The sequence below is a fragment of the Mytilus trossulus genome, chromosome 11 (assembly GCF_036588685.1).
Source record: "Mytilus trossulus isolate FHL-02 chromosome 11, PNRI_Mtr1.1.1.hap1, whole genome shotgun sequence".
In the NCBI taxonomy this organism is placed as follows: domain Eukaryota; kingdom Metazoa; phylum Mollusca; class Bivalvia; order Mytilida; family Mytilidae; genus Mytilus; species Mytilus trossulus.
In genome coordinates, this window is record NC_086383.1 from 12,358,215 (window position 1) to 12,430,303 (window position 72,089).

General features: G+C 31.7%; 5 protein-coding genes across 5 annotated transcripts in view; 2 read left to right on the top strand and 3 right to left on the bottom strand.

The window, feature by feature from the left end:
- The window catches only part of LOC134689733 (THAP domain-containing protein 11-like), a 1,373-nt gene extending 663 nt beyond the window's left edge, over positions 1-710 (top strand). Inside the window, exon 2 of the mRNA XM_063549701.1 lies at positions 504-710. Coding sequence (XP_063405771.1) covers positions 504-710 — 207 coding nt within the window. The remainder of the gene's footprint in view (positions 1-503) is intronic.
- A 460-nt stretch (positions 711-1,170) lies between these two features.
- On the bottom strand, positions 1,171-4,104 carry LOC134689734 (uncharacterized). The gene is made up of 5 exons (XM_063549702.1): positions 3,625-4,104; positions 3,003-3,076; positions 2,515-2,825; positions 1,752-1,874; positions 1,171-1,385 (listed from the first exon to the last, which is right to left on the bottom strand). Exons 1-5 carry the CDS (start codon positions 4,033-4,035, stop codon positions 1,171-1,173), a joined length of 1,134 nt encoding a protein of 377 aa, XP_063405772.1. The 5' UTR covers positions 4,036-4,104.
- Positions 4,105-5,984: 1,880 nt separating this feature from the next.
- LOC134689735 (perlucin-like) lies at positions 5,985-8,830 on the top strand. The gene is made up of 3 exons (XM_063549703.1): positions 5,985-6,023; positions 6,251-6,344; positions 8,610-8,830. Exons 1-3 carry the CDS (start codon positions 5,985-5,987, stop codon positions 8,828-8,830), a joined length of 354 nt encoding a protein of 117 aa, XP_063405773.1.
- Positions 8,831-30,349: 21,519 nt separating this feature from the next.
- Positions 30,350-58,832, bottom strand: LOC134689736 (neurogenic locus notch homolog protein 1-like). The gene is made up of 28 exons (XM_063549705.1): positions 58,267-58,832; positions 55,923-56,030; positions 55,041-55,148; positions 52,873-52,980; positions 52,209-52,316; positions 51,601-51,708; positions 48,626-48,733; positions 47,749-47,856; positions 47,139-47,246; positions 46,260-46,367; positions 45,649-45,756; positions 44,770-44,877; positions 44,160-44,267; positions 43,281-43,394; positions 42,671-42,778; positions 42,050-42,157; positions 41,423-41,530; positions 40,803-40,910; positions 40,165-40,283; positions 39,556-39,712; positions 38,929-39,036; positions 38,213-38,320; positions 36,808-36,978; positions 35,827-35,934; positions 34,343-34,431; positions 31,888-31,981; positions 31,213-31,429; positions 30,350-30,602 (listed from the first exon to the last, which is right to left on the bottom strand). Exons 1-28 carry the CDS (start codon positions 58,772-58,774, stop codon positions 30,587-30,589), a joined length of 3,537 nt encoding a protein of 1,178 aa, XP_063405775.1. The 5' UTR covers positions 58,775-58,832; the 3' UTR covers positions 30,350-30,586.
- Positions 58,833-65,968: 7,136 nt separating this feature from the next.
- LOC134689737 (perlucin-like) lies at positions 65,969-68,270 on the bottom strand. The gene is made up of 3 exons (XM_063549706.1): positions 68,201-68,270; positions 66,425-66,645; positions 65,969-66,013 (listed from the first exon to the last, which is right to left on the bottom strand). Exons 1-3 carry the CDS (start codon positions 68,268-68,270, stop codon positions 65,969-65,971), a joined length of 336 nt encoding a protein of 111 aa, XP_063405776.1.
- Between the last annotated feature and the right edge of the window lie 3,819 nt (positions 68,271-72,089).

Below are 72,089 nucleotides of genomic sequence, written 5' to 3' on the forward strand. Positions count from 1 at the left end.
TATATACACGCGAGATTTCAATAATTACAAGGGAGACAATCCAGTGTCAACAGCGACACCTACAGAATATAGAATACTTTAAGGGCTGGGACCATTAAAGTAAAAGAAGGCCATGGATGGTGTGGTACGATTGCCAATGAGACAACTGTCCACAAGAGACCAAAATGACACAGACATAAACCGTGAACATAGTTGTAAAGCACAAACTGCCTTGTCGGCTACATGTACTAGGCCCTGAAATGGATTTATAAGTTCATTTGTTTTAGATAATCAATCAAAATAAATTAATTTCAGTACTTCAATAAGATTTTAAGAGTATCGTACCTAATAGTAAAAATATTAAATTACATAAACTATAAAGATATGACAAATTGAGACATCAAGCCATAATATTCAATTTGTTTATTATAAAAAAAGACCAAGATAACCAATCATAAATCTTTTGTAAATTACATGCATACAGTGTGCATATTACTCATTTACTTTATTTTTTGCTTTAACAGGACTTATTAGCAGAGGAACAACTGCAGAGATGTATAGACCAGACAAATAGAGACAGTGCTATTCTTGCTCACTCCTATTCCACTGTAGAGCCAGAGGTAGAAATAAGTTTGGACCACAATGCCATGGATGTGGAAGACGACATAGAACTGCCCTATGTGCAAACAAGAACAATAGGTACATTTTGTATTTCAAAATTCATATATTAAATACCAATCAGTACTTTTAAAAAAGAAGATGTGGTATGATTGCCAATGAGACAACTATCCAATTATCAGTTTTACAAATATTTTTTGCTAGATTAACCAACCACAAAAAAAATTATAACTTACATTGTATTTCATTTAGCTACAGTTTAGTGTGGTCATACTGGGTTATTCAATTGACTTTAAAGATTCATTAAATTAAAAAAAAACCTAATACATGTACATGTATTTAGCCTGAAATGACTTACTTATGTGATGTTTGTCAACTCATTTTGAGAGTCAATACATGCAGTTAACTATGAATTACAGTAAATAATTTATTTCATTGATTCATTTACAAATGTAAAAGAGATAATGTAGTGTATGAATGTTTAGCTTGAATGCTCATTTATACAAACTATTAAGCAATAGTGAATAAGAGAAGTGAAGAACAGATAAGCATCTTGTTATTATTTAATATGAATCAATTGAAAGCAGAAGTGTACCTATCCAAGCTAGATCCTTCTAAAATATGTTTCACCAGATGCTCTTGTGAGGAATGACATCTGGGAATATCCCCAAACATACTGCTTGTGATACGTCCTATGTGAAGGTATTTCCACATTTGGTTTTTTCTTTGGTCGCAAGTCTCCTTTTCAATAAATGTCACTAATTCCAGGCTTATCGCAACTGGTGGAACTGAAAATATAAATTTGAAATACAGCAACATAATTATATTCTCACAAAATTATGATTGTGGAAAATAATTTTACAGCTGATTATGCATATGAACGTTGCTCATTATTGAAGGATGAACAGTGACCGACACTTGTTAATTTGCATTTCATTTAATGTTTGGTCTGTTGTGGAGAGTTGTCCACAGTGCAATCAGATCACATCTTTTTTTTTATATATATATATATACATATACACTGACAATGTATAAATGGTGCTTATCATGATCAAGGGATAATCCATTGACCAAAAACTTACCTTATGATTTTTTTCAATTCTAATAATGGGACTTGTTTATGACTTGATATTGTTGTTTTTTATAACACTCACTATTGTCTAAAGTAAACACCATTTTTCTCATAGCGAGCAGAAGTGGAGACTCTGTTGTAGTGACCTCCTCAACAACCATTGCTTCTGGGGCCTTATCAGGGATGTTCCAAAGGCTACACATACCTATAAAATTTTATAGTACTTAAAAGTGCAATATTTCAATCTATTTGCTTGTTTTATACAAATATTGTGCTATTCTTGTGGTTATGGCATTGTACATACATAACACATGACGGACACAACTAATTGGTTATTTTATTTGTTTCAATAAGAAATTGTGTTTTCATAGACAAAACTATTATCGCTGTATAACATTGTAACATTTAGGAGTGAAAATTACAAATTTATTGATGAGAAAAAAAGGACAGAATAAAATTGATAATAAACAATAAGTATGATTAGAAACAACCAAGTTTAAAAGTTTAAAATTAGTATGTAAATGTAGCGTGTAAATTTTTTTAAATTATTATGTACATGTAGTGTGTCAAAATTTTAAATTATTATGATTGTTGAATGAGTATGTTTTATGATCTAGTCATTTATACTTTGTTATTATATAAACATCTATTTATGTTTAATACAGTTTTAAAACCTCAAACTTTGTTGCTTGCTTTATTTAAGAAAAAAAATGAAAAGGTGTTTTCTGTATTTCATTTGTAAAATATTAGAAATTAGTGCATATGGTTTAATTGGTGGTCTGCAGTTGTAAGTAAGCAGCTTTTTTTCCACATTTTATACATTTATTATATTGCATCATCCTTACCACTGTTGGGAAATACTGATTTTAGCTCTGATAGATGATCTAGGGCTCTGTTTATATCAGGAGCTCTGTCAGTTGAGTGTCTTGGATCAAAAGTTGCTATGCTGGTGGTCTTTTCCTGTTTATCCTTGTTTAGCTTGGGTCTTGATAAATCAAGACATTTCAGTGGTTGAGCCTTCTGGTTGACGGATCTAGGGACCTTCCACTGGCATGGCAATGATGTGCAGCTCTTATCCTGTTGTTGCTGCTTACTAGAGGGGCTGTTAGACAATGCGAACAGCAATCCACCAATTTGGCAACATGACTGGGCTAACCTAGAAAAAATGTTTTTTTTATTAATTTGAATTCATCTTAATATCTATATATTCATATATAATTTATCATATAGGCTGGCTTAGCAGTGAGACAATTTTAAGAGTCAATTTCAGTTTAAAGTCCATGTCTGTAGGAGCACATGTATGATAATAGGTTGAGCATTTGCAGGTGCACACACATAAACTTGATAGCGCTGCTTCTTCATAGACGCCAGACAGAAACATTTTAGGTAAAATGTTACTTCATCAATCTGTAAGAAAAGTAAGAAATATATAATCGAAGCATTTGTTTTTCTTATTTCATTCCATTTAAGTTCATATCAACACATCTCAAATATTGTGTATTTTTCATACTTAATTTTTTGTTTCAAGTGTCAGATCTGTTTTATGAAAGGTTGCACTGTCCTTATTCCATACATTTTAATGTGCTTGTCCAAAGTCAGGAGTATGTACATGTATTTCAGTGGTTGATGTTGGTTCATATCAGTCATAATTGGTTTTTTTTAATATCTTTAAAATATTAAACTTAGTTTTATAACGTTTCATATTTATTTGTGTCTTGGCATGTTATAGCTGACTGAACAGTATGGGTTTTTCCCAATTTTGACAGCCTTATTGTTATCAATATATTTCTAATTAATTCCACTTCAAATTATCTTTATTGGATAGTCTCTTATATCATACCACATCTCCTTATTTTTATAAGATACACATACACTTATGGTTGAAAGCAAAGGTACTTCATATCCCAACAAATCAAAGACCCATCAAATATTCAATGATGATTTTTAAATCTTACCCTTGAAAAACATATTTCATGGATATCCCCAGCATCAAAATGCTTCACAGATCTGTCAAGTCCTTTGAAGTTTTTGACATTACCACCATCATCTCTTGATCTCAGAATCATGAAATTGTAGATGCATGCAAAGGATGGCTTTGGAGTGCTGTCGAAAAAGGTAGGTGGAAGAGGAGAATAGTGTACTGACAGGAACGGGGGTAGATTCTCTTTCCCGCTAGCTCCTGGACCTATGTTTGTAGCTTCAGACACAGCTCGAACCGGAGTTAAACTTGTTTCTGCAACATTGTGGACCAGCAAACTACCTACTAAGTCATCTTTTTTTACTTTGGTGGTGTTTATATTAAGATCTGTAGCGAGTTTGCGGAGATTGTCGATGGATAACTTCTTTAAATTTTCCCGGGTCGCCATACTTGTTTAGTGTAAACAGTTGATGTTGTCATGGTATCATTGTTGTAAAAAAGTATTTAAATGTTTCATATTTTATTGTTAAAATGCATTGAAAATACTATTTTTTATTTTATAATAAATAAATGAAGTGTTTTGTAAGTATAAGATTGTGGGTGGTGCCGACATTTTCGCATCCACCCAGAGCCGTTTATGCGCATGTCTGCATAAATAAGTAAACAAGACTATAAAAAAAAAAATCGCAAATATGTTAATTAACGCTAGAGATAGGCGAAATATATCAGAGGGACATCCAAACTTACAAATCGAAAATAAGCCTTTAGAAGAAACCAACCAAGGAAAATAAAACATATGGAAAAAGAAACTGAATAGAGTCATTTAAAAAAAACGAAGCAAGACATTGGGTATCGACAGGAGAATGTATCCTGGTATAAAGATACCAGTAATAACAAATTAAAAAAAAAATAAGTATAAAGGTAATGAAAGTATTCGGTTGGCAATAAATACTATCACGTAAAGAATAATATGGAGCAAATAAAGAACAGTGAAAAAGAAACTATCTATAAACATAAACAATTCATGAAATTGTGAATGAAAATGGGGAATTAGTCAAAGAGACAACAACTCGACCCTAGAGATGAATACAGTGAAAGGCCACCAAAGAGTCATCAGCTCAGCGAGGAAACCAAGCATCCGTTTGCGGGTTTACGCTGATCTCAAAATAAAATGTGAATTATTTTAGTAAAAAGGATGCTTTAATTCGTTGCATAAGTGTACGCCAAAAAAGTTACCATTATAGAACAATACATTATTTTGTTTTACGTATTAATCAGTAAGTTTCTTGTTAATTTATAACTATCAAAACCCAAAACTCATTTCATTTCTCAATCCATCGATAATAGTGGCGTCCTTATTTTGATATCTATGATTTGCTTTTTACAGTTAAATATTCATGTCAAAAAGGCTTGAAAGCGTATATAGGCACATGTTATTACTTCAGCAATAGCAGCAGTAGTTGGAATGTTGCCAAGGTTGGGTATATTTATTTACATTCAGGAGAAAAAAAATTGAAAATAATATGTATCATGACATTTTTATTATTAATCTATATCTATTTACTATTTTCTATATCGCACCACACTAATATCATTTTTGATAATTATACTTTTTTTTATTTGTTATAACATGAGCAACGATGGGTGCCACATGTGGAGCAGGATCTGCTTACCCTTCAGGAGCACCTGAGATCACCCCTAGGTTTTGGTGGGGTTTGTGTTGCTTATTCCTAATTTTCTATGCTGTGTCATGTGTCTTATTGTTAGTCTGTTTGTCTTTTTCATTTTTAGCCAGGCTTTGTCAGTTTATTTTCGATTTATGAGTTTGACTATCCCTCTGGTATCTTTCGTCCCTTTTTTATATTGTTAGTACGTTATGAATTTTGGCTGCAGCAAACAATCAGAAATATAACCCACAATACTGTATTTCAATGAGGGACGAACTAGCAAAACAATACAAACACAAATTGTATTTTTTAATTTTTTGAAACTTTTTAAACATTTAATAAACCACCATGTGTAAGGAACTACTGCATTGATAACTAAATGCTTAGTCGAATGCTGATCAATTATAGTTGCCTTTTGTCCGTGTTTCCCTTTTATAGCTCTGTTTCTCCTACAGTCTCGTTTTAATGTAACGCATTTATTATTGTTCTATCTAGAGTTTCCAAAACCGATGGAAACACATCAACTATAAGAGTAAAGAACGAGAAAACAGAAACATTGTTCTGCATCAAAAACAAATGCCGACATATATATAGAACCGGACTAATTGATTACAACTGCCATATTCTTGACTTGGCACAGGACATTTAACGAAAAGATGGTGGGTTTATCCTGGATTTATAGACTAACAAACTTACCTCGGTAAATGTCTGTGTTGAAAATATATCTACAATGATAACATGGCGTGATAGAAGTACAGTACAAATACAAGTAAAAACACCCAAGACAGAGGAGAACATAATGATATAATAATACATTTAAACCACTGGATAACAACGAACACTTCCCAGAAATTTACGACAGAAGATCGGAAGATTCTGAATATCTGATATTAGTAAAAACAAGATAAACGAACATCCTAACTATAGGTGTTCTACACAGTACGTTTAAATATACACATTTAAAAAATATATTTCATTCAAAATTGTATTTTTCAGAGTACTTGTAAATCGCTTGACAGTATGCTTGCCGAACCAAAAGATATGATTGCAATTAACTTTCTTAAATCAAATGCCAAAATGTTTCAGGAAAGTAAGTATCGGCAATTGGAAAATCCTTTCAAGAATTAAATTAGAGTTGTCTCATTGGCACTCACACCACATCTTCCTATATCAAAAAAGTTGAGAGTAATCTCAAAAAAGTATCTATTCAATTATGCATTATGAGTAAGTTAGATATGACAAAGAAAGATAACTTTACTTTCATTACATTTTATACTTAGACTTCAAGTCCTTCAGGTAAATTTAACCTTAGATGATTTTGTATAGTTTTACCTTTTTACATTGTTTTAGTCATATAGCTTTTAAAACCGTTGTTATTCAAATATAAAGTCTTGGGCGTTCCTGGTGAAGGTAAATACGAACAAACGTTTCGGGCGCATGCAATCTAGAAGTTATTATATTTTAAATTCAAACAAGCGTTACATTTATTAATTTCAAAGGTTCTATAATTTTCGATAGTACTGCAATTAAAAAATCTGTAGGAAAATTCTTATCACGACGGGTGCCACATTTTATAGCAGGATATACTTACCCTTCCGGAGCACCTGAGATCACCCCTAGTTTTGGTTGAGGTTCATGTTGCTTATTCTTTAGTTTTCTATGTTGTGTCATGTGTACTATTGTTTGTCTGTTTGTCTTTTTTATTTTTAGCCATGGCGTTGTCAGATTTATAAGTTTGACTGTACCTTTGGTATCTTTTCCCCCTCTTTTGTGTCTTTCCACTACATCAATCGACACATTTGCGATCACCCCTGATTCGGGTAGGATAATTTTACTTCAAAATTTAGTTTCTATGTTGTGGTGTGCAGGGTTTCTCATAGGTAAATTATATTTTTCGCCATCAGATTCGCCAAAACAATATATTTGTTGCCGCTCTATTATTTTTTCGCCATGTATGAAAATTAATATTTTTCGTTTAAAACTTTCCTTTGTTTCTAACACCCCCTCCTAAATAAAATGAGTATGCCCATTGTAATTATTGACTATTTTCTCAAACTTATCATAGAGTTGTCATTGTAACGAATACACATTTACTTTTAAAAAAGAACTCATGAAACGTAAAAGGCTGAAAATTCATTTTATTTTGCACAACTTTTCTAAAAGAGGGGTTGCTTACTTTTAATAATAAAGAAGATATAAGTTTCGGAATATAACAAATTCTTAGACATGTTTGATGATATAATACCAGTAAGATCTTCAGTTCTTTGGGAAAGTTTCTTCAAAACAAAAAAAATGTGCCCTTTCAATTAGTAGTAAGATTTTTTTTAACAACAAAACAAAAGCTTTTATCACTAGAAATTAATCCCTCATTTAAGGTGTAGTCATAACATTGAAGGGTTATTGTCATTTGAGGGGTTGTTCCTTACTTTTTGCAAAGATTTCTTCGTAACGACAGTTTCCTTTCTCGACCAACTTAAATAAAAAAAAGTTAAAACGTAATACTATGCTTTAAAACACGTGTGTCACTCAGACGACTTTATAAAGTACTCTCTCAAATCAATTATCAATATCAAAGTCAAAGGATATCTTTTTAAATCGGTCTTTTTTCTTGCATTTGAAATGTTTTCGTCGTAACAACAGATTTCTTTTGTGGACTATCCTTAAAAAAAGTTTGCTTCAAACACGTGCGTCGCAATGAGTTTATTAATATGAGACATGTGACGGACGCCATGTACCCATATCACTTTGTCAAACAATACAATCAACACCTTTATCAATTAGTCCTTTGTTGTCGATAGCTAAAAATGTAATCAGCTGATTATTGATTTTCTGTCAAATCTAAACGAGTTCAAGGTGAATTCCAAGTATTGCCTGATGATGGATGAAAATAAATCGTTGTATTTGCAAAATTCTGTCGCCAATGACGAAGTTTAATCGCCCCAATTATTATTTTTTTTTCGCAAATTGCAAAAATGGAGACCGCCAGCGATAACCCTTGTGGTATGTATACTATTGTTTGTTATAGAAGTGAGAGGTTTAGTTGCTTATTAATCCACCAATTTCATCATGTTTCAAATCAGGGATGTGACAGTTTATTTTCATGCGTTTTATTGGTTTGAGCTTTTGATTTTTCCGTTTGAAAATAGACTTACCGTTCTGCATTTTCTTTGCAGCTCGGTATTTTGTTTTTGTTATTTGACTTTCGTCTCGTTTTTGCCAATACGTTGTCAGTATCCATACATCTTGAATTATCAAGTATACACTTATCCATAGACTTTCACATTTTTACTCAACTTGGTTTCAAACACAAAATAAATAGTTCAACACGTAAATCCATTCTTAAATAATTTTTCAGCTTTTTGGCTTGGAGGATCAGATCTAGCTGCAGAGGGTGTGTGGGTATGGACAACTAGTGGACAGGGGTTTACAGTAACAGATTGGCATACAAGTACTATACATGAACCAAATAATGAGAATGGAACCGAACATTGTCTCAACATGAATAAACACTTGGATTATGAATGGAACGATGACAACTGCTGGAATGAGAATAGATTTGCATGCGAAAAACCGTGAGTGCTCTCTAAATTCTCTAAACTCATATATTCCTAGGACTCATTATTATTCGTTTGATAGCGATTTTCGTGGATACAGGTGAACTACGTATTCATATGTACATTAACTGTGCGTAGCGTCACAAGATGTAATCCCAACATTTCAGAGGGGAATATGATCCTCAGAATGGAGTATGAAGATTTGTTCTATGACACGTGGGAAAGTCTCAACCAATCAGATATTGATTAAACTATAACCATATATATCATACTTAAGGGGGCTCTTGGGTATACATCTTTTTTTTCTAATATAGGATTTCGCTATATTTTTTTATAAACTTAATCATTTACTTAAAAGACAAATGAAATAAAAAAAAAATCGGGATAACGTTCATTTAGGCTCGCAATCTGCCTCCGGAAGAAGCATACATTTTTGTTAATGTCCCTTTTTTCAATTGAACAAATAGGAGAAATACGGGCTATATCGAAAGAAAAAAATAACCTAATTACAGAAATCGCTTTAATTTTACAATTATTTAGTTTATGAACAGCTTATTTGAAAACAATAATAAAAAAATATAGGTCACCGATGACATATAAAAAAGATACTTCAAATTTAATGCCAAAAAATGTAAGGGAGATAATTAGTAGCTTTTTCAATGATATGAATATTTTAAAACTCATCTGGGGACAAACGAAATCGATTGTTTGGGTTGATTTTTGTACCATATCATAAATTAATAACTAATAGTGTAATAAATACAATTTGTACTGAAAAAATAAAGGTTTAATTTTTTGCTGAAATTTTTGTACCCACGAGCCACATTAATATCTTGTGGTTATCATTCTGAAATAGATATTCAAGATTTAAGAGGAATTAAATTTTGTAAAACGTAATAAAAACAATATTTAGGGGCATGATTTTTGAAAAAACTAATAAAATGGAGAATGGAAATGAGGAATGCGTCAAAGAGACAACAACCCGACCATAGAAAACACAACAGCAGAAAGTCACCAACAGGTCTTCAATGTAACGTAGGCGTCCCTCAGCTGGCCCCTAGCAAATATAAACAAATTTAAAACAAGAGACTAAAACATAAAACAAGACAAACAAAAGCCAGAGGCTCCTGACAGGCGTAAAATGGCGGGGGGTTGAATATGTTTGTGAGATCTCAACCCTCCCGTTATACCTCTAGCCAATGTAGAAAAGTAAACGCGTAACAGCGTAACAATACGCACATTAAAATTCAGTTCAAAAGAAGTCCGAGTCTGAAGTCAGAAGATGTAACAAAAGAAAATAAACAAAATGACAAAAATTCATAAATAACAACAGACTACTAGCAGTTATCTGACATGCAAGCTCCAGACTTCAATTAAACTGACTTAAATATTATGATTTCATCATATGAACATCAGGCACAATCCTTCCCGTTAGGGGTTTAGTATCATACCATCATAACATATATGAGAGGAACATAACCCGTGTCATGCCAGCAACTGTTTTTTTAATAGATATTTTTCGATGCAAAGACCCTATAAGTGAATCAATATTAACGCCAAAATATGCAATCTTTAATGACCTGACAACAGTATCGTAACTCTATCCTTTCTTAATACGTCTATTCAAAGGTTTTGTTAGTTTCTGAGGTGCATACTGACACCTTTGTGCTTTATAAAGAATATTTCCATAAAAAAAATTTGGTGAAAAATACCTGAACGTATTCAAAGTCTGCATGTTGAGCTATATTTACGAATGATGTCCTTATACCGATGATAAAATTTAGTAATTGTTTTGACTAGTTTGTGATATCGAAAACCCTGATGTTATAATTTTTCATTGATACATAAATTCTCTCGTTAAAATCTAAAACATTATTACATACACGAGCGAATCGTACAAGTTGAGATATATAAACACCGTAAGATGGTGACAAGGGAACGTCACCATCTAAAAATGGATAATTAACGATAGGAAATGATAAATCATCTCTTTTAGCATAAATTTTAGTATTCAGCTTTCCGTTAGTGATATATATATCAAGGTCGAGGAACGGGCAGTGGTCATTGTTAGTATTAGCTTTATTTTAAATACGTTCAACAGGATAAATTTCTATAGTATACATACTGAAGTCGTCATCATTGAGAACCAAAATATCATCCAAATATTTAAAATAATTAAATTTGATTATCAGATGTTGTTTCGATGTGTCTTTGCTTATTTTTGTTATAATTTGTAACTCATAGCAATACAAAAACAGGTCCGCAATAAGTGGTGCACAGTAAGTCCCCATTGGAATTCCGATAACCTGACGATTTACGGAATCCCTAAAGCGAACAAAAATGTTATCTAGTAAAAATTCAAGGGCATATATAGTAGCAAAGCATGTCCAATTGACATAGTTTTGTTTACTGCTACTAAAAAATGACATAAAAGAGTTTCAACATATATATTCACATTCTGACTTTTAAAATGGCCATTTAATTATGTGTGCGCATTTTTTCTAAATGAAAATGTTATGCAGTGTGAATGCATTGAATCATCCACAATTGACCGAAAATTATTATTTCGTAGTGCATTTCTTTTAGACATGAAATCAGTGTATTCAATTACTGTAAGGACAAATGTTTATCTAACTAAAAATATACACAATTTGTACGTTAACTGGGTTTTGAATTTAGGTCCCCCAGGTCCCCCCTAAATCCTTCCTGACCTTAACCTCTCACTTGTATGATAGTCACATAAATTTCATTATCGACAATGACATTTAAACAAAACATAATATCGGTAAATTATGTGGTCAGACCTATAAAATGGTCTCTTAAGATATTAAACTATAAATAACTTAAGTTTATTGACAAAACAATACTAAATAGATAAACAAATGAATACACAATAATTAAACCTTAAATACACGCTTATATCATTTGAATCCTTATTTCAGATTGGAGTATGTATGGTAAAGGTAAAACAGAACACGTGGTGACATGTAATAGAACAATTATACATGTAACTGTTACAATTATATTTTACTTTTGTTATAGCATTTTTTTATTTATTTTTTTATCGAGCAAGGTTATAATATTATTCATGTATATATATGCATACCATATCTTCCTATATCTATAATCTGGTAAGACGATTTCAAAATCCGATCATACAATGTACTTCTAATTGAAAAGAAGATAATTAAAAAAAAAGTTATCTAGATATCTGAATACCTCATTGCATATGATAGGTCATTTCAAAGGTTTAAAACATATAGAATATATATATTAGCTCAGGCTGATAAATATACATAATGATGACTTTTATCATTAACGTCCCTAGTAAATCAACCTGTATTGTAACTTATTTGCAAACACTATGCCGATTTTGATTTGTAAAAAAATGAAAATGAAAAAGAACTACAGGTTATTTTTACTTATTCTAGATCATATTTTGATTTGATTTGAAGGCAAACTTTTCAAAAAATTGTCGGCATTCCTTTGGTCATGAACTGTGTGCCTTTCCTTGCAAACCTCTTTTATTTTCATATATATCGAAGTTCCTTTAGACACTGGTTAAAAACAGGAAGATCAAAGAAGCCAAGTTGTTTAATTTCACATACAGATATACTGATAAATGTTCTTTCCATTAAACAAACAATCTTTTCTGATTGGTTTCCATTTATATGTCCACTAGAATGGGAAATTAAAGAAACATTAATCACAGCTTACTCTGCCTCTTTTTTTTTAGACTTATTACTCGAATTTGAAAAACGCGGCAATCTCAATACAAAAATTTATGACGAACGATACGATTTTAATTTAGAAATCATCACTTCCCCACCTTAGTAGCATTATACGAACCTCGCCTGTATATTGGATATATATGTTTCGTCTTATTCGGTATTCAAGCGATTGCAACTTCTACTCAGACTTTGTAAAACGTCACCAGTATCTGAGTTAAAAGGTGCTGAGCCAGGAGTATGTCAAAAAACGTGTCGTTTTCTGTTCATCGGAAGGTACTAAGACCATGTTGTTGAATATTCCGTATCAACTTCACAAGTAATACACGATGGTCTGGAAATAAAGATAATGGGTACTGACGTTGTTTATCATCTTAATAACGTGTCATATTATTATGTTCTTTGTTTTTATGAGTAACAATTTCACTTTTTGGTTTTGGTTATGTCAATCTGACTTAGTTCTGTACTTATACATCCCGTCATTGTGTTATTGTTGTATGGCAAATTTGTGTATTCTTGTCCATTATTATTACTAATGCACTTTGTCTGTTTTGTGTTTTTGTGTTTCTTTGATTTTATATCGATTGAGATTATAACACAATGTTGACTGCTGTACCCAAATTGTGACATGTTTACCATTATGTCTGTTTGTTTCATTCAAACATCTTTGTAAATCTAAAAGAATTGTATGCAACTGTCCTACACGTGAGATGTATATCTAGCTAAGAAACCAGGTTTAATCTACCATTTTCTACATACGAAAATGCCTGTACCAAGTCAGGAATATGACAGTTGTTATCCATTCTTTTGATAGGTTTGTGCTATTGATTTTGCTATTTGATTCGGGACTTTACGTTATTTATATTCTGATCAATAATTCAGGTAAGTCAAGTCTTTGCTATGGTGATACGTTATTTAAGTACAAAATACAGATATATATTACCAATGGATTTTCAACTGATCGGGCGGAGCTAAGTTTTTTAATTTGCATAAGGACAGTCTATTTGAAGATGTGTGTGATAAGGATGATTGCCGTTATAATTATTACTGATTTCTAATCAAAGGAATTTACAAAAGAATTACTCGACACTTCATTGATGAGTTTATCCTCATACACCTATCTATAGATGGACTGGTTTATTATGAGCGAACCGGTTAAACTCCGCCCAGTCAAGTGAAATAAATCGAGTAATACCTGTGAAAAATATCTTGTCGATTAAACATGACAAATTTTCCACCTGAAAAAAAGCATTTTAAGGAAGAGAAAATAAAAAGTATTACCAAAATATAGCCAACTACATTGATTGAGGGTGGTAAATCTTTCATGTTTGTCGACCGTTCGGTTTAATTAATTGTACTAACATTGGAAAATAAGAGCATGCTGGATAAGGAAAGTTAAGTTGCATTTCAATAGGCCACAAACGGGCTCCACTCATAGTTGAAACATGCGTTCTAAACGTACCGAGAACGTTGTACTTTCTCTTTACACGAGGCATCATATTTGATGTGTCATTCTGTCTGGACGTAGATTAGATGTGGAGACTAAAATATTTCAAAGATGTTTTAGAATACATGCAACATAAAACTCGTTCATCGTGCAATAGCAATAAAACATTCGACTTTCTACACTTTAAACAAGTATTCCACATTTCAAACTGAAAGACAAATTGAAAGAGTTGATATTGCATTTTCAAAACAGAAAGAATGACAAAAATAGATACAAGAATCTTGTCTTACGGAGGAATAAATACTACTTTGCCAAGGATCACACTGATTCAAGCAAACAAATCCCTGCAACTGACATTATAAGATGCTTGATTTGTTAACCGATAAAATATGTGTTATGTTCGGGGAACGTGTTTTTCAACAGACTATCGGCATTCCAATGGCAACCAACTTTGCACTTTTTCTTGCCGACTTGTTTCTTTATCATTACTTCATACAGGAACTTCTAACAACAGATACTGTTAAGTCTGCTTCATCCTTTCATGAATTTGGCTATACCTTTTTTACTTTTTGGATTATAGTTTTCCATCTTTTATATAAACTTTGGATTTCACATATTTTGGCCACGAGCTTCACTAAGACATGTATTGTCGTAATTCGCATGTGGTGCAGGAAAATTGATACTGTTAATGTTATTGACTATCATTTAGAAAATGACAATGAGTGTCGGTTGAACACAAAACTTAACGACAAACCGTTTCACAGATGATATCAGATATATTTCTTACGTCGTTACTACAATTCCCTTCCCTTTATATGAATGTGACCTGCCGAATAAGACTTTTTACAAGTTTTGTAATAACATGAGCATCACAAGAGTGCCACGTGTGGAGAATGATCTTCTTACCCTTGTGGAGCACCTGAGATCATCCCTAGTTTTTGGTGAGGTTCGTATTACTTATTCTTCAGTTTTCAATTAATGTTGTGTCATGTGTTCTTTTGTTCATTGTTTTTTTTCATTTTTAGCCATGGCGTTGTTAATATAAAAAAGAAGATGTGGTATGACTGCCAATGAGACAACTATCCACAAAAGACCAAAACGACACAGACATTAACACCTATAGGTTACCGTACGGCCTTCAACAATGAGCAAAGCCCATACCGCAAAGTCAGCTTAAAGCCCCGATAAGAAATGTAAAACAATTTAAACGAGAAAACTGACGGCCTTATTTATGTAAAAAAAATAACAAAAAACAAATATGTAACACATAATCAAACGACAACTACTGGATTAAAGTGAGAGGGTTAGCGCTATAGAACCAGGTTTAATCCACCATTTGCTACATTTGGAAATGCTCGTACCAAGTCATTAATATGACAGTTCTTGTCCATTCGTTTTTTATGTGTTTTGTTATTTGATTTTTCCATGTGATTATGGACTTTCCGAACTGATTTTCCTCTAAGTTCAGTATTTTTGTGATTTTACTTTTTACAAGCTTTTGAATTTGGACAGGCTTTTAAATAAATAATGTGGTGGGGTAAAACATGTAAGCGGGATCCCAACCCTCCCCTAATATTGGACAGTGTTATAACAGTACAACATAAGAACAAACTATAAAAATCAGTTGAAAAATGCTAAACTCATCAGATGGACAAAAATACAAGAGGACGTGGCCGGGAACTTATACATCCCGACAAAAATAGTCACCACGAACAAATCTGAGAGTATTCGCAGTTATCTGACAGCTAGGTCAAAGCCAATTACAACCAATCAAAAAATCATGCATCTAAGACAAAAATTCAGTTTATTTTCGATTTATGAGTATGACTGTTCCTTTTGCGTCTTCTGCCTCTCCTTTGTAATCCTGCACAGCCAAATGAACGCCCCTCTATGATATTTGGGTGTACTGCCAATAAAGAAGACTCAAGTGATCCTATTTCTATGCACCAATCATCCGTGTGTAATTTGAATAAATAAATACTCTAGACTGGATCAAACTGTGCATTTATGTCGAAGACAGGATGCCCATGACTGTTTTGTCCTACAGATGTGAACCAAAAAAAATAGTGACTGTCACAATTAATAAATAAGCCATACCATTTACAGTTCTAACGTGAATGATCCATAAAAAATATTTTTCTCATAGATAATTCACTTAGGCTATTTAAATCTATTTAAGGTTTTTAACTCAGCAATTTTTGAGTTTTTGTAATATAAATAGGTCAATAATTGATTCATAGTATGATAACGATACTCTCAATTCAACATATGTAACATCGTTCATTGAACACTAAAAAAACCACTGTCTAAATACTAATTGTATGGTCACTTATACAGCGCACGGACTGTATTGAAACTATCGACTGTTTGCAGTCAAAAACTGATTTAGGAGCCTCTGGCCTTTGTATTTCTTATATGAGTTTTAGTTTTAGTTTCTTGTGTTTAATTCGAAGTTTAGTATGACGTTCATTATCTCTGAACTAGTATACATATTTTTAAGGGGCCAGCTGAAGGACAACTCCGTGTGCGGGATTTTTCTCGCTACATTGAAGACCCAAATGTGGCCTTCGGCTGTTGTCTGCTCTATGGTCGGGTTGTTGTCGCTTTGACATTTTATTAAACTACATGTTATCATTTATCGTTTATCAATAGGGGTGTATTATAATTGAGATGAGTACACTTAATTAGTTTTCATTTTCTCTGTACACCACATACCGAGTTGAAGAAGTTGTCTACTCAGTTTCAAAATAACAAGCTTTTCATAAAAAGTATAAATTGATAGAGGAATGATAAAGGAACCAAAAGAGCAAAACATTGTGTAGGTCAATATGCTTGTTTTTGAGTTATAAGCCAATGCGTGTTTTTGAGTTCTTGGGGTCTCTCCTTGCTTTTCATAACTTGATCATTGAAAAGTTGAAAAATAGATATTAAAAAGTTGATGAGACTTTAAGAAATTACTAATAGTTTAATAAGATGTAAAGAAAGAAAAATGGGGTCAATCGGAACCCGTTTTAAGGCATTCAAATGGACAAAACCAGAGTTCCGAAAATCTGACTAAAATTTGACAATCTTTAAACTTAATATGCATAAGACATTAGTCTCATAGTAAATAATTGATAATCATCTAACATTGATGTTATATTGAATACGCACATGCATATATTAAAAGTGATTCACCGTAATTCAAACGAGTTAACATGTTTGATACTTGTGCATGCATGTAGGTGAATAGTATATAACTGTGTTTAAGGAATGTATTATCATCAATCACCTTTATATGACAGATTTTGATTGGATAATACAAGGGAGATTATTTACTCTCTTGCATGGCTGAACTTATATCAATTTGATTGAAACAATGCTCGGTTCCTCGGTTTGTATTGCATTGCTCGTTGTGTAACTAACAATTGTAACGTTGTTACATACGTGACGTCATGTATAAGTAATTTTGATTCAAAATTTAATTGAAAAAAAACAATAATGATACATCATTAAGTATGATAAATTAAATAACACAACAGGTGAGATGCTGAAATAGAAGATTGGTACCCTTGTGATACTTTGATTAGCTCGACTTCACCTCAGCTGACAATGTTTATTCGGTTTGACAATCTGCTCTAAAACCCTTTTAGCTATATATTATATAAATTATCTAATTAAGACACTTGAGGTTTTCGTTGTGTAACAATAACGACATTTAAGTAATAATACTGTATTATAATTGTTTTCAAAGAGAAAACTACTTATCTAGACATAGGAAGATATTGTATGAGTGCCTGTTACACAACTCTCCAACCAAGTACCAATAACTAAAAGTAAACCATTATAGGTCAAGGTACAGCCTTCAACACGAAGCATCGGCTTTCACCAAACAGCAAGATATTGATATATTGTTTTAGTTGCAAGTATTTCATTTAGAGCAAACATACATATTAATCTTGTACTGTTGAGTTTAAAATTGTTTACTATGTATAAACTCCGTTGAAGCCTTTATATTCATCTCAATGTTGCATGTCTTGTTTCAGCTGAGTTGAGTTCTTTCTTTCATAAGTTCTTATATTTTAAAAGCTCTTAAAATCATAAACTGGTTATCAGGTTCTTCAATAAATTTTAGGGTTCGAACATCAAAAAAGACACACAAACAAGAGATATTATGTCCAGTGCCAAATAGTTTATGCATTATTTGATCGATATCATGTTCGCAAATAAATGCATTTGTCATTTCGGGGCCTTTTATAGCTTAATATGTGGTACGGCTTTGCTTTTTAACTATTTTGATCTGAGCGTCACTGATGAGTCTTATGTAGACGAAACGCGCGTCTGGCGTATAAAATTATCATCCTGGTACTTTTGATAACTATTTGCTTATTCTTGAAGGCCGTACGATAACCTATACTAGTAGCTGTTAGTTTATGTGTCATTTTGTCTCTATTGGAAAGTTGTCTCATTGGCAATCCTATCACATCTTCTTTTGTATACTGTAGATAGGTTCTTTTATCAGACCGAATATTTAAGATTTGAGCTATATTTTTTTACGGTTATTCGGGATTAACACTAGTTGGGATTTTAATCTAAAATAAATGAGAATTCGTAAAAGCCTATTTTTGTATGATTTTGGTAAGAAATAATCAGAGAATGGGACATCCTCCCTTTAAGATTCATCTGATTTAATTGCTCTAATTTAACTGAACATAGCAGAACGAACACTTTACTCAGATTATACTGCCGGTTTAAAGTTATTTTTCTATTTTTGAATGAAATAGTAAAATGAGTATACATTAATGAAACAGCCAATTCACAGTGTGGGAACGGAACTGTACGGTTTTCTACTAATTTGGTCATTCGTTAGACTGTTAAGCAGTGCTCCGACATTTGCAAAATAACAAGTTGCTTGATGGAAACTTTTACGAACTCTTATGTTACTATATAACGTTTCTGCTTCAAGCATGTAAAGTTTTGATAGCTTAAAACTTCTCTGTGTAACTATGAACCAATAAAATAATAAAAAAGGTATATGCATCAAAACGTTTTCCTTAGAATGGTGGAGCTCCGTAGAAAACGATCAAAATTGTCACACAACAGCGACCACAAATGTCAAATAAACATAGAAAAATCAATGTTTTCTACCTCAATTTTCACATGTACCTTTTCTGATATATAGTCTTACCTGTCTGAAGTTTCAAAGCCATTGTCTCAGTAAAAATCCAAATATATTCATTTTCTCAATGTCGAATATTTTTTCGAATACTTTACAGTCTCCCGAATGAACAAATTAGTAGAAAACCGTACAGTTCCGTTCCCACACTGTGAAATATATAACCCACGTATACTTTATATTGACACGAATGATAATGCCAGTAACAGGAAAAAAAATGGACATATTTGGGGGATTGGACACGTGTGGGTGCTTATACAATTGACATGCTTCACCGCTGTTTTATATAAATATGATTTGAATGAAATGTAAAACATTATTTGTTTTTACAATAGTTACATATAAGAGTTAAGTTTAAGGGGTTGAGTACACGTTTTTATCACTGAGTTTAGATCAATGTGACATTATCTGACATTGGTATTTTGATAATTCATGGTAATATGAGTGTACCATGCTTAATAAACGTGCGTGTAAAAGAATTGTATATAACTTCGTCTAAGAAATACATATCTGCTATTGTTCCACCAGATGCAAATTTCGACAATTCATGTCTCTTTAGTGATGCTCGTGGCCAAAATATTTGAAATCCAAAGCTTATATAAATGATGAAGAGCTATAATCCAAAAGGCCTAAAAAAGGATAGCCAAATATTTCCTTAATAAAGGTTATGTTCCTACGGTGTTTGTATGTCTCAAATTGTTCGCTATTCCCGCGTCTGTAATGACGTTTTTAGCTCACCTGGCCCAAAGTGAGCTTATGCCATCACTTGGCGTCCGTCGTCGTCGTCGTCTTAAACTATTTCAAGAATCTTCGCCTCTGAAACTACTTGACCAAATACTTCCAAACTTTAACTGAATGTTCCTTAGGGTATCTAGTTTATAAATTGTACCCGACGCTTTGATCTATCAGCAAACATGGTCGACATTGCTAAAAATAGAACATAGGGGTCAAATGCAGTTTTTTATAGCTCAAAAAGAAAGCGTTTAGAGTAAATCTGACATGGGGTAAAATGTTCATTAGGTCAACATTTATCAGCCCTGAAATTTTCAGATGAATCAAACAACCCATTGTTGGGTTGCTGCCACTTAATTGGTAGTTTTAAGGAAATTTTGCAGTTTTTGGTCATTATCTTGAATATTATTTAAGATAAAGATAAACTGTAAACAGCAAAGTAAGATCTGCAAATAAGTTAATACCAAAATTGTCAATTGACCCCTTAAGGGGTAATTGTCCTTTAATGACAATTTTTACAATTTGTTCATCATATTTGCTAACTTTAAAAAATCTTCTCCTCTGAAACTACTCAACCAAATTCAACCGAACTTCAACTTAATGATCAGAAGGGGGTATAAATGAAGTTTGTGCTTTATTTTTTATTTCGTCAAAAAACATGGCCGTCATGGCTAAAAATAGAACTAAGGGTAAAATGCAGTTTTTGGCTTATATCTCAAAAACTCCAGCATTTAGAGCAAATAAGACAAGAAGTTAAAGTATTTATTAGGTCAAGGTCTACCTGTCCTGAAATTTTCAGCCGAATTGGGTAACTGGTTTTTCAGGTATAATGCCCTGAATTGATGATTTTAAAGAAATTTTGCAGTTTTTGGTTATTATCTTGAATATTATAATAGATACAGATGAACTGTTAATAGCAAAAATGTTAAGCAAAGTAAGATCTACAAATAAGTCAAGTTGACCAAAATTGTCAATTGACCCCTTAAGGAGTAATTGCCCTTTAAAGACTTTTTCACAATTTGTTCATCATGATGACTTACTTTAAAAAATATTCTCCTTTGAAACTGCTGTATCACTTTCAGCACAACTTAGGCTAAATGAGTTTCAGAGTATCTAGTATAAATTATATATTTTAATTAAGAAATAATTCTTTCATGCCATGCTCTATGCTCATTTTAACATGGGTAGGCATTATATTTGTTAATATCTTATAACCGAGCGTTAGCGAGGTATTAAATGTTTACAAATATAATGCCTACCCATGTTAAAATGAGCATAGAGCATGGCATGATAGAATTATTTCGATTCTAATAGGAATATTGTGAACTTTTGTACTTCGAAGTGGACCTATAGTAGACCCTCGAAATGTCACCATTTTGATTTGGTGAACAAAAACGTTATAGAAAAATCAACTTTCATTTGAATAAATATATTGATATTGGTTTTAACTTAAACCATGCTAAATATTACACAAATGTATTTTTACGGTACAATAATACTTTATTACTCATAATTGTGCATTGCACACGAAAATGTTTTTCTCTGACTGTTAATAATATAAAAAAGAAGATGTGGTATGATTGCCAATGAGACAACTATCCACAAAAGACCAAACTGACACAAACATTAACAACTATAGGTCACTGTATGGCATTCAACAATGAACAAAGCCCATACCGCATAGTCAGCTATAAAAGGCCCCGATAAGACAATGTAAAACAATTTAAACGAGAAAACTAACGGCCTCATTTATGTATAAAAATAAGGTCTTTATACTATACTCACTGAATGTCGAATGTGTTCTGGTTGATATTGTATTATATAAGAACATTGGTTTTCCCGTTTGAATGGTTTTACACTAGTAATTTTAGGTCCCTTTATAACTTCTGTTGTTCGGTGTGAACCAAGGCTCCGTGTTGAAGGCCGTACAGTGACCTCTAATGGTTTACTTTTTAAAATTGTTATTTGGATGGAGAGTTGTCTCATTGGCACTCTACAAATAAGTCAAGTTGACCAAAATTGTCAATTGACCCCTTAAGGAGTAATTGCCCTTTAAAGACTTTTTCACAATTTGTTCATCATGATGACTTACTTTTAAAAATATTCTCCTTTGAAACTGCTGTATCACTTTCAGCACAACTTAGGCTAAATGAGTTTCAGAGTATCTAGTATAAATTATATATTTTAATTAAGAAATAATTCTTTCATGCCATGCTCTATGCTCATTTTAACATGGGTAGGCATTATATTTGTTAATATCTTAATACCGAGCGTTAGCGAGGTATTAAATGTTTACAAATATAATGCCTACCCATGTTAAAATGAGCATAGAGCATGGCATGATAGAATTATTTCGATTCTAATAGGAATATTTTGAACTTTTGTACTTCGAAGCGGACCTATAGTAGACCCTCGAAATGTCACCATTTTGATTTGGTGAACAAAAACGTTATAGAAAAATCAACAGTTTATCAATAAAAAAAAGAACAAAAACATTTAAACTTACTTTTAGAATGTTTTTATTTAATTTCCTAGCGAGCAACACCATAAAAAATGTCCATTTTGATCTCTGGCGTTGTTCAAAATTCATCTGACGTTGCAATTTCAATTGTGACGTCAATCACGTGCAGCCCATGTTCTATTCGAATTAGAACATGGCTTTGTATCCACAGCTAAAGAAGAACGTCATATTAGAATTCCTTGTATTTCACGAAACATAGCTCCTATGGCTAAAATAGAACATAGGAGAAAATGATTTGTTTTGCTTTTGAAGAAAATAGGACGATTCAAAGAACATTTAAATAAATTGAAAAGCCAAAATAATCATTGATGAGAGATTTAACCAAAAAAATTAAGGTGAGCGATTCAGGCTCTTGAGAGCCTCTTGTTTTTAATCTATTTATCAATAGGAAATAGTTAGGACAGAGATGCCTTAGCATCAAAATAAATACAATTTGAATTTTATTCTTTCATAGATTGTACCACTTACACAATTATTTCAAACAAAAAAATACATTCTCGTTTTACATTAATGTGGAAAACGGAGCCCGGAAATATAGATTCCATCCGGGTAAACTTGTCAAGACTTGAAAGAATCTTTGTTCGAATATGTTATTTATTCAACACTGTAAATATCTTTAAGTATTGTTTTCATTTGAATAAATATATTGATATTGTTTTTAACTTAAACCATGCTAAACATTACACAAATGTATTTTAACGGTACAATAATACTTTATTACTCATAGTTGTGCATTGCACACGAACATGTTTTTCTCTGACTGTTAATAATATAAAAAAGAAGATGTGGTATGATTGCCAATGAGACAACTATCCACAAAAGACCAAACTGACACAAACATTAACAACTATAGATCACTGTATGGCATTCAACAATGAACAAAGCCCATACCGCATAGTCAGCTATAAAAGGCCCCGATAAGACAATGTAAAACAATTTAAACGAGAAAACTAACGGCCTCATTTATGTATAAAAATAAGGTCTTTATACTATACTCACTGGATGTCGAATGTGTTCTGGTTGATATTGTATTATTTAAGAACATTGGTTTTCCCGTTTGAATGGTTTTACACTAGTAATTTTAGGTCCCTTTATATCTCCTGTTGTTCGGTGTGACCCAAGGCTCCGTGTTGAAGGCCGTACAGTGACCTCTAATGGTTTACTTTTTAAAATTGTTATTTGGATGGAGAGTTGTCTCATTGGCACTCACACCACATCATCCTATATCTATTATAATCCTGGTACCTTTGATAAAGATTTGTCCCCCAAGGTATCACCAGGCCAGTAGTCAGCACTTCGGTATTGACATGCATAGCAATTATATGGTTATTTATATAAATGTTCTGTTTACTAAACTCGGCATGTTGGGTCCTCAATGCTATTCCTATGTGTACTTATTTGGCTTTATATCTATTTTGATCTGAGCGTTATTATTATTGATCTTATTAACTTTTTGTCTTAGATATATTGTTTTTTTATTAGTTGTTATTGCCTCTGAAATAACTGCGAGTAACTGCGATTTCTCTCAGATCTGTACTCAATGTATTTTATTGTACAAGTGACAGTTTTTGTTTTGTCAGAGGTATTTCTATTTGTATTCATTTTTTGAGTTAATTCTTTTTTTCAACTGCTTTGTATAGTGTGTTCTTGTGTTGGAAATTTACAAGTAAGTCGAGCGTTCAAGGACAAGTTTATTTTTTCCACATTCTTTGAGTGACTGTCCAAAGTCTGGAGCCTTTAGTTCAAAAGTTGTCGTCAGTTGTCTGTCATATTTGATTTTGGTAAATTTCTGTGTTATAAATTAATACATTAGTTCTATCAGTTGAATTATTTCATATTTTTCATGTAGAGGCTTTTAAAGCCGACCATACGGTATGAGTTTATCTCATAGTAGAAGGCCTTACGGTTGTCTATAAATACTTATATCAACTTCATTTGAACTTTGGTTGATAATTGTCTCATTAGCAAACATAACATATCTCCTTATTTTTATATTGAGTCCCCTTTTTGTTTTTGAAAGAACCATGATAGAATATTAAAACATAATAAGAGCCACAAGAAGACAAGGAACTGACTACCTTCTGAAAAGTGTGCCTTAATCACTTGGTTTTTTTTATAAATGCATTGTCCTCAATTGTTAGTTTTCCTGAATGTAACCTTCTCCGAATATGCCTTATTACCACGACGGTGCTAACATTAATAATACGACGTGTGTCCTATATGAAGCAAGATCTGCTTCCGGATCATTTGAGATCATGCTGGGAATCGTACGCGTGTTGACAAGAATAAGTATACTATGTTTTTTTGTTATACTAGTGTTTGTATATTTCTTTTTTTCCATTGTGTTGTCAGATTATTTTCGACTTCTGAGTGTGTTGGCCCTGTAATATGTTTGAGCTTCTGATTAAGCTAAGTTTACACGGCCGATCAAATCATTTCGATGATCCCGATTGTCCAACTTTCCACGACCAAGCATGACTAAATACTTGATCGGGCCTGTGTATGACTCTTATCCAACTGCTATCCGACTGTACACGACCATAACCCGACCATTCACGACTCTTTAACGACTCCTTTATGTATCAAATCCGACCACTTATAAAAAGCATTCTCGATCATTCAAACAAATTCACGTTCTCTACACGATCTTTACTCAACTAGGTAGACCATAGCAACTATACTCGATCTCAGTTTGATTTCGGCCAGAACAGATCACTTGATCGTATATGAGTCGTAGAGATAGTCGGGCATTGGTAGGGTATGTAAAATTTATAAAAACCTCTGATTTTTATACCACCCGCTGTAGCGGAGAAGGCATTAAGTGTTACCCTTGTCATTACGAATGTACGTCCAAATAATTAGTTTCCGTTCTCTAACTTTATTTTGCCTCAACCAAATTTGATGAAACGCAATAGCAGTAATCAAAGATAAAAATGCGATTTTGGGTGGTGTCATTTTTACCGTTCTTAAGTAATGACTCTTTAGAACATTATATGCAATTTGGGTATTATTTGGTTAGATTCATTAATTTCACAGAGGGTCTGAGTAAAATTATACATTTAAATAAAATATCTACATGAAAATGAAGCAGTAGGGTGTTTGGCAAGGTGGTTTGAGCTCAGATAGACAGGTTAATAGCTGCGAAGGAGCTTAAAGAGAGCGTAGAAAACAAACAAAAAGGGGTTGGCCGCAAAAGGTGTCGACAAAAATATAGATGATACAATGGCTGACAAGTCAACCAATATGTGGACAGTATACATAGTTATCACAACATTACTGAACTCTGAAGAAAATTTAAAACGGAAAGTGTATATATATGTAAATGTACCAATTGTGAAGTTAAGGATTTAAGGGGGGAAATGAACCAGGGGTATGTCAAAGAAAAGCTCGTCCTTTTCCGTAAATATGGCAGTTCTTGTTCATTCGTTTTTTATGTGTTTTGTTATTTGAATTTGCTATGTGATTAAGGACTTTCCGATTAGATTTTCCTCTAAGTTCAGTATCTTTGTGATTTGGCTTTTGAACTTTGAGTTTGATTTTTCCTTTGGTGTCTGTGTTCTCTCTTCAATTTTTTTTTACACCTTCTTGCAAAAGAGCAGACGCATACTGTTTATTGAGAATTTGTGCACAGTTAAAAATAAATAGAGACAATATATATGTTTGCAAAAGCAAAGTTATGAGAATTAATAAGAGCTGCGCACATTTTTAGAGAATTTTGAAGCAGTCATTTATACTCGTGTATGGCCGAGTAGAAATCGATTGGTGATCGAATGTAGTCGCGTAGAGATCGTGTTTGGTCGAATGGGTCTTGGAGGAAAATATATAAAAGTCGCAGTGATCATGAAGCGATCGGGCATTGGTCTAACAATCATGCGAAAGTCTCTGAATAAAGAAAGAATCTCCCTGAAAAACGAATACTACGTAATTATAAAGATATTTGAGACAACCTTCTTTTATCTTGATTCAAACCTCAGTTATTCATAACTTGGCGCCAATCCACATTTTCAACTCAGTTATTGGTCTGTTTACTGGACTCCTGGCTAATTAAAATTTATAAAATATTCTTAAAAGTCTATACCTTTTAAACATTTCATTTCTGTTTGGTGTTTTTATTATTATTTGAACGGTCAACATTGATAATCTATTTAAGTCAATTTTTTTTTTAAATATAGAAACGGACTAACCTGTTCTATTAACACCAAAGGAGTACAAACAAGTGATCAAGCAAAGGTTCACATCAGAAAAATTGGTTTAATCCTGCAGAATAACAACATATGAACTGCATATGTTTCTATGATAATTGAAATGTTATTAAAAGATAATGTAAATTTGATAGGAATTAGTTATGATTTATGTATAGGTCGAAAGGAGTGATAACTTATATCAAACGAATCATCTGCTATCACAAAAGGGGTCAAATATCCGAATTAAAGTAGGTATTGTTTATCTCATAGATTACTTAAGTCACAAATGTATGCATGAAAAAACGGCTGAAAGGACAATGGCAAGTGGTTTACTAAAAAAATTAAAAGTCAATGGTCAATTGATTTGTAAGTAATACATTTGTGGTGAACAAAATCAAAAGTATGAAAATTAATAAATTACCTTTAGTCGTAATGTTTTGCCTGTCGGAATCTAGCGAGTTGCCTTTTCAGCATCAAATACACAGAGGTACTGGCTATAACAACGACCAAAAGAGTCACAAATATGAAATAATAGTTATCAAAAGTACCAGGATTATTATTTTAAACGCCAGACGCGCGTTTCGTCTACATAAAACTCATCAGTGACGCTCAGATCAAAAAAGTTAAAAAGCCAAACAAATATGAAGTTGAAGAGCATTTGAGGACCCAAAATTCCAAAACGTTGTGCCAAATACGGCTAAGGTAATCTACTTCTGGGGTAAGAAAATCCTTAGTTTTTCGTAAAATTTAAAGTTTTGTAAACAGAAAATTTATAAAAATGACCATATAATTAATATTCATGTCAACACCGAAGTGCTGACTACTGGGCTGGTTATACCCTAAATAAGAAAGACAACGTTTTTCTCGACGACCTTTGGAGTTTATCTGCTTTATAAAACTGCTGACCAGAAGTGATAAAGCGCAATAAGTAGTGTTCAAATCTTGACCCTCTGTACTGTCATATATATCAGATTTTGTAAATCTATAAAGTTACCACCTTGTTTACCTTCTTTTGGGTTATTCTCCAAATGAGTAAATCTATCAGACGTTTGAGTGTGCTCCTTTACCAAATCCCCTTCTTCAATTTTTCTAATTGTCGTGTTTTGATCAAAGTTTGCAAAATTTTTAACGTTTTGTAAGCTAGCATAACTACTCATCGATATTACCAAGTCCTCTGGCAATAAATATTAATACGTTTGGTTCTCATTCAAAACAGTTTTTGATACAGTATTTTCATCAAGGCTAATGCTTGATCTATCCATCAAGTACTCTCTTTTAGTCTCAAATCTGACTCCTTTTGTTCCATTGGTCGTGTTTTGTTCAAAGTTTTTAACATTTTGTTAGCTAGCATAACTGTTCATCGATAAGTCCAAGTCTTCTGGCAATAATGATTCATACGTTTGGGTCTCATTTAAAATTGTTTTTGGTACAGTATTTTCATGAAGGCTAGAACTTGATTTATCCATGGTATACTCGCGTGTAGTCTCAACTTTGGGATCTTTTATTCTAATGGTCGTGTTTTGATCAAAGCTGTCACAGCTTTAAACGCTTTGTTAGCTAGCATAACTGCTCATTGATAATGCCAAATCCTCTGATAATAAAGCAGTGGGCAGGATACGTACTTTTGAATTGTTTCACCGTTTATGTGTCTTTTATGAATTTTCTTCGTACAATTTATACACTCTTATGGTATTTAAAATTCCTAGTAGTGAATGAGTTGCAAATATATAACGTAAGAAAAAGGTATTCCTGTTGTATGAGTATAAACCATGTAAAGTGGCATCCAAACGGACAGGTTTTTCAATATGAAATCCAATACGTAACTACAGACAAATGCATAGTAAACTTTTTGGAAATAAAAACACCGTAAAAGGTGCAAAAGGAACATCACCGTCCGGAATTGAACAAAAGAAAAAATATTCATCCCTTTTGTCGTTACGTTTTGTGTTGAGTTTCTGATGCAATACTGAAATATCTAAATCTATACATCATCATATCTGATAAAATATCCTTTTATTCTTTTTTAGGTTGGTTGAGTGTTGCTCAGTAGTTGGTATTATATTGTTTATTGTATGCTGTTTATCAATTTGATAATTTTTGATTTCATTCTCAGTTGTTCCTTTACTTTTGGTGGGTGTATCTGATGATCAGTATTATGTTGTCTTCGTTGTGATTTGGATACTGATTTTTATCTAAATGGACATTTTTGATTTTGCCAGTTACTTGTCAGTTAATGTTCAATTTTAAATTTGAATGTCCAATTAGAATCTTTCTCTTTAGTTTTGATACAATATCTTGTGAAATTTGCCTTTGAGAACAATATCATCCCTGTACAACTCCAATGTATTTCTGTTGTGTGAATATTTACCATATAAGTGTATCCGATTGATTACACAGACATGTTTGGTTTCATTGAGTAAGTTGTCAATGATTCCTTGTACACCTTTTTAAATTTTCCTGGATTGACTATGATATTCAAATCAAATCACATGTAACTTTTAGTTAAAAACAGTCTATGAATATTTTTTATTGTTGTACGTTGATCTACCTCTAGTTGTAGACTCAAGTAGACTTTCAGAAAATGATACGAAACAGTTGAATAACAAGGTTTTTTATAATTTTTTTATTAGGAACATGATACACAGCACAGAGGAAATACAGGTGATAGCAGTATGTTCCTTTTTTATTCAAAATTCTCTGGTTATATCCATTATTGCAATATATATGTTATAAACATGCATATTTTTGGTGTGCACATCTTATATGTTTTTTTTGCATTTCCCTGGCGGGATTCGTAAAATTGAATTGTTTAACCGTATATGTAGTTTTTTTTTCAATTTTCTTCGTACAATTTATACACACTAAAAGTATTTGAAATTCTTAGTAGCGAATGAGTTGCCAAATAGAAAATGTAAGAAAATTCAGAATAAAATCAAAGTTTTTTTCATCTGTAAATTTTAAGTAAAAGAATTTATACACTTTACAACAGTCTTATGAAAAGATGTTTAAAACAAAATACAAAGCACCCCTAAACTGAACTTAACGTACTGAACCGTACGTGACCTATAATTGTTAAAGTTTGTGTCATTTTGGTCTTTTGTGGATAGTTGTCTCATTGGCAATCATATCACATCTTCTTTTTTATATTAAACCCATTATGAATAATGCTATAAACAAAGTGCGGGAATCTAAAAATGAACATTCAAAACACAAGAATAGTAAATAAAATGCCAATACAAGGCGGAAAAGAAAGATGATGGAAAACAAAGAAATAAAAAACAACACTTCAAAGAAAACGTAAGTTTGAGAAACAATAACTCAAACCAGATTGATATCAAAATCTTCGGACAGGTTTACCTGCTATTACCGTTTATTGGATTAAATTGGTTGTATTTTTTTTTTTTTCATTTCGTGCCTCCGATGTATGTGCCAAATTGAACACACGATAATAAATAGTACACTAAAAACGGAAGCTCCAAAATTGCGTACCGGTACAACAATATAATTATGCTAATTCTTAGGAAAAACATTTCATGTTATTATATCTTCCATATATTTACTATAATTCTGAACATAGCCAAATTTGCAAATAATAACTGATATAATTTGACAACATTGACAACTTTTTAATTGATTGTCCATTTTCGGAAATTTAAAGAAAACACAATATGAATTTTATTCACACATTTCATAAATATGCCAAACTATTGCTGATTAAACGCCGTTGTTGGTAATTTGGATATCAAAACTGCTTTTCATCGTTCATCTTCAATTAATATACATGTACTGACGCCAAAAAATCCAAATCTATGGTATCCGTTTACAGAAAGCTGATATTAATAGTGATAAGTAACCCTTATATTTAATATTTACAATATAAAGGATCAATTCCCATCTTATATTAACATTAATAAGTATCAATTCAGGTCTAGTATTTACAGTCACAAGTATCACTCCCTGTCTAATATTTACAATAACAGGTATTCCTTCCTATTGTCTGTTCTTGCTCTGTTAAACCCAAGTCAATCTGAAATTAAAGTTACACTGGAAAAGGCATGTAGCAATTATGAAATGTATGTCCAATCAAATAATTGAAATATTTTTCGCAGTCTCTTTTAGTAAACGATGCCAAACAGGAATATGCATTGGCTTATTTATAGCTTTATATACCATAAATACAGAAAAAACAATACTTAACATGGGCTTTCGGAAATAATGATTATTTTGCCCAATTCACATGTTAATCCCAAAAGCAGCCAAAACAGAACAATAGTTTATTACAACACGTTTATTTCTGCACAAATCTTAATCATCAGAACTTATCTATGTACAAGTCTGTGAATAGCATAGTACAAGGATCAGATTACATTTCAGAAGATCAGTTCCAACTAACTCAAATCTATACAGAGATAAAAATTGAAGTCCACGTGATACACAGTTTTGAAGATTTCCTTGCAAGTAGTTTGTAAATGTTTATTGTTCACGTTAAGTATAATATCTTGTATGTAAGCTGTCTTTAGAAAAAAATGTTGATTTAATATTTATGTATTTTCTGGATTTTTTAATTTAATTCTACATCGATTCAGTAAAATAAAACCAATGTTAATTAAAAAATATAACCGTTAAAATATACATACGGTTTTTCGCATATGAACCTAAAATTTTCTGAACATGTTTCATCATTCCATTCGTAGTCCTGTCTGTTATAAATGTTGAGACAATGTTCATTCCAATTATTATTATTTGGTTCGTGTTTAGTACGTGTATGCCAATCCGTTACTGTAAACCTCTGTCCACTAGTTGTCCATACCCACATACCTTCTGTAACTTGATCTGATCCACCGAGCCAAAAAGCTGTTAAACAATTAATTAAAGAATATGAAACGACGTTTAAAATTATTCATTTTGCGTTTGTCAAGGGTTTTACATAGCTCTTGTTGGGCACTCGTTTGTACATATATAGTAACGTTTATCATACGATGATTTTTAGGATGCACTTTTCATAAACATATTATTATTTTTAAAACATATACGAATTAAACTGGACACGACAAGAACAATCCTTACGACTCCTTACTGGATATTTAAATACTGCAAATTCAGAAATTAATGCGAGGTCTTTATTAATGCGAAAAATGTAAAAAACGCAATAATTTATTCTTGCATTTTAAAATATTTTATCAGAATATACATTAAATAAAACTAAAATCGCATTTAGGAGTTAAATACCAAATTCACAAAAATAAATGCACGCAATAATTTATGAATTTATAGTATTTGAAAAACTAAATTTTCCAATGGCAGGTACATACTTTTACCATACTTTTTTGCATTTGTCCTAAGAAATACGATCTCATTTCTTGATGTTACTTCTGCAAGCATACTGCTAAGGTAAGTACAATAAATCTGAAAATACAAATTTGTATGAATTCAAATATGAGCACTACTACGTTATGTTGAAAAAATGTGTTAAGTTTGAAGGATTCAACATCAAACTGCACGATATCCATCAGAGGATAAAGGACAAAAGACAACTTTGTAATGCTATTGAATTGGACATTACCAATATAAAAACAACACTAATATACCGCTATTCAAAAGTCATAAATTGATTGATTGAGAGAGAGAGGTGTTACCAAAATCGAAAATTAAAAGTCTATTAAACAGAATATGGGCGCCCTGCCGTTTTGAAGGCGAAAAGTCCGGCATTTCTGCATTTGAAATACCGGTAAATTAGTAATTCTTTCATGCTTTCATGAGCAGAAAGTTCAGCTAGCTGTGTAAACTGACCAATTAAGTAACACATCAAGTGCGTGACTTCACTTGACAGCTTTGGTGTCAAATAAAGGCAACAGTAGTATACCGCTGTTCAAAACTCATAAATCCATGGACAAAAAACAAAATCGGGGTAACAAACCAAAACCGAGCGAAACGCATTAAATATAAGAGGAGAACAACGACACAACACCGAAACGCAACACACACAGAAACAGACCAATCATCAGACAACCACCACGAGAATAACAAATGTAACATGAAAACCAAATACATGAATTTGGGATAGACAAGTACCGTGCCACGTCTTATCTCAAAAATAAGAGAAAACACAAACGACTCAACGTTAAAATGCAACACAAAGACACAGTGTTCATTAACATTATTTACCTTAGCCTTAGTTCATAAATAATTTGTGTATTTAAAAAAACTAATGCGTTTGACAAAAACAAAATAGTTACATTCCCTTATTTATCACCTTCAACAAAATTCTTCTTTTTAACTTCAGTTCTATTCAACACGTGTCTGACATACAAAATTATTATCCTGGTAACTTTGATAACTATTTAAAAAAACTGTTTATAACAAATTGAATGAAAATGCATATCAAAATATTCTTTACATCTATTTCTATCTTTAAACATCTGAATAATAAATTGTTTGAAAACTATGTTTTACATCCTAAATTCCATTTATTGATTTATTTAGTGCTTTAAAGAAATACTGATATAGCTGTAGAGTCCCATTGACTAGATTCACACATAACACACAGTAAAGAAGGAGAATGTGTATGTAAATATTTTTTTTTTAATGAAACAGAAAAGACTGTGCCAAAAGCACTGAATTTCATATCACAATATTTACTAAAATTTGATTATACCAGAGTGCCTGAGTTATAAGCTTATAAATTATGAGGCTTATATAATTGCTAGCTTCAATAACATTTACCCATTAATTTGCCCTTTTTCTGACTCGCCCTGCCCTTTTCAAATCCTGGCTAGAATACTGCATATATTTATCGTATAACACCTCAAAGTTCAAGTTTATTTTTTTTCTAATATTGTATGCAATTTAAGCGGTATTGACCGGTTACATATATTTTGTTATACCACACTATGTTTGTGGACAATAACAATAAGCATTTCCTTATTATGTTTCAGGTTAACTTTACAAGAAGGTATTGTTACGTTAGTAAGACTATTTGCTTTTAAAAATAATAGTTTCACTATCTCGAGGTATTACATATCAAAAGGTTTGTGTTGTTTGATTTATAAGTATCTTAATAATTCGTTACAAGACCATAACCTACTTTTAATTATGGACGTTTCTAAATTTACAGTATTAATTTATCAAGATTTATCTATTAAGCAATTTGATAAATTGAGAGTATCAATTACTAAACAATCATTATTGGCATTCACGCCTGTAGTTGATATAAAATTCAATGTATTTCGTGAGTTGTTCATTGAGTGACCTGACTTGAAAGAACACAAACATAATCTCCACCCTGGAGAAAAACTGTTTTGTTTTTATAATGGCTGAATTTATCTCGATTGTTGTCTGGTAGCCAGATAGTCGTTTTGAAAAATCATATGGTGGTTGCCCTTCCATACTTTCATCTTTGAAATAATTGAGGTAGTGTCAATAAACACGAATTTGTTGACTGGTTGATACATACTTATTACTTGCCCAATAAACCCATGTCTAAAAAACTTGTCCAACTTCAATTTTAATGATTGTTGTTCTTTATTATGATCCTTTAATAGTTTACCCTTATCAAAGAAAAATTGTAAGACAATTTGGAATATTTGGAAATATCACTAGCGATTTAATATTTTAAGATTATCTATTTGTCTGTAGACTATATCTGTTGGTTTTATTTCAAATATTTCATAACTTTTTTTACTGTTACTTCCTATTGAATGTTTTGTGGTTTGAATTATTGCTTCAAACTTTTAATTGTAAATACTTATAAATAAAAATATTGCCAACCTTGGCATAATCCCAATTCATGCTGTGACTGCTGAAATAATAACAACTATTTTCATTCATCTTCCAGCCAGAGGGACATGTAGGTCGAACTGTAAAAATCAATTAATTAAGAATTAAGAAAGAAAGAAAAACAAAAAGATTGTCGACGGAATAAGAGAAGGAAAGTTCTTTTTTAACAATGAGAGCACACTATACAAAAGTAAGATAATATGATATGAATACAAAATCTAACCAAGAATGGTTTAATCTTCATTAATGTAACCGTATTTAGAAAAAATACCAGACAGACATCACAAAGCTATTTAACTTAATAATTTTGTTATACTCTATGTTAGTAAATTACTTTGTGGTCATGTCTTTACGTTCAGCGATTTTGTTTTTATTAGTTATGGCCATCGATTTTTTTATTATTGTCACTAGAGCCTTTCAATTTATTTTACGTGTGTTTTGAGAATTAGAAATTACAAGCAAATAAATTTGTTTGTGTATTTTAGGATTTTTGCTCTTTTGAAACAGAATAATCATAAATAAAGTGTTTCACCCTCATAGCATGTTTTTAAACGCCCTCAAAGTAAAACTATATATTTATTTATTTTTAACTATTGTGTATGTTTTGTTCCATTGTGTATAAACTCAACTCTTTTGTCGATTAATATATTAGTCATATGTTCTAACAAAACAAACTTTGACATCGGTTTCCAGAGTATCCAGTTGGATAGAAACAAACAAAACTATTTCTAGTTGGTGTACACCTTCCCCCATTCAAACAAGGTAAAGCATGGCATGGTGTGACTCAAATATTAGAAAAACAGAATCAGAGTGCAATAAATATATCAAAATCATAAAATATATCGAGATTTGAAATGTTGCTGCCTGCACTTTTTGGACAATCTTTACACATCTAACAATAATTTCGCGGTTATCTCATGGAAATTCCTAGTCATGTTCCAATGTAGAAATGTCTATTTTAATAGGTTTGTATTCTGTTAAACTGTACGTTAACGTAAACTTCCCTAGCATGTAAACATAACGTATGTCGATACAACTAGTGTTTGTTGTTCAAATATTTGTTGTTTTCCTGTAATACAAATTGCCGTTATATTTTTGGATGGATTATGGGTCGTATTACATTTAATGTTTGAATTAGTTTATATTTTATTTTTATTTTTCTGTTTGTCGTTTGGTATGGCGGTTTGAATTTTCCGATCTCTTTCTACGTTTGATTTGAGTTTTCCAGAGGCTTGAACAAGGAACAGCGTATTCGTATTCGTGCATTTACGTACCGGATGTAACTTCATCCTATGATTCACATTTACAGACGCGAATGAGAGGATTTTTTTTAGCAGTCGTACACATAATTTCAATCAAAAACAAATTCATTTGTTTAAGTAGTCAAAATATTTCATTTTTTTTTTTAAGTGTATTTTTGCACCATCATGAATTCAATAAACCTTGAAGTTAAACTAAATTTTAATCATACACACTTTGACATTGCTTTCCCCTGTATCCAGTTGGACATGAACAATCAAAACTACTACCAGTTGGCTTGCATGTTCCCCTATTTAAGCAAGGTGAACTGTGGCATGGTGTTCCTAGAAAAAATTAAATAATATAGAATATAAATAGAATAAGTTTAAACTCTTTAAAGTCCGCGGCATAGAAATGTTGAAAGATTTTTACCTTTGAAATAAAAGAAGTGCATACGAGCTTTCCATTCAAGGATACACATTGTTGTCCATTTCATCGAAAAAGTAGGACAGTTTTAGCTGTAAAAGGAGTTTCTTAGGGAAATTGCATTGCCTATATTTATAGAAATGATATCTTTAAAGTAAACATCTTGACATTGGTTTCCAAAGTATTCAGTTGGACAGGAACAAACAAAACTACCTCCGGCTGGTGTACATTTACCCCCATTCGAACAAGGTGAACTGTTGCATGGCGTTTCTATGATAATAAAAGACAACTTTAAGAGTACAATCATTGTATCAATATCATACAATATATTGACATAAGAATTGTCGGTGCCTTGACTGGAATATGCAATTGGTAGATTTGATCCAGCTATTCGCCAAAGTGAAAAATGTCCTCCATTTTCTCGTGAAATTGACATAAACTGGATAAAATCAGTACGGAAATGTTTAAGTTTGAAGTAAATAAAATTTCAGAAGTATCCTTACTTCTTTTCATATGTTATTTTTACATTGGATTGAAATATTTTATAAGTCTTGTAAATGTTACCTGTATCAATAGTTATGTACAAGGAGTAACGTCGTCCGATGGTTATTATTTGAGACGGTCTTTTTAATTAGCAGTCTTACACTTATTTTCAATGAAAACAAAATTCATTGAGTACAGTAATAATATTTTTTTCATTTATTCATTTATTTAAAAAATATATAAAAAAAGAATTCTTTGTGCCATCTTTAATTAAAAAAAAAGTCAATCTATATTTTAATCAAACACACTTTGGCATTGTTTTCCATTATATCCATTTGGACAGAAACAAACAAAACTACTACCAGTGGGCTTGCATGTTCCCCCATTTACACAAGGCGAGCTGTGACATGGTGTTACTAGAAAATATAATATAATCGGAGTGCAAATATTAAAATTAAATCCTGCGCAAAAAGTACATAATATATGTTAGCATTATTGTTTCCGTTGAGAACAATATGTACTTTCGATTTGACAAATATTTTCGTCATTATAATGTATCTTGGAGAGACAAAATTACCGCTAACGGACACAATAGATATGTTTTTGTCATATTTGTTGCAATAATACAGATGTAAATAGATGTACACTTTGTTAATACAGCTGTTTTGCAAACAATGCCTCTTTTAGAGAAATGTATAATATTCATTAATAGTTTGTTTTCAAAACATCCTAGATCCCAGATATGATCTTTATGTATCTTGCCATAAAGACAAAACTTGGAAATGATACTAATATATATTAACATTAATAGCGGCCGCCTTAAATTCTTAGGTACACTCAAAGTTAAAAAAGGATAGCACAGAATTTCAGTATATGTTAAAACTTTTAGAAGTTGGAGGCATATAAATGTGGAATTGTCCACACAGTTGTATGTTTTGACAATTGAAAAAACTGTAGTGCATATGAGCGTTCTATATTAGGACGTAATTTTTTTTAACTTCATTAAAAAAGTTACAGTTTAAGCTGTAAAAGAATTCCAATGAGTAATTGCATTATCTATATTAAGAGAAATGCATCATATAAAGTACACGATTTGACATTGATTTCCACTGTATCAAGTTGGACCGGAACAAACAAAACTACTGCCGGTAGGAGTTCATTCAACCCCATTCGAACAAGGCGAACTGTTGCATGGTGTGACTACGAAAATAAAAGAAAATTGTTTGAGTACAATCATTCCATCAATATCCTACAGTATATTGACATAAGAATAATTACAACCGTCACCTCAATATTCAATTAATTGATTTAAGCCAGCTTCTTAATATTTTTCATGATCATCAGAAAATCCGTACCGACATTTTTCCAAATTTGCAGTAATAAAAATTGACGCGTGAATGTCAGAAGTAAGTTTTCATATCCTTATCTATTTTCCCTTTTTTTTTCATGTTTGATTGAATCATTTCTAAAAGTGTTGTAAATGTAACTTATATTAATATATTAATTTGTACGTGACGGAAGTAACATCTTCCGACGATTGTATTATGCAGACAGGAATGAGACTATTTTATTTGAAATAGCGGTCTTATACTTATTTTAATGAAAACAACATTCATTGGGAAAGTAGTCACACTCTTTTATTTTATTTCTAGGATATGATTCCGTCAAAACTCCTTGTAAAAGTAGTACAGTTTTAGCCGAAAAGTAACCCACCTTCACATTGTTTTCCACTATATCCAGTTGGACAGGTACAAGCAAAACTACTTCCGGTAGGAGTACATTCACCCTCATTCGAACATGGCGAACTGTTGCATGGTGTGACTACGAAAATAAAAGACAAATGTTTGAGTACAATCATTGCCTCATTATCCTACAGTATATTACCACACACATGAGAATTGTTACAACCGTGACAACAATATTCACTTGGTTGACTTGAACTAGCTTCTAGTATTCACGACAAAACCGGAAGAAAATCAGTACCGTAATTACCAAGTTTGCAGTAAAAATTAAAAAAAACGTGTGAATGTTAGAAGTAAATTTTGATATCCTTATCTATTTCACGTTCTTTTCTCCTTCGGACGGTTGAAGCATTTTAAAATAATAGATCAATATTTACGTATCGGCAGTAACTCCTTTCGACGATTCTAATATGCAGACGCGAATTAGACTATTCTTATTTAAATAACTGTCTGATACCTATTTTTAATGAAAACAAAATTCATTGTTGAAAAAGTTGGAGGCATATAAATGTAGAATTTTCCGCACAGTTTTATGTTTTGACCATTAAAAGAACTGTAGTGCAAAAGAACGTTCTATATTAGGACGTATTTTTTTAACTTCATTTTAAAAGTGTACAGTTAAAAAGAGTTCCTATGAGTGATTGCATTGTTTATATTAAAATATTTGCTTCATATAAAGTAACCAACTTTGACATTGGTTTCCACTGTATCCAGCTGGACAGGAACAAACAAAACTACTACCAGCTGGTGTACATTCACCCCCATTCGAACATGGCGAACTGTTGCATGGTGTGACTATGAAAAAAGAAGACAATTGTTTGAGTACAATCATTGTATCAATATTCTACAATATATTACCAGACACATGAGAACTGTTACAACCGTGACAACAATATTCAATTAATTGATTTAAGCCAGCTTCGTAATATTTTTCATGATCATTAGATATTCTGTACAGACATTTTTCCAAGTTTGCAGTAACAAAAGTTGACGCGTGAATGTAAGAAGTAAATATTAATATCCTTATCTATTTTCACGTTCTTTGCATGTTTCATTGAATCATTTTAAAAGTGTTGTAAATATAACTTATATCAATATATATCAATATTTACGAACCGGAAGTAACTCCTTCCGACGATTGTAATATGCAGAAAAGAATGAGGCTATTATATTTAAATAGGAGTCTTAAATTAATTTTAATGAAAAAAAAAATTCATTGGGTAAAGTAGCCATACTCTTTTATTTATTTCAAGGATATCATTCTGTCAAAACTCCTTGTAAAAGTAGTACAGTTTTAGCCAAAAAGTAACCCACCTTCACATTGTTTTCCACTATATCCAGTTGGACAGGTACAAACAAAACTACTTCCGGTAGGAGTACATTCACCCCCATTCGAACAAGGCGAACTGTTGCATGGTGTGACTATGAAAAAAGAAGACAATTGTTTGAGTACAATCATTGCATCAATATCCTACAGTAGTTTGATATAAGAATTGGTACAACCTCGACCTCAATATTCAAATGGGTGATTTAAGCCAGCTTCTTAATATTTTTCATGATCATCAGAAAATCCGTATCGACATTTTTCCAAGTTTGCAGTAATAAAATTTGACGCGTGAATGTAAGAAGTAAGTTTTCATATCCTTATCTATTTTCCCGTTTTTTTCATGTTTGATTGAATCATTTTTAAAAGGGTTGTAAATGTAACTTATATTAATATATTAAATTGTACGTGACGGAAGTAACATCTTCCGACGATTGTATTATGCAGACAGGAATGAGACTATTTTATTTTAAATAGCGGTCTTATACTTATTTTAATGAAAACAACATTCATTGGGAAAGTAGTCACACTCTTTTATTTTATTTCTAGGATATCATTCTGTCAAAACTCCTTGTAAAAGTAGAACAGTTTTAGCCGACAAGTAACCCACCTTCACATTGTTTTCCACTATATCCAGTTGGACAGGTACAAGCAAAACTACTTCCGGTAGGAGTACATTCACCCCCATTCGAACAAGGAGAACTGCTGTATGGTGTGACTATGGAAATAAAAGACAATTGTTTGAGTACAAGCATTGTATCAATATTCTACAATATATTACCATACACATGAGAACTGTTACAACCGTGACAGCAATATTCAATTAATTGATTTAAGCCAGCTTCGTAATATTTTTCATGATCATTAGATATTCTGTACAGACATTTTTCCAAGTTTGCAGTAACAAAAATTGACGCGTGAATGTAAGAAGTAAATATTAATATCCTTATCTTTTTTCACGTTCTTTGCATGTTTCATTGAATCATTTTAAAAGTGTTGTAAATGTAACTTATATCAATATATATCAATATTTACGAACCGGAAGTAACTCCTTCCGACGATTGTAATATGCAGAAAAGAATGAGGCTATTATATTTTAAATAGGAGTCTTAAATTTATTTTAATGAAAAAAAAATTCATTGGGTAAAGTAGCCATACTCTTTTATTTATTTCAAGGATATCATTCTGTCAAAACTCCTTGTAAAAGTAGTACAGTTTTAGCCAAAAAGTAACCCACCTTCACATTGTTTTCCACTATATCCAGTTGGACAGGTACAAACAAAACTACTTCCGGTAGGAGTACATTCACCCCCATTCGAACAAGGCGAACTGTTGCATGGTGTGACTATCAAAAAAGAAGACAATTGTTTGAGTACAATCATTGCATCAATATCCTACAGTATATTGACATAAGAATTGGTACAACCTCGACCTCAATATTCAAATGGGTGATTTAAGCCAGCTTCTTAATATTTTTCATGATCATCAGAAAATCCGTATCGACATTTTTCCAAGTTTGCAGTAATAAAATTTGACGCGTGAATGTAAGAAGTAAGTTTTCATATCCTTATCTATTTTCCCGTTTTTTTCATGTTTGATTGAATCATTTTTAAAAGGGTTGTAAATGTAACTTATATTAATATATTAAATTGTACGTGACGGAAGTAACATCTTCCGACGATTGTATTATGCAGACAGGAATGAGACTATTTTATTTTAAATAGCGGTCTTATACTTATTTTAATGAAAACAACATTCATTGGGAAAGTAGTCACACTCTTTTATTTTATTTCTAGGATATCATTCTGTCAAAACTCCTTGTAAAAGTAGAACAGTTTTAGCCGACAAGTAACCCACCTTCACATTGTTTTCCACTATATCCAGTTGGACAGGTACAAGCAAAACTACTTCCGGTAGGAGTACATTCACCCCCATTCGAACAAGGAGAACTGCTGCATGGTGTGACTATGGAAATAAAAGACAATTGTTTGAGTACAAGCATTGTATCAATATTCTACAAGATATTACCACACACATGAGAACTGTTACCACCTAGACTTCAATATTCAATTAATTGATTTAAGCCAGCTTCGTAATATTTTTCATGATCATTAGATATTCTGTACAGACATTTTTCCAAGTTTGCAGTAACAAAAATTGACGCGTGAATGTAAGAAGTAAATATTAATATCCTTATCTATTTTCACGTTCTTTGCATGTTTCATTGAATCATTTTAAAAGTGTTGTAAATGTAACTTATATCAATATATATCAATATTTACGAACCGGAAGTAACTCCTTCCGACGATTGTAATATGCAGAAAAGAATGAGGCTATTATATTTTAAATAGGAGTCTTAAATTTATTTTAATGAAAAAAAAATTCATTGGGTAAAGTAGCCATACTCTTTTATTTATTTCAAGGATATCATTCTGTCAAAACTCCTTGTAAAAGTAGTACAGTTTTAGCCAAAAAGTAACCCACCTTCACATTGTTTTCCACTATATCCAGTTGGACAGGTACAAACAAAACTACTTCCGGTAGGAGTACATTCACCCCCATTCGAACAAGGCGAACTGTTGCATGGTGTGACTATCAAAAAAGAAGACAATTGTTTGAGTACAATCATTGCATCAATATCCTACAGTATATTGACATAAGAATTGGTACAACCTCGACCTCAATATTCAAATGGGTGATTTAAGCCAGCTTCTTAATATTTTTCATGATCATCAGAAAATCCGTATCGACATTTTTCCAAGTTTGCAGTAATAAAATTTGACGCGTGAATGTAAGAAGTAAGTTTTCATATCCTTATCTATTTTCCCGTTTTTTTTCATGTTTGATTGAATCATTTTTAAAAGTGTTGTAAATGTAACTTATATTAATATATTAATTTGTACGTGACGGAAGTAACATCTTCCGACGATTGTATTATGCAGACAGGAATGAGACTATTTTATTTTAAATAGCGGTCATATACTTATTTTAACGAAAACAACATTCATTGGGAAAGTAGTCACACTCTTTTATTTTATTTCTAGGATATCATTCTGTCAAAACTCCTTGTAAAAGTAGAACAGTTTTAGCCGACAAGTAACCCACCTTCACATTGTTTTCCACTATATCCAGTTGGACAGGTACAAGCAAAACTACTTCCGGTAGGAGTACATTCACCCCCATTCGAACAAGGCGAACTGCTGCATGGTGTGACTATGAAAAAAGAAAACAATTGTTTCAGTACAAACATGGTATCAATATCCTACTATATATATTGACATAAAAAATGTTACCACCTAGACTTCAATATTGAATTGGTTGTTTTGAACGAGCTTCCTAAATTAATTTCGTGATCACGTCATAACCTGGAGAAAATCAATACTGACATTAACAAATTTGCAGTAAAAAAACTCATGAATGTAAGAAGTAAATTTTAATAACCAAATCTATGTCACGCAGTTTCACGTTTGAAATATTTTAATTGTTTTCTTTATTTTAATATCTCAATATTTACATATCTGCAGTAACTCCTTTCGACAATTCTTATATGAAGACGCAAATAAGACGATTCTGTTGTCATATACCTATTTTTAATGAAATCAAAATTCATTGTTTAAAGTAGTCATAATGATTCATTTATTTAGAAAAAAGTGTATTTTTGTTCCATCTTTAATTTAAAAACCCGAAAGTCAACCTATATTTTAATTAATCTCACTTTGACATTGTTTTCCACTATATCCATTTGGACAGGAACAAACAAAACTACTACCAGTGGGCTTGCATATTCCCCCATTTACACAAGGCGAGCTGTGGCATGGTGTAACTAGAAAAAAATAAAATATTATTATTGAAATGCAAATATTTAATCAAATCCTAGGATATATGAGAATCATTGTCTCGGTTCCTTGACTGCTTAACACAGTCTAGATAGAACTACCTGTTTACAAAATGATTGTAGTAATCGCGCGGCAATTACAAACCGTGCGCAAAAGTACAGAACATATGATAGCATTAGTGTTTTCGTTGAGTACCATATGAATATCCGATTTGACAAATGTTTTCGTCGTTATAATGCTTTTTTCTCTTGGGGTTGCAATAACCGTTATCGGACACAATAGCTTTGTTTTTGTCATTTTTGTTGCAATATTACAAATATAAATAGATGTGTACTTTGTAAGTACAGCTGTGTCACAAACCATGTCTCTTTTAGTGAGATGTATAATATTCATGAATAGTTTGTTTTCATAACGTCCTAGTTCCCTTATAGGATCTCTATGTATCTTCCCGTAAAGACAAAACTTGAAAATGTTACCATTATACATTAACATAAGTAGCGGCCGCCTTAAATTCTGAGGTAAACTCAAAGTTAAGGAAGGATAGCACAGAATATCAGTATATTTTTCAAACTTTTAAAAGTGTACAGTTTCTGTTTGTCTTTTTTCATTTTTAGCCTTGGCATTGTCAGTTTGTTTTAGATTTATGAGTTTGATTGTCCCTTTGGTATCTTTCATCCCTCTTTTAAGTTGTAAAAATAGTTCCTTTGGCTAATTGCATTATCTATATCAAAAGAAATGCATCATATATAGTAACCCACCTTCACATTGTTTTCCACTATATCCAGTTGGACAGGTACAAGCAAAACTACTTCCGGTAGGAGTACATTCACCCCCATTCGAACAAGGCGAACTGCTGCATGGTGTGACTATGAAAAAAGAAAACAATTGTTTCAGTACAAACATGGTATCAATATCCTACTATATATATTGACATAAAAAATGTTACCACCTAGACTTCAATATTGAATTGGTTGTTTTGAACGAGCTTCCTAAATTAATTTCGTGATCACGTCATAACCTGGAGAAAATCAATACTGACATTAACAAATTTGCAGTAAAAAAACTCATGAATGTAAGAAGTAAATTTTAATAACCAAATCTATTTCACGCAGTTTCACGTTTGAAATATTTTAATTTTTTTCTATATTTTAATTTCTCAATATTTACATATCTGCAGTAACTCCTTTCGACAATTCTTATATGAAGACGCAAATAAGACGATTCTGTTGTCATATACCTATTTTTAATGAAATCAAAATTCATTGGTTAAAGTAGTCATAATGATTCATTTATTTAGAAAAAAGTGTATTTTTGTTCCATCTTTAATTTAAAAACCCGAAAGTCAACCTATATTTTAATTAATCTCACTTTGACATTGTTTTCCACTATATCCATTTGGACAGGAACAAACAAAACTACTACCAGTGGGCTTGCATATTCCCCCATTTACACAAGGCGAGCTGTGGCATGGTGTAACTAGAAAAAAATAAAATATTATTATTGAAATGCAAATATTTAATCAAATCCTAGGATATATGAGAATCATTGTCTCGGTTCCTTGACTGCTTAACACAGTCTAGATAGAACTACCTGTTTACAAAATGATTGTAGTAATCGCGCGGCAATTACAAACCGTGCGCAAAAGTACAGAACATATGATAGCATTAGTGTTTTCGTTGAGTACCATATGAATATCCGATTTGACAAATGTTTTCGTCGTTATAATGCTTTTTTCTCTTGGGGTTGCAATAACCGTTATCAGACACAATAGCTTTGTTTTTGTCATTTTTGTTGCAATATTACAAATATAAATAGATGTGTACTTTGTAAGTACAGCTGTGTCACAAACCATGTCTCTTTTAGTGAGATGTATAATATTCATGAATAGTTTGTTTTCATAACGTCCTAGTTCCCTTATAGGATCTCTATGTATCTTCCCGTAAAGACAAAACTTGAAAATGTTACCATTATACATTAACATAAGTAGCGGCCGCCTTAAATTCTGAGGTAAACTCAAAGTTAAGGAAGGATAGCACAGAATATCAGTATATTTTTCAAACTTTTAAAAGTGTACAGTTTCTGTTTGTCTTTTTTCATTTTTAGCCTTGGCATTGTCAGTTTGTTTTAGATTTATGAGTTTGATTGTCCCTTTGGTATCTTTCATCCCTCTTTTAAGCTGTAAAAATAGTTCCTTTGGCTAATTGCATTATCTATATCAAAAGAAATGCATCATATATAGTAACCCACCTTCACATTGTTTTCCACTATATCCAGTTGGACAGGTACAAGCAAAACTACTTCCGGTAGGAGTACATTCACCCCCATTCGAACAAGGAGAACTGCTGCATGGTGTGACTATGAAAAAAGAAAACAATTGTTTCAGTACAAACATGGTATCAATATCCTACTATATATATTGACATAAAAAATGTTACCACCTAGACTTCAATATTGAATTGGTTGTTTTGAACGAGCTTCCTAAATTAATTTCGTGATCACGTCATAACCTGGAGAAAATCAATACTGACATTAACAAATTTGCAGTAAAAAAAACTCATGAATGTAAGAAGTAAGTTTTAATATCCAAATCTATTTCACGCAGTTTCACGTTTGAAATATTTTAATTGTTTTCTTTATTTTAATATCTCAATATTTACATATCTGCAGTAACTCCTTTCGACAATTCTTATATGAAGACGCAAATAAGACGATTCTGTTGTCATATACCTATTTTTAATGAAATCAAAATTCATTGTTTAAAGTAGTCATAATGATTCATTTATTTAGAAAAAAGTGTATTTTTGTTCCATCTTTAATTTAAAAACCCGAAAGTCAACCTATATTTTAATTAATCTCACTTTGACATTGTTTTCCACTATATCCATTTGGACAGGAACAAACAAAACTACTACCAGTGGGCTTGCATATTCCCCCATTTACACAAGGCGAGCTGTGGCATGGTGTAACTAGAAAAAAATAAAATATTATTATTGAAATGCAAATATTTAATCAAATCCTAGGATATATGAGAATCATTGTCTCGGTTCCTTGACTGCTTAACACAGTCCAGATAGAACTACCTGTTTACAAAATGATTGTAGTAATCGCGCGGCAATTACAAACCGTGCGCAAAAGTACAGAACATATGATAGCATTAGTGTTTTCGTTGAGTACCATATGAATATCCGATTTGACAAATGTTTTCGTCGTTATAATGCTTTTTTCTCTTGGGGTTGCAATAACCGTTATCGGACACAATAGCTTTGTTTTTGTCATTTTTGTTGCAATATTACAAATATAAATAGATGTGTACTTTGTAAGTACAGCTGTGTCACAAACCATGTCTCTTTTAGTGAGATGTATAATATTCATGAATAGTTTGTTTTCATAACGTCCTAGTTCCCTTATAGGATCTCTATGTATCTTCCCGTAAAGACAAAACTTGAAAATGTTACCATTATACATTAACATAAGTAGCGGCCGCCTTAAATTCTGAGGTAAACTCAAAGTTAAGGAAGGATAGCACAGAATATCAGTATATTTTTCAAACTTTTAAAAGTGTACAGTTTCTGTTTGTCTTTTTTCATTTTTAGCCTTGGCATTGTCAGTTTGTTTTAGATTTATGAGTTTGATTGTCCCTTTGGTATCTTTCATCCCTCTTTTAAGCTGTAAAAATAGTTCCTTTGGCTAATTGCATTATCTATATCAAAAGAAATGCATCATATATAGTAACCCACCTTCACATTGTTTTCCACTATATCCAGTTGGACAGGTACAAGCAAAACTACTTCCGGTAGGAGTACATTCACCCCCATTCGAACAAGGCGAACTGCTGCATGGTGTGACTATGAAAAAAGAAAACAATTGTTTCAGTACAAACATGGTATCAATATCCTACTATATATATTGACATAAAAAATGTTACCACCTAGACTTCAATATTGAATTGGTTGTTTTGAACGAGCTTCCTAAATTAATTTCGTGATCACGTCATAACCTGGAGAAAATCAATACTGACATTAGCAAATTTGCAGTAAAAAAACTCATGAATGTAAGAAGTAAATTTTAATAACCAAATCTATTTCACGCAGTTTCACGTTTGAAATATTTTAATTGTTTTCTTTATTTTAATATCTCAATATTTACATATCTGCAGTAACTCCTTTCGACAATTCTTATATGAAGACGCAAATAAGACGATTCTGTTGTCATATACCTATTTTTAATGAAATCAAAATTCATTGTTTAAAGTAGTCATAATGATTCATTTATTTAGAAAAAAGTGTATTTTTGTTCCATCTTTAATTTAAAAACCCGAAAGTCAACCTATATTTTAATTAATCTCACTTTGACATTGTTTTCCACTATATCCATTTGGACAGGAACAAACAAAACTACTACCAGTGGGCTTGCATGTTCCCCCATTTACACAAGGCGAGCTGTGGCATGGTGTAACTAGAAAAAAATAAAATATTATTATTGAAATGCAAATATTTAATCAAATCCTAGGATATATGAGAATCATTGTCTCGGTTCCTTGACTGCTTAACAGTCTAGATAGAACTACTTGTTTGCAAAATGATTGTAGTAATCGCGCGGCAATTACAAACCGTGCGCAAAAGTACAGAATATATGATAGCATTAGTGTTTTCGTTGAGTACCATATGAATATCCGATTTGACAAATGTTTTCGTCATTATAATGCATTTTTCTCTTGGGGTTGCAATAACCGCTATCGGACACAATAGCTTTGTTTTTGTCATTTTTGTTGCAATATTACAAATATAAATAGATGTGTACTTTGTAAATACAGCTGTGTCACAAACCATGTCTCTTTTAGTGAGATATATAATATTCATGGATAGTTTGTTTTCATAACGTCCTGGTTCCCTTATAGGACCTCTATGTATCTTCCCGTAAAGACAAAACTTGGAAATGTTACTACTATACATTAACATAATTAGTGGCCGCCTTAAATTCTGAGGTAAACTCAAAGTTAAGGAAGGATAGCACAGAATATCAGTATATTTTTCAAACTTTTAAAATAGTACAGTTTCTGTTTGTCTTTTTTCATTTTTAGCCTTGGCATTGTCAGTTTGTTTTATATTTATGAGTTTGACTGTCCCTTTGGTATCTTTCATCCCTCTTTTAAGCTGTAAAAATAGTTCCTTTGGCTAATTGCATTATCTATATCAAAAGAAATGCATCATATAAAGTAACCCACCGTGACATTGATTTCCACTGTATCCAGTTGGACAAGTACAGGCAAATCTACTTCCGGTAGGAGTACATTCACCCCCATTCGAACAAGGCGAACTGTTGCATGGTGTGACTATGAAAATAAAACACAATTGTTTGAGTACAATCATTGAATCAATATCCTTCAATGTTTTGACATAGGAATTGTTGGAACATTCACTTCAATATTCAATTGGTTGCTTTGAACGAGTTTCCTACATTATTGTTTGTGATGACATAACCTAGAGAAAATCAAAACCGGCATAACCAAGTTTGCAGTTACAAAAAAAACCCGCAGGAATGTAAGAAGTAAATTTTGATATCCTTATCTATTTCACGTTCTTTTCACGTTTAATTGAAAAAGTAATAAATCTTATTCAAATAAATTCGGATCTTCCCTCATCTGATAACCAGCATGGTTACGGTATTACTCCTAAAAGTATTACGAGGAGTGTGAGGTGACACGTCCAGGTATTCAAGCGATTTCCTGTCAGGCTTGCAAGTTCATTCATCGTGTCACTTCTGTAGCTATTAATCAGTTTACACAGCCGATAACTTATAACTTTCCATTTTGAACTAGCAGATGCATGTATAATATGCATCCGTCTTGCGTGTCCGAAAGTGATATAATACATGAGTCATTATTTACTTAACTCATACGCTTGTTTAAAAATAAAATTTTTGGTGTAAAGAATATATTATCTATAAAAATATAGATAATAATACCCCCCCCCCCCCAAAAAAAAAAAGATTTGAAGAAATGAAAATCTATTTACATATTTTTACCAAGGGTTAATTTCTCGTTGTCAATAGTAAAGTACAGATTGAAACATACCAGAAATATTGATTTAAAAAAAATCTACGCACTTGTCGACGATTCGTTATACGCCTGGGTAGAAAGTTACGGAAGAACTATAGCGCAATTTAAAATATATACATGTATACATAAGAAAGAAACATGCATTTTGTGAAAATTGGGGTAAAAGTTTTGGTAATAGACTAGTCCACGTATGTCAACAATATGTAATCAACGAATTCGATAGACTTTTGTATACCAAAAGAAGAAGAAGAAGAAGAAGAAGAAGAAAAGAAACAATTTGATTTAAATGCAGGTCGATATACAACTTGCTTTGGTTCATCGAAGTTATGAACATAGTAAAATCACAGATTTATATATCACTTCGATTGTTCTCGAATAAAGGAAGAAATTCGTCATCATCACAATTGTTCCGACATTCATGTAATAAATATGCAACTGGACGTACACTAATAATCCCCGAGGGATGTTAATATTTTCCAGGGAAACTATTGAGAATTTTTAAAAGTTTTAAATTAATTTCGGGATTTATTTTCTTTCTTGATATTCAATGACAGAAATTCAAAGAATAAACGGCTTGTCCGCTTTAGGGGTATTCTTGCCAGATAAACAGACTTATGATATAATTAAAAAATAGGAAAAGATGACATTAAATTCGTTGTCTTTTGTTTTTAAACATCTCTGGTCAAATATTTACTTATGTAGTATACATTGTGAGACGAAGATAGTTTTAATCAGGATGTTCTTGATTATGAATAAATTTGGTTGAAGTTTTTCATATTTGAAAAGAATGTCTTTTCGTAATTTTCGATTCCATTCCAAGAAGATCCTTACATTACCTGTTAATTCTTTAAAACCTCTTAAGTACAAAAGTATTTTTCTTTATTCGTACATATTATATTTCGCTTCAGTATGGCTTTCAAAAGTCTAAATGTAAGTGTTCTCGTACATTGTTTTACCTAATAAAGACAATCAAAATGCTTTTGTAAATGTATTTCTAATTTCTAAATTCCCCTTTTTTATGAAACATAAATCAAAACCAAGAGGTGTATATCATTTCATTGTGACACATGAAATAAGTTTCCCGTTTTTAAACGAAAATTGTGTATTTCTAAGTAAATTAACTTTTTTGAATTCAGAATAAATAATAGCACCCAATATAATTAAATAATTCCACGGCGATTTATTTCTATTTTTTTACCAGCTTGAAGATGTATTTTAAATATGTGTATTAAATGCTTCCTTAATTTTTTTTTAGTCCACTTATCCAAATAGACAGTCAAACCTTGCAAGGTGTGCCCTGGAGGCGTGGTTAAATACCGAAGTGCAAATAACAATTTACCTTTTAACAAGCCATCTACGAATATTGGCACAGAAACATGAATTCACACATCGTATAAATCTAGTCATAGCAGAGATAGTAAAATGTCAATAAGAGTACACCAACATATTGTCTTTACAATTGTACTTTAATTTGCTCACCTAATCAGTCCGAAAATGCATTAATTAAATTTGAATTTATAAGTTTTTGTGTTGTCTACAACAATAACTCGAATATATACGTTTAACTTAGAAAATTTATCTCATAAATGTGTACAATTGCACGTCTGTGCGTTTTATCTTCTTATTATAGGATGGTTATTAGATCAAAAATGATAAAGCATAAGTCATCGGCGAGCTTACGATAATGTTAAAATATGATTAAAAACCAAGACTTTTAATGATTGTATTTTAAATCCAAGCATGCAAAAAACAGGAGAAAACGTCGCGACTTACAGGAAGTAGTTAATAGTTTTTCATTTATTATCGAATTTCTCCTTTATTACTGCACATATAGCGATAAAACTTTGAGAAAATATATATATTATGTCATTATGAACGTATTCAAACCATAAGTAAAAATCGTGAATTTTCCCTTTAAAAGTGTTGTAAATTAAACTTACTAAAGTATATTAATATCTCAATATATCTCAAGTAATTTCTTCCGAAGACAAGAATGAGACTATAATATTTTAGATAGCAGTCGTATACTTATTCAATGAAAACAAAATTCATTTGGTCAAACTATTTTATTTATTTCTAGGATATCATTCTGTCAAAACTCCTAGTAAAGTGGTACAGTTTTAGCCGACAAAGTAACCCACCTTCACATTGTTTTCCACTATATCCAGTTGGACAGGTACAAGCAAAACTACTTCCGGTAGGAGTACATTCACCCCCATTCGAACATGGCGAACTGTTGCATGGTGTGACTACGAAAATAAAAGACAAATGTTTGAGTACAATCATTGCCTCATTATCCTACAGTATATTGACATAGGAATAATTACAACCGTGACCTCAAGATTCAATTAATTGATTTAAGCCAGCTTCTTAATATTTTTCATTATCATGAAAAAATCAATACCGACATGACCAAGTTTGCAATAACAAAAAAAACACGTGAATGTAAGAAGTAAATTTTAATGTCCCTATCTATTTTCACGTTCTTTTTATGTTTGAATGAATTATTTTAAAAATTTTGTAAATGAAATTGATATGAATATATCAATATTTACATAACGGAAGAAACTCCTTCCGACGATTGCTGTATGCAGACAAGAATGATACTATGATACTTCAGATAGCAGTCTTATACTTATTCAATGAAAACAAAATTCATTTGGTCAAACTATTTTATTTATTTCTAGGATATCATTCTGTCAAAACTCCTAGTAAAAGTGGTACAGTTTTAGCCGACAAAGTAACCCACCTTCACATTGTTTTCCACTATATCCAGTTGGACAGGTACAAGCAAAACTACTTCCGGTAGGAGTACATTCACCCTCATTCGAACATGGCGAACTGTTGCATGGTGTGACTACGAAAATAAAAGACAAATGTTTGAGTACAATCATTGCCTCATTATCCTACAGTATATTGACATAAGAATAATTACAACCGTGACCTCAAGATTCAATTAATTGATTTAAGCCAGCTTCTTAATATTTTTCATGATCATGAAAAAATCAATACCGACATGACCAAGTTTGCAATAACAAAAAAAAAAACACGTGAATGTAAGAAGTAAATTTTAATGTCCCTATCTATTTTCAAGTTCTTTTTATGTTTGAATGAATTATTTTAAAAATGTTGTAAATGAAATTGATATGAATATATCAATATTTACATACAGGAAGAAACTCCTTCCGACGATTGTTGTATGCAGACAAGAATGATACTATGATATTTCAGATAGCAGTCTTATACTTTTTTAATGAAAACAAAATTCATTCGGTCAAACTATTTCATTGATTTCTAGGATATCATTCTGTCAAAACTCCTAGTAAAAGTGGTACAGTTTTAGCCGAAAAAGAAGTTCCTATTGGTAATTGCATTGTCTGTACTAAATAAATGCAGGCTATAAAGTAACCCACTTTGGCATTGTTTTCCACTGTATCCAGAAGGACAGGTACAAACAAAACTACTACCAGCTGGTGTACATTCTCCCCAATTCGAACAAGGCGAACTGTTGCAAGGTGTGACTATGAAAATAAAAGACAATTGTTTGAGTATAATCATTGTATCAATTCATTGACATAAGAATTGTTACAACCGTCAATATTGACTTCAATATTAAAATGGGTGATTTGAACCAGCTTCCTACATTATTATTCGTGATTACGACACAACCGGGAGAAATTCAGTACCGACATAACCAAGTTTGCAGTAACAAAAAAAAAAACGATGTGAATGTAAGAAGTATATTTGAATATCTCTATATATTTTCACGTTCTTTTCGTGTTTGATTGAGTTATTTTAAAGGTCTTTCAGTATTAATATCTCAATATTTACGTATCGGCAGTTACTCCTTTCGACGATTCTTATATGAAGACGCGAATATGACGATTCTATTTTAAATAGCTGTCTTTTACCTATTATTAATGAAAACAAAATTCATTGGTTAAAGTAGTCATGATAGTTACATGAATTAATTTCTTTAGAAAAAGGGTATTTACGTTCAATCTTTAATCTAAAAACCCGAAAGTTAACCTATATATTAATCAATCACACTTTCACATTGTTTTCCACTATATCCATTTGGACAGGAACAAACAAAACTACTACCAGTCGGCGTGCAGGCTCCCCATTTACACAAAGCGAGCTGTGTCATGGTGTTCCAAGAAGAAGTAAAATTTATAATTGGCGTGCAAATATTAAATCAAATCCTAGGATATATGGGAATATTGTCTCGGTTCCATGACTGATTACCACAGTCTAGATAGAACTACTTGTTTTAGAAATAATTGCAGTAATCGCGCGGCAATTACAAACCCTGCTTAAAAGTACATAATCTATGGTAGCATTAGTGTTTCCGTTGAGTATAATATGTACTTCAGATTTGACAAATATTTTCGTCTTTATAATGCATTTTTCTCTTGGCGTGGCAAGTACCGCTATCGGACACAATAGATATGTTTTTGTCATTTTTATTGCAATAATACAAATGTAAATAGATGTACACTTTGTAAATACAGCAGTTTCACAAACCATTCCTCTTTTAGAGAGATAAATAATATTCATGAATAGTTTGTTTTCATAACGTCCTGGATCCCACTTATGATATGCATGTATCTTCCCATAAAGACAAAACTTGGAAATTTTGCCAGTATACATTAACATTATTAGCGGCTGCCTTCAATTATAAGGTAAATTCTAAACTAGGGAAGGGATAGTACAGAATTTTAGTATATGTTTAAACTTTTAGAAGTTGGAGGCAGATAAACGGGAATTTTCAACACAGTTGTATATATCTTGTGCAAGAAAATTGGTACCGTTATTTTATTACTACCACTGGGTTGATGCCTCTGCTGGGGGACTATTAGTCCCCGAGGGTATCACCAGCCCAGTAGCCAGGACTTCGGTACTGGCATGAAAATACGGATTTTTTGTGTTATTAAAATTTGCTGTTACAAAATATAAGAAATCATTATAAATTAAGGAATGTATCTCCCTCATGCAAAGCTCTGACTCCTTTCACGGATTTGGCCATACTTTTTGGACCTTTTGGATTATACCTCTTCATCTTTTATATAAGCTTTGGATTTCAAATATTTTGGCTACGAGCACAACTGAAGAGACATGTATTGTCGAAATACGCACCTGGTGCAAGAAATATTTTTTATGATCATGAGAAAATCTGTACCGACATTTTTCCAAGTTTGCAGTAACAGAAATGACGCGTGAATATAAGAAGTAAATTTTAACATCCTCATCTATTTTCTCATCTAACGTTCTTCTCATGTTTAATTTAATTATTCTAAAAGTGTTGTTCATGTTACGTATATTAATATATCAATATTTGCGTCCGACGATCGTAGTATGCAAACAAGAATGAGACTATTATATTTTAAATAGTAGACTATATTTATTTTAATAAAAACAAAATTCATTGGGTAAAGTAGCCATACTCTTTTATTTATTTCTAGAATGTAATTCTGTCACAACTCCTAGTAAAGATGGGACAGTTTTAGCAGAAAAAGGAGTTCCTTTGGTTAATTGCATTGTCTATAGTAAATGAAATGCATCATATAAAGAAACCCACCATGACATTGATTTCCACTGTATCCAGTTGGACAGGAACAAACAAAACTACTACCAGCCGGTGCACATTCACCCCCATTCGAACAAGGCGAACTTTTGCATGGTGTGACTACGAAAATAAAAGACAACATTTAGAGTACAATCATAGTATCAGTATCCTATAATATATCTTTTCTTGTGGTTTTTGTTTTCTACAAATGAATACCTTCTTTTTCGGCAAAACAATATCATGACTTAGAATACCGGCATTTGATTTTTTTGGGGGGATATCTATACAGGTTATGTTTTTTTTTATATAAAACGAGGATGTTTCTGTTGAGTTTTTGAAATCGAATTGCATAAAACATACCCTTCCTTTGAACCATGTACTTTATTTTCGAAAGACTGTTTTATTTTGTGTCAAAAGCACCCCATTTCTTATTAGAATGAATATTCCGTGTGTACTCAATTTGCTTCAACGAATACTTTATGCCGGTCAACTATATTTTGCTTTAAATCCTTGATAAAATGTTGAACATGCATAAAAAATGTGTTTCGCAAACTTCTAGCTCATTGTTGATTTTGATTCTATTGGGTTTTTTTCCGAACCAAGTATCAAAAATGTTGGACATATTGTAAAAAATAAACCAAATCATAAGTTTGTCTAAGGTTTAGTATGTTGGTACTGTTTGTAACCCTGAACTTTGCCCAATTGATTCCAATATCCCATAGTGTGTTTCTTTTTCTATTGGGAATAATCTATTCAAATTCAATAAAATTTTCCTAATGCTTTAAAACATGTATCCAGAAAGCAAAATGTTTGCACCCAGACACCCAGACACCAAACATTCATACTGTAAACATAGTTGGAATTCGTTGCTTATCGCCTAACAAATGTTACAACCTTCACATCTGGATCCATTGTATCCATCACTGCAAGCACAGATAGGTAATTTCCCAAGTTCAGTGCAAGTTCCATTGTAGAAGCAAGGTTCTTCAGAACACGGCGTTTCTAAAAGAAAACATATATGTTATCACGAGACAATCTAATGATTTTATTAAGCTAAATCCTTCTCTTTAGGTGTTTCTCAGACCCTTGCATAATCGGAAGATGGAAATTCTGTTTTTAATCATTTTTTTACAAAATTTTGGTCTCATATCAACAGGTATAGATTCAGTGTTAAGACTTCAGTTTTTATGGACAACATACAAAAAACAATACATAGAATAAAGCAAACAATAAATTCACATAGTTAAATATGTGGCTGCTGTTTTTCCAACTCTTGATCAAGTCAATAACAAAATTGCTAAATAACGAAAAGAATGCAACACTAACAGAATAAAGAAGAACAATCAATGAACAACAAAAAGACAAATAAATAAGAATCATGAATCCCGAAAAAAACAGAAGCTACGTGTGAGGGAATAAATTACATGTTTCTTGTAAGATACTCGCCGTGAAAACAGTTTGATATGAAAACAAGCTTTTGGTTTTGAAATTTCCAACATTTGACTGACAAAAAACTCAGCAAATATTTAAGAGACAATTTTTCATTACAAAATTTGTTTATTTCTCTCATAGTTGTTACTAATATTGTACAAAATTCAATTAAAAAGATCAAATTGTGTTGTCCCAAGAACACTTTTAAAATGTTTAAATCCTTGAAAAAGCTCCAAATTATCTCCCTTTAGTGAAAAAAACGTCATGTTTTGGGCACTAAACTGAAATATCTATTTTAAGTCATCGGTGACCTTTATTTTTGATTTTAAAAAAAGCTGTGCTCAAATTAAACTTTTGTAAAATTCAAGCGATATCTGTAATTGAGTTCTTTTTTTTTTCGATATTACATTTTTTCTTTTATTAGTTCAACAGAAAAAAAGAACCGAAACAAAAATGCATAATTCTTTTGAAGGCAAAATATGAACTTAAATTACGGTGACCCCATATTTTAAAAAAAATTTTTTTTTAGAATCAGACATGTCAGATAAAGTTTATTTATAAAAAAATCCTATATTTGAACAAACAAAAAAGATTTATACCCGCGATCCCACTTTAAGCAACAGGATACACTAGACCTGACAAAGAAATGATTGTAAAGAAAACTACATTTTTTCTTCCTGCTTCTTTTTTTGTTTTTTGCTGGGGAAGTCCTATATTTCGTAAAGATTCTTGATGTAACACGATGTATATTTGTTCTGCAGAGCCAATGTAACAATGCAGCTTTTACTATATTGTTACACTGGCTACAACAATAACCATTTACGTGACAATGATAATTTTAAGTGTTCATTGAAAACGATATGATTTAAACGGTAGAGATGTTGTCGTAAACAAGTATTTCATTCAAGGTTAGAACATGATTTGGCCATCATATACACGTTTCATTCTCTTCTTCCAATCTCATTTTTTTTACTCAAATAGAGAATAACAGAATAAACCTAGCTGCAATGCATCCTTAAATAAAGTCAATCTTTAGCTGCTATACTGGGGAATACATCTCTCCAAGCAATCTTTTTATTTAAAGGCAACAGTAGTATACTCTGTTCAAACTCATAAATCCATGGACAAAAAAAAAATCGGGGTAACAAACTAATACCGAGGGAAACGCATTAAATATAAGAGGAGAACAACGACATAACACCGAAACCCAACACACACAGAAACGGACCAAGCATCAGACAAAATCCCACGAGAATAACAAATATAACATCTTAACATCTTTATCAACGATGGTCTTGTGTCAGTTTACTTACCTCATAATTGGTAGGTGTGTGTTCGACATAAGCCGAGGTCGTGATAACCAAATGTAAGAAAAGTGGAGGACTGCTTTTATCCCAAGTATGTGTCATTTAAGATTTATAAACAAAGAATGGTAAGATTGGAATATTGTATCCGAGAGACACACTTTCCTGTCGCTATTACATGGTGAACGATAACATCAAAGAGTAAAAGGGTAAATACAAAAAAGTGAGTCATTATAGATTATACAATCTAGTGAATTAATTTTAAGTAGACGTGTAGATTTTGTTTGTATCTAAAATTTTATTGAAGACTGTCTTTCTAGTTTTAGTTACGGTACGGTACGGTACAGAAATTTAGGCAAATAACTTTATTTCAAGTGCAAACTCTTATACTTTCATCTAGAAACTGTTGAAATCTTAATTCTATTCTTTAAAACAGAGGATGAAATAGGTATGCATGTCATATATGAGCGGTAAACAAATATGTTATCAAAATTGATAAATACCATTGTTTTTCAGCAGCAGAAACATAGTTGTTCCAGCTATAACACCAACCAAAAGAAATCCAAATATGAAACAAGCCAAATGTTTTCCTCGCCGACTTTTGACAGTTATTTGGTTATAACAAATGTTGTTCAAATGTGGTAAAGAGCAAGTAGTAGGAATCACTGCTAAATCATCTATACTCTCGTATATGTCAGAGTTACAAGAAGTTCGGGTTTGTATTTCGCTATAATATACATCTTGTTTAACCTCTGCTGTGTTATTATCCAAAATAGTAATTTTTTCAGAAGTTTGAATGTGCTCCTTTGTACCATCTCTTTTTTCAATTGCTCTACTGGTCGTGTTTTTAACAATAATATCTGATTGTTGATTGTTTTCTAAGGTATCATAACTGCTCCTCGATATTATTAAGTCCGCTGGCAATAAAGGTTCATATGTTTTGTTCTCATGAAAAGTTTGTTGTCGTGAACAAGTATTTCCATCAAAGTTCGAACATGATTTGGCCATCATATGCACGTTTTATTCTCTTCCAATCTCAAATATATTTTTTTAATCAAATAACATGTAAACTGACACTCAGGATTTAACATGTAGTTAAGTAGTTTTGTCTTAAATGGGAAATTTATAGAAATTACATTGTTCAATACAAATATAACAACAACATTTTCTTATTGTTACATAATGAAAATCTATAGTGTAACAATATCACACATGTATGTCTTAGACGCAGTAAGTTATATACAATTCTTTTACACGCACATGTATTAGGTATGTTACACCCATATTAACATAAAATATCAAAACATCAACGTCAGATAAAGCCGTTTTCACAATGATCTAAACTCGGTGAGGTGAAAGTGTACTTAACCCCTAAAACATAACTCTAATACATTTCTATTGTAAAAAATAAATGTTAACATTTCATTCAAATCATTTTTTGACTACATGTAGTTGATGAAGTCATTTTACCGGCATACAAGTAGATAGTATGACGTTGGGTTTTATTATAAATATTCAATGACGTTTCATATATTGAATTAAGGTTATCATAATCATATTGTTATCGATACAATTATTTAGTTTTATATTAAGTTGAAAATGAAAATGGGGAATATGTCAAAGAGACAACAACCCGATAAATATATATGACAAAACCTGAAACATTGCCCATTTAAAATCATGATTAAAGTGGCTCGGGTGTGTTCCTCCGTCTTGGATTTTGAAGAAGAAGATTACTTTGGTCTAGATATTTGATGAAATGTACAAATTTTGAGAGTTGTATTTGACTGTATGTAAAATACTTTTGATATAAATATAGAAAACTGTGGGTTTTTTTTTATCAAAATCACGACTGTAATTTCTTCAAAAACAATTGTTTGTATTTGTTTACATGTTTTTTTTCATTTTTGCCAAATAAGGGATAACTCAGATATATTATTTTTTATAATAAAAAGTGTAATGAATTATCCGATTTTGATATGTAGCAAGAAAAAAGTTGGGTGACCCCATTTTTTCTTGTTCTTATATGAAAGCAGGTTACCAGATCAACCACATTTTATCTTAAAGTTCTGATAATACGTTTTCTTTTTATCACACAAATTTTGATTTTGCATGCATAATCTATACAAAATCGAACAATTTTGCACAACCTGCAGCGTGATAAAAAGGTCGGTGACCCCTACTTTTAATATGTTTTCAAAAAGAACATAATAAAAACTTCATTTTGACAACTTATCAATCTTTTGTTTTATCAATTTCAATAAGGTCGCCCTAGCCACATTAAGCTGGTACCTAAGACTACAGGGAGATAACGGTGTCAAATCAGCTAAATTCTTATAAAACGTTGGTTTTTTTTGGAAAACCTTATATTTTTGTGAAGGGCTTAAGTAAATACTTTGCCAATATTTTATGAAAATTTAACGAGGCAATTAATTTTGGCGAAGGTGTTGGGTACGACCTTAAACATAAGTTTACCATTTGAAATTCAGAAGGAAGGGTATTTGTTTGCGATGGAATACTAATTTATCAAAAACAGAAATATTTTGTGTTGTAAACAACTATTTTGTGCTGTGTCCTGGACATGGTTATATTATTTTTATAATTATCACCCGTCTAGATATTTGACATCAATAATTATCAAATTTTATTTTGTTTATTGTTTTACTAGGCATTTTTCATATCGCACATGCATTTTGACTTTTTAAATCAACGCAGTTGCAAACATAAGTTTACAAAAGTTTTGTTAGCTCAATGATTGTTCGAGCAAATCATGGATGGAAATTACCAGACCAATCACACTCAAGTAACTGTATGTAGGTTAATAATATAAAAATCATATTGTAATAACCCGAATACAAGATTTGCAAAATTTATAAGCATTGGTGCAATATTAAAATGTAATGCAATCATATTGCTAAAAAACACCTAACAGGATAATGTCATCAAGATAGTGAAAAGGCTGATTATTGTTATATAATCTGAAAATAGTTACTAAATAAATGTACATATAAATCATTTAAAAAGTAAATTTTCTAATATATGTATGTTCATTATTCATATGAGTTATGTACATATGAATTATTTAAAAGTAAATTTTCTCACATATTCATGTTTTTAATTGATATAAGTAATAAAATTAACGGTACCAATTTTCTTGCACCAGATGCGCATTTTGACAATACATGTCAGTGATCTTCAGTGATGCTCGTGGCCAAAATATTTGAAATCAAAAGCTTATATAAAAGATGAAGAGCTTTAATCCAAAAGGTCCAAAAAGTATAGCAGTAACAGCAAATTTTAATAACACAAAAAATCCGCATTTTCATGCCAGTACCGAAGTACTGGCTACTGGGCTGGTGATACCCTCGGAGACTAATAGTCCATTCTAATATAGTCCATTCATACACTCGGGGACTAATAATGTACATTAAAAAAATGATTTGTTTTCGGAATTTATGTTCACAGTTTGACCAATCTGGACGGGGTGATTTTTAGGAGAACTTTCGAGAAAGGATTTTACCATCAATATTTGTCTAATGTGTCCTCGTGTAAACTTGTCTCAGATATGCTAGCATATTGCTTTCTCACATTTATACACTTGTATAATAAGACTCTCGAACAATTAAACGTATTTAAAGTATCAAATTATGTTTATTTATCAATGTATCTGAAATGTATGGTATTTGTGTTTCATCACTGAATTCTCTTTAAAATTATGTTCAATATTTTATATTAACCATTATTACATAGTATTATCCAGTAAAATCTGGTAAAACTCGAGTTCTCCCAGTACTCAATTCTGTGCTGGGCAATACTCATAAAACTCATAAAACCTCTATCAAAACTCTCATATATGTCAGAGTAACAAGAAGTCCATATTTTCATTCCGATATAATAATAATCTTGTTCCAATTTCGTTTCGTTTGGTTATTGTCCAAACTAGTAAATCTTTCAAAAGTTTGATTATGTTCCTTTGAACAATGCCTTTGTTCTATTCTTCCCCTGGTCGTGTTTTAAAAGTATTGTAAGATTTTTTAACGGTTTGCAAGATATCATAATTGTTTTTCGATTTTACCAAGTCCTCTGGTAGTACAAGTTCATACCTTTGGTTTTCATAGAAAATTGGTTTTGGTGAGCAAGTCTTTCCATCAAGATGAACAAGTTTTGTCCATCAAGGTTAGAACATGATTTGGCAATCATATACACTTTTTTCTATACAAATTTCAAATCCATATTTGTTCTATCAATAAACGGTTGATACGTCAAACTACATTTCCACAAACAGACATTATAAAATCGACGTGCAGCGGTTTTCCTTCAGAGAGGAAATTTCATTTTCCATGATTTACTGTATAATACAAATATAATACTAAAATTTCCTTATTGTTACACAATGAAAATCTGAAGTGTCTCAATATCTATATAAAATATATAGATGAAAGGATAACAGAGCAGATTGTCAAATAAAGGCAACTGAAGTATACCGCTGTTCAAAACTCGTAAATCTGTGGACAAAAAAACAAAATTGGGGTAATAAACTATAACTGAGGGAAACGCATTAAATTTAAGAAGAGAACAACGACACATCATTAAAATGTAACACATACAGAAACGAACTAAGCATTAGACAAAATCAAATGAGCATAACAAATATACCATCAAAACCAAATACATGAATTTGGGATAGAAAAGTACCGTGACACGTCTTTTAGTAATATGAATTCACACTCAAATATCAGAAGACGAAAAAACGACACAACGGAAATACAACGTTAAAATGTTACACACACAGCAACGAACTACGATATAACAATGGCCATTTTCCATTTCAAACCGAGAAAATATTGTCAGCTGAGGCGAGCCAAGGTTGACAAAGGTTTTTGATGTGTACCAATCTCCATCATCCTCTGGGCTATTTCTCATTCAAATAAACTCGCCATAGATACCAGGACTAAATTTAGTATATACGCCATATCAATGACAATTCATGTCAGCACAACAAGTGCTGACTACTGGTCTTGTGATACCCTCGGGGAAATAAATCTCCACCAGCATTGGCATCGACCCAGTGGTTGTAAATAAACTCATCATAGATACCAGGACTAAATTTAGTATATACGCCAGACGCGCGTTTCGTCTACAAAAGACTCATCAGTGACGCTCGAATCCAAAAAAAGGGTAAAAAAGCAAAATAAAGTACGAAGATGAAGAGCATTGAGGACCAAAATTCCTAAAAGTTTTGCCAAATGCAGCTAAGGTTATCTATGCCTGAGGTGAAAAAAGCCTTAGTAATTCAAAAAATTCCAAATTTTGTAAACAGTAAATTTATAAATATAACCATATAAATGACAATTCATGTCAGCACAAAAAGTGCTGACTACTGGGCTTGTGATACCCTCAATTTGGTACAATAAATAATCTAATATTATAGGTTTTTTTTCTGTTAAACTAATTTTAAATTGAAAGTGATTATACATAACGTCACGTAGGTAACAACGTTACAATTACTAAAAACACAAACAATAATGCAATAAATATATATGTTTATTTTAACAGTTTGAAACAGTTTAGTGATATGTAAATGTCTTTTTTATTTATTTTTTTATTATTTATAACTTCCAATTTACAACATAATATACACAAATATAATAGCAATATATAATATATAAATCTAAAGATATTATCTAATCAATACAACTGTCTATAAGGATTTTTTTTTTTTTTTTTTTTTAATACAAATATAAGATAAAGAGTAAAGCAGTTTGAACACCGGAGAGAAAGAGAGAGATAGAAAGAGAGTGAGAGTGAGAGAGAATAGTGTGATGAGTTTTCAATATAATTCATCTAGAAATTAAATTCTATTTTAGTATAGTTAATACAGCATTTTCATTTATAACATGTATAATATTAAATGTAAAGTATATACATTTTTGTACTTAACTAAGTAATATATAAAAAACATTCCATTCTCTGAGAAACTGATGTTGACATTTGTTTTACATAGCAATATTTTTGTCCATTGCATACACATATTTTAAAACATCTAGAATTATAAATATATTGCTTTATGGTAAGAAAAGGAGTATTTTCTGCAGTGCCTTTTGATATTTTTGCAGTGTTACCAAACAAAAATCTTCTGTTGTAAAAAATACACTAATTCTATTGGTCAGAAACCAGTTTTCAATCTGTTCTAATAATAATTGTGTATGTTCACACTCCCAAAATAAATGTTCTAATGTTTCAATTTCTCTATTACAAAAAGTACAATTTGGATTATCTTAAATCTTAATTTTATGAAGGAATTTGTTTGTAGCTAAGATTCGATGATTGAATCTATACTGTAGCCATGTAACTTAGTATTATTTGTGACAACAAATGGCAGTTTATAAATTTTTTTCCAATGATTTTAATCAAAGCCAAAAATTTCAGTCCATTTTAACTGACTAGTGGGAACACTTCCATTTTTATTTAAAACAATATACATATCTTTAGATTCTTTTGAACTTTTAACTAGCCTTTTAATAGCAGATGGAATTAAAGGTAGTGCTAATTTGTGATTTTTTTCTCACAAATGATTTTGATGCTTGATGTATAGCAGATACAATACTATTATATCTCATGAAATTCACATTTATCTGATATATTTCTTCTATTTTTTTATGAGAGAAAAAGGTCCCATCTTCATTTACAATATCATTTATAAATCTTATACCGTTTTCAAACCAATCTTTATAAAAAATAGGTTTATTTGCTACCTTTATATTATTGTTAAGCCAGATTGGACTGGCAAGAAAGTATTCCCAACTGCCATATTCTTCTTTTTCTCTAAGTAGTTGCCATGCTTTCAGAACATCTTGCCAAAATTTAATTTGTGATATATTGTTTTAATTTTTGGATATAAACACTTCCACAAGCATAAAATTTTTCAAGTTCTACATGAACATTTGACAAAAAAACATTCTGCCATTTGTTGTCTGTTTTAAATAATCTCCTTATCCATGTACACTTCATGTAAATGTCTTTTAATTAACAAAGTTTTTACAAAAGTTTAAGTTGAAAAGAAACTCGTATGAAATGGGTACGTATAACATAGTAAAACTCATTAAAAATACCAGGCTTCTTAAAACACAGAATAAGGTGGCCTTAGCCCTCAATTGGGTGACAGTCACATAGTTTTATCTTATTGACAAAAATATGTCAGAAACACCAAGACTTAATAAGCAAAAAATTGCAAAATTTGGGTACAGCTAACCATTTTTGTTTTATAAAAGTGCTATAAATAAAGTTAGAGAAGATACCATGACGACATTTTAAACACAAATTTCGAATGGAAAATGACAACAATACGTCAAAAAGAAGGAAAGACAATAAGATCAAAAAAATATCTCTTCATAGAAAATTTTAAAAAGTCAAAACGAACCGTATCAATAAAACCAGAATTATCTTAGGTTCTTTGGAAGGGTATTACAATTTTTTGAAGACATTAAAAAATATAATCAGGTTAGACTGTCCCTTTTAACTTTCTCCAAATAATTTTAAAGAAATCTGCATTCATAACTATCATGTGATTGCTAAGGTAGCTCTTATTGGTTTATCTTTTGTCTAGAAGTAAAAAGTTGGATAAGAGTGGCACAATCTTTAACTAGTGTTAAACATAATATGTATCGTTTGGATAAACTGATCGATATCAAAGCACACAGAAAGTAACAAATATTCCTTCCGTCCAGTATCTACAGTAAAAATAATTCAAACGGAAAGTCCTTAAACTCAATAGCTTAATCAGATAAGACGAATGGAAAGAATGTCATATTTGTGATTTGAAACAAGCATTTCCTTATGTCAAAAATTGTGAGTTAAAGCTGGGTTTATGGCTAGCTAAACCTCTCACTTGTAAAATAGCATTATTTTGGCAACAATGTATAAGAAACACAAAAATACAATGTACATAATATGTAAAAACGAAAAAATTGAAGAACAGCATTCTACATTGTTTATAATCTTTATCACTATAAACACAAGCAACAATGAAAAATAGTATGGCATGTTCAATCTGTAAACACAGCAAATACGCAAAAATGAAAGACGAACATACGAAAAATGATCAACGTGAAAGCACAACAACACTATGGCGAGATGGTTAAATACCGAGCCACGCCAAAAGATTATTACCACAAATAGACTTAAAGTAGAACTGTTATATCAAACTTAACTCGTTGTCTCTTCTTGTGTTGCTACATAACTCAAATCAATCTGAAAATAAACAATTAACACTGAAATAAGTGTATATCAATTGTGAACTGTTTGTGCAGTCAGATAATTGAAACATTTTTCGAAATCTACTTTGAATATGTGCATTAAAAGAGCATGCTTTGTTTAATTACTAGCTTTTTGTTGAGTAATATCACCATAAGTCTTTATTGAATTTGCAATTTTCCAATAATTGTTTAGAATTTATCTTTGTTTTAATAAAAAGAAATTCATGACATCTGAAGCGTTTTATCCTGTCAAGCACTTCAGACAAAACTTCCCATTTGATTGCATATAAGATTAAAGCTATCACTGGAATGATGAACAATCTTTACGAATCATTTTACGAATGGATAGCAACTGTAAGGTACAGGCATCTTCTTACGTAGAAAAGAATAAAGATTTAGAATATACTAACGGTCTTTCGCATATGAAGCGATAATCAAATGAACATTTGTCATCATTCCATTCATTATCTAACTCGTCATCAATGGTCAGACAGTTTTCGTTTCCATCTTGATTATTTGGTTCGTGTACAGTACGTGTATGCCAATCAGTTACTGTAAACCTTTGTCCACTAGTTGTCCATAACCACACACCTTCATTTGCCTGATCTGATCCACCTAGCCAAAAAGCTGAAAAAAATGAATAGTTAGTAATCAAAAGTACCAGGATTATAATTGATAAACAACGTGTTATTCAAGAAAAAACTTTTTATTAAAAGTCATATACAACATATCCAAATTAAACTGCACGCCTCAAATACGTCAAACACCATTATTTTCCAAAAGTATACACATTGAAGAGATTCAACATGGTCAAAAGTGATATATGTCAGGGGATTTTTAAAATTGCTGTTAGTGATTTTCCTCATTTTCCACATTTCATTCTGGTTGACCTACTTTGAAGAACATATTATTTTGAATTTATTTGTAATTTGTATGTACATCATATCTTAAATATTGTCAAATGAGTGTTGAAGAAAACTAAGAATCAGTCAATTTAAACTTAAATCCACCACTAGGCTTAAATGTAGGTCAAATATTTTTTTATCTTTTTAACATATTTTCAGTCAGAAATAAGTATGACATATGATCAGCATAAACACCAATACTGCAACCTGATTTCGATTCAAATAACGCTTAAGATTTCAATCAATTATCAATCACTCGAAATTGTTTGAAAAATAGATCGAAACTAATGTAACTTGTTTATAAAATTGAGACTAAATATTTACTGTGAGTCTAAATATACCATGTGATATTAAGATGAGATTGAGTCTTCGAAATAAGTAGTATTTGATGATAATTGATCTGTTTGAAAAACAATTCTGATGTTTTGAAATCTCACTGACCATCGGAAACAAAAAAGATTTGTATTTTGTTGGGCAGGGATGTTAGAATGTAGAGTCCCATGGTCAGTGAGTTTTCACACGATTGATCGTTCTCTGTATTGTTTCTATAATATTATGTTCCACATATTGTAAGTAGAATTTAGAGAATAAAAATAGAAACGTTTGTTTTTATATGGGCTGAGGCTACGTAGAAAGTGTGAGCTAACTTTCTTTGACCCGGCTATGTTTTTACACTGGCGGTTGCGATTGATGGTATCTATATAATTTGTATGAGTCTGTATGATTAATGCGACGTTTGTTACAAAGTTGGAAAGGACGTGTTATAAGTACATTCTAGTTGTTTGTGTTAGCTTTCACTTCCTCTCCCTCCTTCTAGTAGTAGTTTTGTACGCTTGATACTTATGTAATTATATAACATGTTGACATTGATACATATGTTTGATCTTTATTGGATTTTTTTATACTTTCATTATATAAAATGTATTCGATCTTTCGCACAACCTCGTTTGTTGTTTAATTTAGCTAGTTTAGAAAGTATTTATTTTAGTACGAATGAAATGAGGCACATGTAGAAAATAACATACTTTTGGTAGATCTACTTGATAAATTTATTTATTTCCATGTAGATTCATGTTTCAATTTATTTATCAAAGTTGCTCAACTCACACCATTATACGATCGCAAACTAACAGTTCAAAATTAGGTGCCCAAAAAGACCAATATCGGCATTTTTTTTGTTTCCAGAGTATAACTTGTGGAACGGTGAATGGATTTCTCTCTAATTTTGTAATAAATAAATATCTAAAAACTGCAATTTTCCAATGGTAGGTACATACTTTTTCCATATCTATTGGCGTTTGTCCTAAGAAATGTCATCTCACTTGTTGTTGTTACTTCTGCAAGCATACTACTACGCTGTTGACAATAAGACTGGAAAGTAAAATTGGTATAAATTTAAACCGCGATAATGGTTAATAACTGTTTAATTCATTGCATTCAGTAGCAAAAAATAAACCTGGTTTTTACAGGGGGAAAAATGATAATAACATTTGCCTCGTTTAATGATTTCTTGATTGACAAAATATTTGTTACGTTCGGAGGACGTGTTTTTCAACAGACTGTCGGCATTCCAATGGGCAAAAAACTGTGCCCCTTTAATTGGCGACTAGTTTCTTTATTATTATGAGGCTGACTCCATGCAAGCACTTCTTAGGAAGAAAGATAAGAAGTTAGCAATATCCTGTAACTCTATTTTCCTCTATATAGATGATGTTCTTTCACTAAACAATTCAAAATTTGATGACTATGTGGAACGCATCTACTAGGATACGAGAGATACAGTTAATTCGGCTTCATATCTTGACTTACATCTAGGAATTGACAATGAGGGTCGGTTGAAAACAAAACTTTACGACAAAAGGGATGAGTTCAGCTTCCCAACTGTGAACTTTCCATTTCTAGGTAGCAACATTCAAGCAGTAAATGCATACAGGGTATATATCTTCCAAATGATACGATATTCCCGTGCTTGCATTTCCTATTATGATTTTCTTGATAGAGGGTTGCTACTCAAAAGGATGCTATTAAACCAAGAGTTCGAAATGGTAAAGTTTAAATCATCCCTTCGTATATTTTACGTACGCCATCACGAGTTGGTTGACCGTTATGGAATAAGCGTTTCACAAATGATATCGGATATGTTCCTTACGTCGTAACTACAATCCTCTTCCCTTTCATGAAGGTGACCTACTGAATTAGACTATTTACCGGATTTGTAATCACATAAGCAACACGACGGCTGCCACATGTTGAGCAGGATCTGCTTACGCTTCCGGAGCACCTGAGATCACCCCTAGTTTTTGGTGGGGTTCGTGTTGTTTATTCTTTAGTTTTCCATTTTGTGTCATGTGTACTATTGTTTTTCTGTTTGTCTTTTTCATTTTTAGCCATGGCGTTGTCAGTTTGTTTTAGATTTATGAGTTTGACTGTCCCTTTGGTATCTTTCGTCCTTCTTTTAATGACGTTTCTTTTCATCGAATCAACATTTTGAAGATTTGCATCGTCCTTCCATCTTTTTATAAAGATATGGACCTACCATTAAAAAGTGTCAAATATAGCTGAGAAAAATTCAGGGTGTTCATAAACACACGAAGACTGCAGTTTACTGCGTTTGTACACCACACTTCGGCTGAAGGGATTCTAAGCAAAGCTATTAGCCTGCTTATATTCGAATGCGTTATTATTTTGTTATGTGCAATATAATAGAACATTAGTATTTTATCAAATTCTGTGAAAAGAATATAGATAAACAAGATAATTAATTTCTTTATATTGGAATTTAATTAACAAGATACATGTTCTCTTGTCGTTTCGTTTAATATTTGAACAGAACTTGTGGACACAATTGTGTTCAAACCATCTTACTTTACGACATCAGCCTGTTGAGAATGGTTATATTATATACAAGGTAAGTTGAATCTTTAAAAAACAATGTATTAATTCTTTTAAAAAAGTTATGAAAACAGAGATAGAGGATGATAAGGTGAAAATGTCCAATTAACGGATATTGTATCATATAATTCTTCAACGGTAAATAACTTTTTTTTCTACAACCGTATGCATTTAAACCAGTTTCGACCAGTTAATTATATTTTGATAAACCATACGTTGATTTTGGACAGTAACATTTTTTTTTATATCAAAGAAAAAGTAAATTACATCTGCTTTATCGTGTTGGTAATAAAAGTAATCGACTCTCAATGGTAAAAGAGAGACGAACGATACACAAGGGACAGTCAAACTCGAAAATAAACTGACAACGTCATGGCTAACAATAAAAAGGACAAACAGTAAAACAATAGTACACATGACACACCATAGAAAACTACAGAATAAACAACATGAACCCACCAAAAACTAGGGTGATCACAGGTGCTCCGGAAGAGTAAGCAGATCCTGCTCGTCGTGTTGCTTATGAGATAACAAATCCGGTAAAAAGTCTAAATCGGTAGGTCACATTTATTAAAGGGAAGGAGATTGTAGTTACGACGTAAGGAGCATATCCGATATCATATGTGAATTGGTTATTCCATAACGGTCAACCAACTCGTGATGACGTCCGTAAAATTAACGAAGAGATGATTTTAACTTCACCATTTAGAACTCTTGATTTAATAGCTTCCTTGTGAGCAACAACCTTCTATCAAGAAAATCATGATATAAAATGCAAGCACGGGAATACCGTATCAATAGGGAGATATATACACCGTATGCATGTTGTAATGATATTGTAATTATTATGTTTATTTATGTTGGCCTAATTTATGTTGTATGGCCTGATAGTTGTTTACCAAATAATCTTGTAACTGTGCAGTTTAGGAATCACTGGAACAATCACAGAATGATTAGAACTTTCTAGAATGATCCTTATAAAAGATGCGTAATTTAAACTTCTACATTATTCCAGAAACTTCCGTTGTAACTTTCCAGGATTTTCCACAATGTTCCGTTCTAGCGTGTTCTAGAATAATCCGTCACAACTATATATATACAGACACTAAAGTTAAACTCTCATAATTAAACTTGGACATAGACATTGATAGACATTAGTATTCACAGCATTTGGATTGACACTTTTATTCTACAAACAACATCATACTGGATTGTTACCTTAGTAGTGAACATAATATTCAGATTGGATTCCGAAAGATTTCCGGATACAGATAAAGATAAAAGATTGGACTCATATTTGACAGTTAAGTTGACAGTTATATTTGTGTAAAACTTCTTGTAAACTTTTGTATAATAAATATTGTTAAATTTTACTATTTATTTGTGTCTTTTGTTGGCTACAATTTAAAGGCGATTTCTGGCCGTAACAGAAATTGGGGGCTCGTCCGGGAGACTGAACATATTTTATTCAAAATTTGTTTAATATTTTTATTATAACTAGCCAACAAAATTCTACAAAATGGCATTTGATGCTGGTAAATTTTTGAAAACGCCAGACCTGGAGAGTTTTGATAATTTAAAGAAAGAGGAATTAGTGTTGCTTGCTAAACAACTGAAATTAGCTTTTAAAGTATCTATGAGAAAACAAATTATAAAAAATTTGGTTATAGACAAACTAGTTGACGCAGAAATTTTAGGTGAAGAGGCTCTTGAACTTAAGGTCGAAAATGTTGACGCCTTTAAATTAAAACAGCTTGAATTAGAACATGAACTTAGATTAAAAGAACTGGAAATGAAGGAAAGATTGGAAATGGATAAACAAGAAAAAGAAAAAGAAGATGAATTCAAATTAAAACAAGATGAACTTAAATTAAAACAGGCAGAACTTGAAATGAGGGAAAGGCTAGAGATGGAAAAACTGAAAATTGAAATGGTCAAAGAAGAAAGCAACACTAAAGTCCAGCCAAAATCAGATTATTTTGATGCAGCAAAAAATATACGTTTGGTACCAAAATTTTGTGAAAAAACAGTCGACAAATATTTTTCACAGTTTGAGAAAATTGCTAATAATTTGAAATGGCCAATGCCGTATTGGACTACGATGCTGCAAAGTGTTTTTGAGGGTAAGGCAGCTGAAATATACTCCGCACTTCCATCAGAAAAAAGTTCTGATTATGACACTGTGAAACAGGAAGTTTTGAAAGCCTATGAGCTAGTACCAGAAGCATATAGACAGAAATTTAGATCTTATAAAAAGTTTGATTCGCAAACCTA

Excerpts from the sequence above, each read along its gene's own strand:
- LOC134689734 (XM_063549702.1), bottom strand. The coding sequence starts at position 4,035 with ATGGCGACCCGGGAAAATTTAAAGAAGTTATCCATCGACAATCTCCGC. Across the intron at positions 1,875-2,514 it reads ATCAGTATTTCCCAACAGTG|GTATGTGTAGCCTTTGGAAC; the intron begins GTAAGGATGATG and ends AAAATTTTATAG. Across the intron at positions 1,386-1,751 it reads GGTGTTTACTTTAGACAATA|TTCCACCAGTTGCGATAAGC; the intron begins GTGAGTGTTATA and ends TTATATTTTCAG.
- LOC134689735 (XM_063549703.1), top strand. The coding sequence starts at position 5,985 with ATGATAACATGGCGTGATAGAAGTACAGTACAAATACAA. Across the intron at positions 6,024-6,250 it reads GAAGTACAGTACAAATACAA|AGTACTTGTAAATCGCTTGA; the intron begins GTAAAAACACCC and ends TGTATTTTTCAG. Across the intron at positions 6,345-8,609 it reads TGCCAAAATGTTTCAGGAAA|CTTTTTGGCTTGGAGGATCA; the intron begins GTAAGTATCGGC and ends ATAATTTTTCAG.
- LOC134689736 (XM_063549705.1), bottom strand. The coding sequence starts at position 58,774 with ATGATGGCCAAATCATGTTCGAACTTTGATGGAAATACTTGTTCACGA. Across the intron at positions 47,857-48,625 it reads CAGTGGAAATCAATGTCACG|TTACACCATGCCACAGCTCG; the intron begins GTGGGTTACTTT and ends ATTTTTTTCTAG. Across the intron at positions 46,368-47,138 it reads TAGTGGAAAACAATGTGAAG|TTACACCATGCCACAGCTCG; the intron begins GTGGGTTACTAT and ends ATTTTTTTCTAG.
- LOC134689737 (XM_063549706.1), bottom strand. The coding sequence starts at position 68,270 with ATGCTTGCAGAAGTAACAACAACAAGTGAGATGACATTTCTTAGGACA. Across the intron at positions 66,646-68,200 it reads CGCCAATAGATATGGAAAAA|CTTTTTGGCTAGGTGGATCA; the intron begins GTATGTACCTAC and ends CATTTTTTTCAG. Across the intron at positions 66,014-66,424 it reads TCATATGCGAAAGACCGTTA|ATTGATTTGAGTTATGTAGC; the intron begins GTATATTCTAAA and ends GTTTATTTTCAG.